The following is a 62,774-nucleotide window of genomic DNA, read 5'->3' on the forward strand; positions in this document are numbered from 1 at the left end:
AGGAATATCCTCGAGAAAATGGCGTAGTCATTCAACCTCTTCACAACCTTTGTCCAACTTAAGCTATCAGCTCATATTCCATCGTGGATCTAGCTACATGGTTTGTTTAGAGGATTTCCATGCAACGGCTGCACCGGCTAGTGTAAACACGTAGCCACTCGTGGACTTGGAGTCCTTAATATCCGATTTCCAATTAGTGTTGCTATACCCTTCAAGTACAGTAGAATATCTCGTATAGTGCAGTCCAAAGTCACGACTATACCTAAGGTATCTCATAATATTTACTATTGCCTTCCAGTGCATATCACTGGGTTACTCGTATATCTAATGAGTTTACTAATCGCAAAGGCAATATCCGGCCTAATACAGCTCATAGGATACATCAAACTACCAATAACCCGAGCATATTCTATCTGAGAAATACCCTCTTTGTGGTTCTTGGTTAGATGAACGTTTGTATCAAATGGTGTCCTAGCCAATTGATTATCATCCTTGTTAAATTTTGCAAGGATTTTATCAATATAATGAGATTGGCTCAACACAAGACCATCAGGTCTTCTTATGATTTTAATCTAGAGGATTAAATAAACCAAACCCATACCCTTCATGTTAAATATCGCATTTAACATGTTTTTGGTAAACTTGATCATTCGATCATTATTACCAACGGTGAGTATATCATCTTCGTATAAACAAAGAATGGCATACCCGTATATCGTTTCCTTAACATAGACACATTTGTCACTATCGTTTATTTTAAACCCGTTGGTTAACATCGTGTGGTCAAACTTCTTGTGTCATTGTTTAGGAGCTTGTTTAAACCAAATAACGATTTAACCAACCTATACACTTTCCTTTCTTGGCCCGGAACAACAAACCCTTCGGGTTGTTCCATGTAGATTTCTTAATCTAAATCGCCATTTAAGAAAGCGGTTTTTGCATCCATTTGATGAACTTCCAAATTCCGCAACGCGGCTATGGCAAGTATCATCTTAATGCAATTTATTCTCGTCACGGGAAAATACGTGTCGAAGTAATCAAGGCCCTCACGTTGCCTATAACGCTTAATTACAAGCCTAGCCTTATACTTTTTGATTGAACCATCTGGTTTAATCTTCCTTTTAAAGACCCACTTGGATGCTATAGGTTTACTACCTGGAGGAAGATCAACAAGTTCCAAGTGTGATTATGTAGGATAGAGTCCACTTCACTCTTAATAGCCTCTTTCCACATTGGTCCTTCTGTAGAAGTCACAGCTTCTACATAAGTTCGAGACTCATTTTCTAACATAAAATTTTGAAATTCCGGTTCATTTTCTAATAAACAAGTTAGAGGACTAGAATCATACTCTAACAAGTAAGTTAGAAAATCAAGACCGAATGATTTTTTAACTCTTGCCTACTTACTTCGTCTCGGCTCGAGCCAGATTCTTTCTCAGATTCCCCACTATCATTGTCCATAGCTTCGTCAAATGTCCGTTTTGACGTACTCGGTCCCTCGTTGGACCTACAAGGAAATACATTTTCAAAGAAAGATGCATTCTTTGATTCTATTATCGTGTCCTTATGTACGTCCGGATTATGGAACTCGTGTACTAAGAACCGATAAGCACTATTGTTATGTGCATAGTCAATACAGATACAGTCCACCGTTTTAGGGCCTACCTTTATTTTCTTAGGTGTTGGCACCAAAACTTGGGCAAGATACCCCCACACTTTCAAGTACTGGTAGGAAGGTTTCCTACCGTTTCATAAGTCATAAGGAGTTTTATCGAGCTTCTTGCGGGGTACCTTATTGAAAAGGTAATTACTTGTCAAAATCGTCTCACCCCACATACTTTGAGGTAGGCCCGAACTTATAAGCATTGCATTCATCATATCTTTCAACGTATGATTCTTATGTTCAACAACACCATTTGATTGAGGTATGTAAGGTGATGTACGCTCATGTATAATTCTTACACTTGCACATAAGTCACTAATTAGTGTTTTGTACTCACCACATCTATCACTTCGAACATTCTTAAATCTTACGATTAAGCTGGTTTTCAACTTCTTTCTTATAAAGAATGAATTTTTCTAAGGCTTCGTCTTTGCTCTTTAGCAAATACACATAGCAATAATGTGTGCTATCATCGATAAACATGATAACATATTTATTACCGCCTCCCGTTTGTATCAATTTGAAATCGCACAAATCACTATGCATTAATTATTGTGGTCCTGTTTTCCTTTCAACCGATTTGAAAGGTGCATTTAGTTTTGCCTCAACACAAATTTCACATTTATTATTTGTGTTAATTTGAAAATTAGGAATAATGTTCATGCTAATTAATCTACGTATAGAATTAAAATTAACATGACATCCTTTCCAAAAAAAATGAACATGACCTAGTCTACCATGCCACAAATTGGAAGGCTCAAGCAAGTAAGTAGAATTAACTTTGCATTTATTAACGATAACAGGCATTACATTGAGCTTAAAAATCTCATTAGTTACATAGCCTTTACCTACAAACATTCCTAACTTAGACAAAACTACTTTGTCTTACTCAAACACCATGCGAACCCATGTTTGTTCAGCAACGAGCTAGACACCAGATTCTTCCACAGCTCTGAAACATACAACACGTTGTTCAATGTCAGTTCCTTCTCGGAAGTCATCTTCAGAACCACCTTGCCCATGCGGCCATGCTTTCCACAACAAACTGAGTAGAGTTTCTCATCCAAACCTTCTTGCCCTCAACGGTCTCAAAGGTGCTGAACATCACTCGGTTGCAATACAAATGCCTTGTTGCACCGGTGTCGATGAACCGCATGCCCTGGTTAGAGCCCACGAGGTTCACCGCGGTCACCATGGCCGAAAGGTTGATCTCGGCCTCTTTCTAACTACTTTCTGCAACAATGTTGGCTTCAAAACTCTTGTTCTTCTTCCTTGGAACCTTGCACTCAGAAGACTTGTGGGCAGGCTTGCCACAATTGTAGCATTTACCATGAAACTTGGTCTTAGTAATGTCTCCCTTCGGACCCAGCTTTTGCTTGTCCTTCTTCTTGAAGCTTTTACCGTGCTCCACCACGTTGGCCTTAGCGCCACCAATGACATGCCCTTTCCGTCATTCTTCGTGTTCCCCTCCTCAATTCGGAGTCATTGGACCCAGTCCTATGGGTTCATTTTCTTTCGTTTATGCTTAAGGTAATTCTTGAAGTCCTTCCATCCTAGAGGCAACAAGTGGATCACAGATGCCACTTGGAAGGCTTCACTCACCACCATGCCCTCATCACGAATCTCGTCAAAGATTAGTTGTAAATCTTCAACTTAACTTAGCATGGTCTTGGAATCAACCATTTTGAAGTCAATGAATCGACCAATAACAAATTTCATTGCGCCAACATCCTTTCTTTTATACTTATGATTCAAGGTTTCCCACAGCGCTTTCGTTGTGCCAATCTTGCGATACACATCGTACAATGTATCACACAATCCGTTCAAGATGTAGTTATGACAAAGGAAGTCTGAATCCTTCCAAAATACAATTTCCATCACGGATTGGGTCTTGTTCCTTAATCTCAGGAACCCTCTCAGTCAAGAACCTTGCCAGGCCAAGAGTTGCCAGGTAGAACAACATCTTTTGCTGCTACCTTTTGAAGTTCAAGCCAGTGAGGCTTGAACTTCTCCGGATTTTTAGTCGAACCACTCGGCACTGAAGGTACCCGAGTCGTAGGGATGTACCCCTCGGTGCTCCCACCGTCTTGTGAACCTACGTTCACTAGTGGTGCTTGGGAATGTGCAACATTGTTACCGTTCCCACCATTGTTGTTCTCAATAACATTTTCCTCTCCATGAATTGGCAGTACGGGGTTCTCCATTTCTTCAAGGAAATTAGAGAAAAACACAGAAAGTGTAAATAAGGTTTTAAACTTGTTGGTGTAAAAACTCGAAATATAATAATAATCCTACGAAAAAAGGATTATTATTTCTAGAAAAACTGTGTAGGACGAAATGATATGGTGCGTAGGTGGTTAGCATAAGTCGCGCGAATCACTCTTTCCTTGAAACTTTATTTGCCGTCTCCCACAAGGTTCTATGAGAGTTATGGCCTAGGTTTCCCAGGATATAACGTACTACGATTCCAAGTTTGAGCACTCAAACAATGGAACCCGGCGAACTAGAGGAAGGGATGAACACAAGAGGTTAAGAAAAGAGTAGGAGTAGAGATTTTGATAGCTGAAAAACATAGGAATTGAGTTATAAAATTTTGCTGCCCACTACTTGAGAATTAATTCTAGAATTCTAAAATGGGAATTAATTCCGTAACAGATGAATTAAGACTAAGACTCAGGACAACCATTCCCAAGTCGTACATACGAGACGAGGTAGCCAAGAGGTTAACGGATCATTAGTTCACTGCGCAGCTTTCCCCTTACACAGAGAGAAAACATCTCTGCTATACAATTCAATAAGCCTTAGTAAGGTTCTTGTATAAATAGTGGTGCAAACCCACTTCCCAAATCAATGTTGGACAAAGGCTACTTTCAAGCCTTTTCCCTACATTTTTCCAACTCAAATGGGTCTACTTTGAGAATCAATATCTCATTAACCCATTATCCGTTTTGAGCGTACAATATATCAATCTCTTCGTCTCACTACGAAGAACCCGAATCCACTTTGACTAGACCCAAATTGGAAGTGGACCCCACTAATAATTGTACCACAAAACATCCACTTAAAATGCCATTTTATGCTATTTTTCCAACAGTTTTCCTAGTGAGATTTTTTAACGAGGCATGAATGTATTTAAATATACTACCCATATACTCTTTTCTTGCCTATTTTTTTCTCATAGATTTTTCTAGTAAGTTTTTAATGAGGAAATATCGTGATCAAATAATGTCCATGGGGGAGTGTTATAAATAAAATTAAATGTGGACATAATTTGTAACAGTTGTAATAGACATATTTATGTCTAATTATATATGCCATTAGTAATCTCTTTTTATTGTATATATGTATGTATCCTTGGATGGTAAAGAGATGGAAAAATGAGAACATTCCTTTGTTTTTCTTGTTACTACGCTTACCTTGCAAATTCTTTTTTATTTTGAATATATATATATATATATATATATATATATATATATATATATATATCACTACAAGAAAAATGCACATAGACAACACTAGAAAGACAACAGTTTTTAAGAAAAGTGTTGTCTTTTGTATAAAAGACAACAGTTTGGTCCAAAACCGTTGTCTTTGATGCAACACTTTTGTCAAAGACAACAGTTTTTACTTAACCGTTGTTATAAGTGTGTTGTCTTTGTGCATTTTGTGAAAAGACAACACCACAACGACAACGGTTTTTAAAACCGTTGTCTATGTGCGTTTTTTTTTTTTAAAGACAACGGTTTTTTTAACCGTTGTCGTTGGTGTGTTGTCTTTAAGCGCACTAGAATACACAACACTAGAAAGACAACGGTTTTTTAAAACCGTTGTCTTTGTGCGTTCTTTTTTTGAAAAAGACAACGGTTTTATTTAACCGTTGTCGTTGATGTGTTGTCTTTAAGCGCACTAGAATACACAACACTACAAAGACAACGATTTTTTAAAACCGTTGTCTTTGCGCATTATTATTTTATAAAAGACAACGGTTTTATTTAACCGTTGTCATTTATGTGTTGTCTTTAATAGCACTTGAATACACAACACTACAACGACAACCGTTGTTGTATCATTATTTTATAAAAGACAACAGTTGTATAAAATATAAACAAGGATGTTAACAACAAGAATCAAACCTATAACCTCAAACATAACAATTAAGGTTTAACCAACTAAACAATACAAACTCTTTTGTACCAAAGTGCAACATCTGGTATATAACTGGGTTACTTATGTGTTGTCTGTGAAAACCAAGACAACGATTTTATAAAATAAGTTAAGGATGCCTCTTGGAATTATAGAACTTGAGACTTCTAACATAACAAACTAAATGAAACCCACCAAGCCACACCAACACTTATGTACTTAAGTGCAACATCTAAGATATAACGAGTTTGGTTCTATGTTGTCTATGAGAACCAAGACAATGATTAACACTGTTGTCTATGAGAACCAAGACAATGATTGTATAAAATATATGTTAAGGATGCCACCAAGAAAGATAGAACCCATGACTTCTAACATAACAAACAACACTAAACCCACCAAGCTACACCAACTCTTGTTTACCAAAGTATTACCCCTTATCTTTTAACTATAATTTGGACCTTCATTGTTTTTGTTACGCGATGAAAATAGATGTTTAGAAGATCTAGAACAAAAATAAAAATGTAATTAAAATTTTTTTGTCCAAATATAATGCATAAAAATTTAACAAAGAAATAATACAATTCAAAAGTTAATTTTATAGTTATATTTTCGTTCATATTTAAATATAAAATTATTCACCAAAATTTCAATGTCAATTCATTAAAGTTTTATTTTCAATTCATTAAATTACATGTCATAGAACGGCCCTGTGCGGTGCGGTGTGGTGTTCATAATGGTGCGGTATGGTGTGGAATGGTTAAGGGCGGTATGTTTGAACTCTATATTCACAATTACAGAACTCTATGTTCAAATTATGAATCTACTGTATTTAAATTATGAATCTACGATTTAGAAATTATGAATCTAGAGTAAAGATTTTATAAATCTACAGTATAAAATTTATGAATCAACAGTATAAAAATCTATGAATCTCGCGTTCTGTACCTATAGGTGACAGTTCACTTTTAGTTTTTTTTTTTTTTTTTTTTTTTTTTACTTTTATCAAAACATTCATTTTTGGTCTTAATATTATTGTGACCCGCTCCCAACAGCCTTGGCATGCACTTTGGGCTTTATATGTTCTACTTTAGGCCTAGCACCCCGGGTAATAAAGTTACTATTTTCTTACTTCTCGTTTTGTACCTATATACCTGGTACTATTTTGGGCCTAGTACCCCCGGTAATAAAATGACTATTTTCTTACCCCGTTCTGTACCTATATACCCAGTTTATGGTGGACCCGTTTTCGATAAAACCGTGAATATACTTATTTAATTTTGAAAAAAATAAAGACTTATTATAAAATAAAAATAAAACTTTTGTCATTTTGCTTATTATATTAGATATATATGTTATTTTTTTTTTAAAAAAAATAAAACTCAAAATAATTTTGACTTTAGATATATATTAGATATATATGTTATTCTTTAAATTTTAACTTTCAAGACTTGCACACTTCGCAAAAAATCTCCCTCCCTCTCAAATAAAATAATTCAATTCCCTCCTTGCAAAACAAATTAAAACACTTATGCCAAAAAACTTAATATTCATTCGTGAATTCTATCGCCGTCCGTCCCGAAGTCGAAGTCGAACAAAACTACAATCGCCGTAATCGTGCCGTCGTCGCCTCCAACGTCCGCTGCCGTCGCTGCCTCCAATGTCCGCCGCCGTTGCCGCCTCATCCATGCTCAACTCGTCACCTTCTCTGTCTTTGCTCGCTACTGGTTTGTTGTACTACTCAAATGTTAAACTCTAATCCCAAAATTCCTTATTCTATTTATCTGTATATCACTACAAGAAAAACACTTTTTAGTGACAAAAAATTAGTGACGAGTGGAAAAACCCCTCACTAAATGTATTATTTGCATAGTTTTTGTGAGGGTTAAAAATTACTCTAGCTAAAGGTTTATGATCTAGTGACGAAATTTTACTTTTATACTTATTTTAAAAGTATACTCTCGCTATTGGTACGAAAGATGTTGTTACTCTCGCTATTGATGTCTGTAAATTATTTCCCACCAAAACTTTAATTTGTTTTTTGGCGCCAAATTAATTATTATTTATATTTTTATTATAATTAGTCAAAGTTTGTAATTTGCATAATGTTTATATTTGGTATAAATTACACACACATATATATTCCTACAAAATTTATAAACGTAACTAAATTATTTTATAAATTATTATCTTCTAATTAATAGTATATTTTAATACTAAAAGTGTTCATGTATTAAATTTAAATTTAACTCAAAATTAAAAAGAATTGGATAAAAGATTATAATTTATACCAAATATGAACTTGGCGGTAATGGTTTTGGATTGCCCGCTTTAGTCAAAATTGGCCTTTAATTTGGCCAAAATACTTCACCTATCCACAGATTGGCGCCTCAGGCTCAGGCTGAAGCTCTCTCCGTCAGCAGCAATCGTAGGCTAAAGCCAGGTAAGTTCTATCTCTTTCTCCTAACATTGGCACAGGTGTTAGGGCTACTGAAGCTAAGGCCATTTCTTTCTCTTTCTCCTAACATTGGCGCAGGTGTTAGGGCTACTGAGCAATTGGGTGTTAGGGCTACTGAGCAATCGGGTCAAGAGGATGGTATTTTGCCAATCCCCGGAAGTGAGTTTCGTTAGGGCTACCGAAACTCAGGTCAGATCTATTGACTTTATCTGCTTTATATAGGGAGATATTGAAACTGTAAAGGCGTCACAAGTGAGTTTCGTTCATTCCTTTCTATCTCAAATGTATGTGATATTTTTGGTTGAACTCGTAGATTCTAAACTATTAGGACTGGTGGTATATTCTAAGTATAGTTGGTGTGGTGGACGTTGTTTTTCATCCGATGCAAGGCTCCTATATCTGCTGAGTAGCTTGGTTTGATTACCATGCTGGGGTAATCTTCAATAAAGCTTCTCTTGGCATGTGGATTCAGATCACCTGCTTCTAGAGTTCTAGAAACTATAGATAAATTGAAAGAGGGTTCTGTGTTTCTAGTTGTGTTTTTAAGACTTTGAGTTTGAACAGAGGGGAATCTTCTGGTTGTGTTTCTGCTTTTGGTGCTTCTTGTTTCTCTTATAAAAGAGGCATGGGACTAGGTTATGAAAGTACTTGCTGCCTGCATTTTATTTTTTGTTAGAAACCTAAGAGTCCAGCAGAACTTATTTAAAGTTTAAGTGTCAGTCTCACTCAAACATGTTGTAAAATAAAGAATCATGAACCAAGACTGGTATCTCTGTAGGCTTTCCTGCATGTCTTGTTATTCTCTATTTTTTCTTTGCCATTCTCCAGACTTTCCAATTCATTATTTCACACAGTTTTGATGCTTCAAGAAAAATGCTCACACTCCATCTCTTCTTTTTTCTTCCGTAATTATGAAAAGAATCGTTTTCAGAATGACATATCAATTAATAATACTTTTGTAGACATCTATGGAGATCAGAAATGGTTGAGTGTTCCTTGGAAGAAGCTTCAGGTTGGAGACATTGTTAGGGTAAGTACACTGCATAAATAATTAATTTATATTTGTTGTATTTATTTATGCTTATGGGGTGAATCTTTTACTTAATCTACATCTACCTAAAATGTAGATGTACTTACCCTAACAATGTCTCTAATAGGAGAAGTTTAATTCTGGGAAATAATATGGCTTTTTCTCCCCATGAAAAATCAGGAAATGAGTGGACTGCCTTGGCACATATTATAACAGCAGTGATAGGGTCAGGAGTTCTGCCATTAGCATGGAGTATAGCTCAACTAGGGTGGATTGCTGGCCCAATAACTATGTTGTGTTTTGCTTTTGTGACCCTTACCAGTGCATTTCTTCTCTGCAACTGCTATGAACTCACCGATCAACACGGGAGGATCACCAACAAGCATGGCTCTTACCTCGATGCTGTCCAGTCAATTTTAGGTAAGAAATGAAACTATGGGCAGTTCTGTTCTGTTCAAGTTATTACTACATAGTATATAAGCTTTAATTTCCCTATGTCGGGCAGTTCTGTTCGGAAACATTGCATTTGCCTTCCCATTCTCTGTTATTTTTTTAGAGATATAGGTGCAACAGTTTTGCTTTTGTAGCTTCTTTTGCTATCTGCAATGCTCATCTCATGTTGTGTGGTATCCTGACCTTGTAAATGTTTTCCTCTATAGGAAACACTTCTTGTGCACAATGACTTGGTGAAGAAAGGTGGTCTAAATGACCTAATCATGGAACTTCAGATAAAAAGGTGTAGCTTCTTTTGCTATCTGCAATGCTCTAAAATATTAATTTGATCCCTCAAGGTGAATTAAGGGACAAGACTCTAAGGATAGATTTGATTCTTGAATATGCCCATAGCATAGAACTTGTAATAGTAACGAAATACTTCTGTTTATCACTTAATTGGAAGTATGAAACCTGCACCAATGACGCTTCCCTAGAAGTCTAAGAAAGACAGTTCTTTAGTCAATTTTTTTTTTAGTGAATGAGCATTCTACAATATTCATGTTTTCCTGTTTTTGGCATGGGTTATTACAGTGTTTCTATGTTTTATCCTTGTTTAACTTAATTTTAAGGAAACAAAGTCGTAATAAATTTATCAAATATTTTCTACAGTTGTTTACTGCTTCATTCCTAATTCAACTTAACTTTTTAACTTGGTCATGCATGTTCATCAATGTAGATGTAGTTCCATTATGGTGGTTTTGTAATATTTTAGTACTCGTATTAGGCTGTTGGCCTTCATTGACATCTTCTTGTTCATTGTATATACTCATGGTTGTTGACAGAAAACTTTGATGTGGAACTATTAAGTCACTTTTTACAAATGAGGGGAAACATGGTGGCGAGGTTACCGTGGAGGCTGTTCAAATGACTGCAAACCTTGTCAAAACTCATGATTGCCAGTTGCATCCTGATTCTATAGAGGTTAGTGTGTTTTATGTGACAAATTTGACACCATTAAAAAGAAAAATGTGTTAAGAACTACATCATTGAAAAGAAAAGCTTGTCAAATGCTACATCTCTAATTTAGGTGGTTATTACCAGGTTTTATTATCCCTATCTTTTGATGAAGACCTTGGGAAGCCTGAACCTTCAGATACAGATAATAAAACCAACTCCAAAAAATCTAAGACAAAGAACTTTAAGGAGTTGAATCATGCCTCAGAGAATATAATGAGAAAAAAAGAACTAGGCAAGAAATGATGTCAAAGACAAGAGAGCAGGTATTTACTCAGTAAAGGAATGGTTGTGTTTCTTCTTTAGTTTCATTTTGTTCATAAATTTCATGTTTTCACATATCAATGCAGAACTGAAGGCCATGTGATTCATTTGATATTCAGGAGAACACGCAGACACCTTTTCCTAAGGGATGACGATGAAGGGAAGCCTCCATTACTTAGACGCATGGTGGAAGATGATGGTGAATTTCGTGAATAGCTAATGATACAAACAGTATGTTATCTTATTTCGTTTATTTGGAGTGCTTATTTCCTAGTGTTTATGTATGATTTGATCATTAGAACGTTGTGATTATTTAGACTTGAATTGGTTCGTGGAATTGTTTTTTGTAGTATTATGACTTGGATGATAATTAGAATTGGTCATGGAAGTATTTAGACTTGTTATTTTGAACCTTATTAGCTTGTGCAAAATTATGTAACTACACTTTGTCATGGTGAATGGATAAATTGATTTTTTTTGTATGAGTAAAATTTAAGCAGGTTAAAAACGGTTAAAAACCGTTGAGATAACGGTTTTTAACTGTTGTCTATTTTACAATAGACGACAGTTTATGGGCGTGACTTTTAGCAACAGCGATTTCAACAACACACAATAGACAACAGTTTATAACTGTTGTCTTTTAAAGAAAAGACAACAGTTAAAAACTGTTGTCTATGTGCATCACTTTTAACAACACCGGTTTTAACAACATTGAATTGACAACGGGGTCAAAAACCGTTGTCTTTGGAAGAAATGACAACGGTTTAAAACCGTTGTCTATGTGCGTGACTTTTAACAACACCGGTTTCAACAACACTTAATAGACAACGGTTAAAAAACCGTTGTTGTTTCTAGAAAAGACAACGGTTATTAACCGTTGTCTATGTGCGTGACATACAACAACACCGGCTTCAACAACACTTAATAGACAACGGTTAAAAAACCGTTGTTGTTTCTAAAAAAGACAACGGTTATTAACCGTTGTCTATGTGCGTGACATACAACAACACCGGCTTCAACAACAGTTAATAGACAACGGTTAAAAAACTGTTGTTGTTTCTAGAAAAGACAACGGTTATTAACCGTTGTCTATGTGCGTGACATACAACAACACCGGCTTCAACAACACTTAATAGACAACGGTTAAAAAACCGTTGTTGTTTCTAGAAAAGACAACGGTTATTAACCGTTGTCTATTTGCGTGACTTACAACAACACCGGCTTCAACAACACTTAATAGACAACGGTTAAAAAACTGTTGTTGTTTCTAGAAAAGACAACGGTTAAAAAACCGTTGTCTATGCGCGGGACTTACAACAACACCGGCTTCAACAACAGAAATTATACCCCTACGACAACGGTTATTAACCGTTGTCTATGTGCATTTTTCTTGTAGTGTATATATATATATATATATATATATATATATATATATATATATCGTTTCATGGAGATTGCTACGAGCTAAAAACGAAAATTCATCTTAACAAATGGAAGGTTATTGATGGGAAAAGATCAAGTATTTGTACCTTGATGTGAGCACATTGCTAAAGCTTCAACTAGGACGTTGCTAGAGCTTGTACTTTGAAAGTGCTCTAAGGATTGCTTTAATTAACAGGTCATGTATCACTTCATCAATATAATAGTCGTAAAGATGAACATTGCATATGGTGCGGGTGTAACGTAACAACTTAATATTCTAAGTATCAAATTCAGACTTTATCCTCATAATTGTTCCTTTTTAAAACCAACTTTTTAGTAGTTTAATTTCTAATATGATCACTCCATTTTGGAGGAAACAGAGAGGAAAATAAAACAGTAAAAAAAAAAAAAAAAAAGAAGAAGTTATAAGAGTATATTATATGTAATTACATAAACTGAACCTTTACCCCTCGAATATGTACCTCTTATTTGTTATTTATAACGGTCGTATTTCTACAAATATCGTCATACCCTATATCTCTAATGGCATGTTTGGTTTATGGAATATGTCAGGAATAGATGACATTCCTTGGAATAGATCTATTCCATTATTTGGTTCGTCACTTTGTCATGGGAATACTATTCCTATGAATGACTTATTCCCTTTGCAAGGGGAATAGCCATTCCTAGGGGGCCTTGGTATTAGCTATTCCCATGCTTATGGGAATAGCTTTTATATTACAAATACCAAAAGTACCCTTACATACATGGTTATATACCACTACCACCGCCCCACCACCATCGCCACTACCACAACCACCACCACCCCACTACCGCCAACGCCACAGCTACTGTCGCCGCCGCCACCACCACCGCTGCTGCCACCACCGCCCCGCTACCGCCGCCACCACCATCACTGCCAGCACCACCTCCAGCACTGCCACCACCACCGCCGCCGCCACTGCTACCGCCATCACCGCCGCCACTGCTACCGCTACCGCCGCCGCCGCCGCCGCCACCACCACCGCCAATATCGCCACCGCCACCAACACCAACGCCACCGCCACCACCACCGCCACCACCAACGCCACCACCACCGCCACTACTACCACCACCACCACCACCACATATTTTTATAAGGGTATTTATGTCTTTTAAAACATATTTCATTTCTATTCCTTAAACCAACCAAACACTATAATATAATTCCTAAAGTCCATTCTTTCCGCGAACTAAACAATAGAATACAATTCATATTCTATTCCTTGCATATTCCCTTCCTTATGCAATAGCATTCCTATTACCTAAAATTCATTCCGTGAACCAAACATGCTGTAACTAAGTCGCTATTCTATTATCAAGTTGCCGTTATGATATTATATATATCTAGCTACACTTGAAGTTAAACTTTGATTTTTCTCTTGTGTTTATTCCATATCAAAGATCACAATAAATTATACATTATTAACAGGATAATTGGACAATGTATAGACTCGACCCAGAACGCTCATGCATGGTCTAACCTGAATGAGGCAATTAACGCATCAATTAGTAACGGTCAGGAATCAAGCAGAGATGAGGGCGAACAGTGCACTTAACCCAGAGTTAATGAACTTATTAGAACACCGCCTCATTAAAGAGTAGAAGTTATGGAAGAGAGCGCACAACAATTATTAAGGAGTCATGATACTTATTGAGGGGAGCCATTACAATAAAATTGAGCATATATACAAGTTTAATTAACTCTAAAAGATTAATATATATATATATATATATATATATATATATATATATATATATATATATATAGGGTTGCATTCACATGCAAACTACCTTAAAATACAAACATGCAGACAAAAAATAACCATTAGATTTGCTAAGATGAACGGATTATATGCATTCCCTCAATGGGCACACGGATTGCTAACTTATAATATAACACACGCATACATAATTAAAAACTACCATAAATAATCAATAAAATCATGTACATCCAACTTAAAAAACCAACGACCCGAATGAATCCACACTGTTTGTATTTTAAGCACGGTTTGTATCAGAATATAATCCTATATATATATATATATATATATATATATAAAGGAATAAAAAATACAAAGACTAAAACACCCCCAATACATATTGACAAGCAAAATTAATTAAAAAGGAAAAAAATTATAACAAAAAAAATCAGCCACACATCAAGCAAAGATCAGTGGTTAATATTAATCCACAAACCTCATGTGAGAAAGTGTCCTCATTTGATCCTTTATATATATATATATATATATATATATATATATATATATATATATATATATATATATATATATATATATATATATATACATATATATATATCGTTGGGTAATATGGTTGAAAAATCCCAAAATAATAATTCTACAAAAAAATTATTATTATAAGGGAAAAACAGAAAACTGTGAAGGAAAATGTGGAGTGTTTGGATATAGGTTTAGCACAAGTTCGAACACAAAGTTCTTTTCCTTAAAACCTTATTTGCTACCTCCCATAAGTGCTAGGAGCGTTGTAGCCTAGGTTTCCCAGGATAAAATGTGCTACGATTCTTTGTTTAAGCACCTAAACAAAGAACCCGGCAAACAAAGCAAGAGGAAGAACACTGTTTGTGAAAGAAGAGAGTAGAAGCAGAAGTTTTTGAAGCAAAATGCACTGGAATTCCTTTGATTTCGTACTGTGTGAAATGCTTCTGCCCTACCTCTCTTTATATAGGGCTGTTGGAAGGGATAGCATTCAACATGGCCTTTAATTGGTATTAAACCAATTGTATAACACCTGTAACAGCCACCCACTAAGTAGGATTAAACTCTGATTTAAAATTGGAATTAAAACAGTATTAATTCCGTAACGAGTTTAATCTGTACAACAGGCTGAACTTTCGGGTTTCAGACCTTGGACCAGCAACACGAGAGTACATCTCTCGTGCGTGCTATGGTGCAACCCGAGAGTGCACCTCTCGTGGTCACAGATGCACGTGAGTTGTGCTCTCAGTTTTGGCATAACTTAGCCCGCAGGGCCAGCTAATGTGCGTGCTGTGGTGCAACCCGAGAGTGCACCTCTCGTGGTCACAGATGCACGTGAGTTGTGCTCTCGGTTTTGGCATAACTTAGCCCGCAAGGCGGACGACATTCGTGCGTGCAGGTGCCGGCGCACGCGAGCTCGGGCTTGAATCAAGCCTTTTCGATCTCTTCTAGTTGGAATTTGATTTGCACGCCCCCCCCCCCCCCCCCCACCCCCCACCTGCGCTAGAGAGCCTCTATGCTATACAATTCTACAAGCTTCAAAAGAGCTCTTGTATATAAGGCGGGCAAATCCACTTTCCAAACCAATGTGGGACAAAGCTCACTTTGTTCCCTTCATTTCCCAACTCAAATGGGTCTACTTTGAGAATCAATATCTCATTCACCCGGCCATTATCCGTTTTGAGCGTACAATATATCAATTTCTTCGTCTTACTACGAAGAATCCGAATCCACTTTGACCCGACCCAAATCGGAAGTGGACCCCACTGATAATTGTACCACAAAATAGCCACTTATAGGGGCACGCTTAAGTGAGAACGGTCACCTAGGAGAGAAATCCGTTCCTGGGAGATGGCAACCAATTTGGTGGCCATCTCAAGTCGCCGAAGATGACCACATCTTCTCCGGCAACGCCTTAGTCTCCGTCGTTGATTTTTATTGTCGGACAATCGTCGAAATTTTAGTGACCTAGTATTACAAGTTACTAATAGGATTGATGAACTAAATTGACATGTTTTTTTTTTTTTTTTTTTTTTTTTGTAAATTGACATGTTTATGTACCTAATTTTAACTGTAAAAATTTGAGTAACTAATTGACTTTTCATATAAAGTTCTAGAGCCTATTTGACCATTTTCCCTAAAATATTTCAAAGAAAAAAACATTGAGGTGAAGAAAATACTACTTGATGGTATTTATATATTTTAATAAAAGAATAATGTTATATTCCGCTCGTGATTTCACCTCTTAATTTTCATTTCTCTAAGTGACAACAATATTTGATTGGATTATTTTATAATTGACTAATACGTACCTTATCTTTAATGCTAGTTGGGATTAACTAATTCATGTTAGTCAATGATATAAAAAGAATTTTATTCCCATGTCAAGAACTGAACATTAGGCTTTGTTTATTCTTGCAATAATACTCTCTCATTTTTAAAAATAAGATTTACTATCATATCATCATATTTTCAAATCGCTTTTTTTTTTTTTTAATATCTTTACAATTCCAACTCACTCCTAAGACGATGACGATGATGATGATGATAATAATAATAATAATAATAATAATAATAATAATAATAATAATAATAATAATAATAATAATAATAATAATAATAATAATAATAATAATAATAATAATAATAATTAATAATAATAATAATAATATTATTATTATTATTATTATTATTATTAACCCTTGAAATTTAAAAAGTTACCATTAAATACATCAAACTCATCATCTGATATAATTAGCAGATTATCGTTAGGAAATCGATAAAAAATTAATGACATGAAAGTATTTATTCAAATAAATTAAATTAATTTTTTTTTTAAGAAAAACACATACGGAGAAGCGCCGAAGAAGATAAAGAGGTAGTGGCTTTATTAGGACTCAGTGTATTTGAGTTAGTCTATGACTTCCTATTTTAGTCTCCCTATTTTAGTTTCCCTATGATTCTCCTTGTATATACCTATGATATGTACCTCTGTAATTACATTTATTCAATACAATTCTATCAGTTCTCAATTGGTATCAGGCCCGGCCCTGGGCAAGTGCAAGCTGGGCCCTTGGCTTGGAAGGGGCCCACCACTACCATGACCTCTTATATATATACCATAGCGTATTATTATTTAAAATACATTAATGTTATAGATCTTTGTGTTAGCTTAGTTGGTAGGACTTTGCTTTTTTTGTCCATATGGTCTTTGGATCGAATCCCCCTAGATGTTGTTTTCCATAAAATTTCCCGTATGTACTAGTTAATAGATAAATTAGGGATACTATTATAATATGTTTTTAGTTGGTTGAGTTGGTAAGACTTGTAGTTTGTAATTTTGTATACTCATGGTCAAGAGATCAAATCCCCTCATATATATTTTTACATAAAATCTTTCCTCCCTACTTTTTAGTAGATGAATTTAGGGATGTTATTATAATAAAATTGTAACTTACCAAATTAATTTCTATTTTTAATTTGTATTTTTTTAATTTAATTTGTAATTTTGTGATTTTTTTTTACCTTTAGTAGACTTGTAGTGAGATTTATAATATAGATTGATTTGTGATTCATATCAAATTTTGAATCTATTTCTATTCGACTAATTTACTACTTATATTTAGAATATGTGTTATTTTCTGAAGTTTATAATGAGTTATGTATATATAGGCCCTGTTTGGTAAAATGGTTGTTAGCTGATAGCTATTAGCTGTTAGCTGATTGTGTTAATTAGAGGGTATAAATAGTTGATAACATTAGCTGATTGTAGAAAAGTGTTTGGTAAATTAGCTGTTAGCTGATAGCATTTTGATATAATTTCTTTTTTCAAAAAGCTAATTGAAAAAGTTGCTTGGAGTAGCTTTTTGAATTTTAGCCTTTTAGAGTTGTAAAAAGCTAATTAACCAAACATTTGTATTGATATTTTAACTAAATCAAACAATAAATAGTGGTCAAATATGCCAAAATTGGCCTATAGGCCAATTTTTTACCAAACAGGGCCATAATATATTTTGTGATTTAGTTATGAAAATATTTTAAAAGATAATTAAAAAAAAATTATGAATTATCTAGTCAATGTAGTAGTTTAGAAGTTTTATTGTTTGTCATCGTATTCAAATCAATTTAGAAAAATTTAAAAGTGATCTAATTAAAAAAAAATTATAAATATGATATTAATATAGAAGATGTGTGATTTAGTACGTGTTTTTTATTCAAACTATTTTATGCAATTAGTTATGTTTCATATTTGAGTGTTTTGATTTATTGCTCCCAATAATTAAGATTTTATGCTATGCTCTTTTTTTGTAAGTTTTATTTTATAAATTGTTTTTAATAATTACTTTATTATTTATTATAATAATAATAATAATGTGATTGTCTATAAGCTATATTTGGTTTTAAACTATTTAGTCATTTTATAAACTATATAATTCTTTATTTATGAAAACACTGATGCGGCTATTGATTATTTTGAATTCACGAATGCATCTATAATTGTTTTCATGTGTATGTAAAATTGTTACAAACTTGTGAATCTTATTTAAGTTATTACGCATTACTATTTTTTTCTTATTTAATTTAAATTTTAGTTATAAAAATATATATTAATTTAATATAGGGCCATTTTTGTTGCTATGCCCTGGGCCTATAGAATGATAGGACCGGCCCTGATTGGTATCAGTTAAACTAGGGTTTCTTTCCTATGGCTGATGGATCTGTTGACTTCTCAGAATGGACTGTCTCGAATGTAGGTATCTCTTCGGTCACATCGACCGTGAATTCCTTGTCCACCGCTCATCACTTTATTAGTATCAAACTAACCTACAAGAACTTCCTGTTTTGGAGAGCTCAGGTTGTTCCTTTTCTTCATGGTTATGATTTGATGGGGTTCATTGATGGTACGAACCCGTGTCCGCCGGCTTATCTCCCCATCGTTGAAGGTGCGTCGGGCGCCGGCGCAGCCAGATCCCACTGATAGAGCTTGGGTTCGACAAGATCAGGCTCTCTTGTCCATGATCATGTCCTCGTTGTTCGACAAGGTAATGCCGCTAGCCATCGGACACCACACCAGCCGGACTGTTTGAGAGGCAGTTGTCAATACGCTGGCTTCGTCATAGTTGAATCTCCTAGGGCAGCTTCAGTCCCTTCAACAAGGAGACAATTCGGTCGTAGACTACATCGGCAAGGCACGCGTCTTGGTGGAAGACCGGTACCACACTCTCATCGGTCGGTCGATTACCCTTGAAGAGTAGAACCTCTACGTTCTCAAGGGTTTACAGCCGGAATTTCGCTCTCTGGCATCCTCCCTTAATGTACGCGAACAACCGGTGATGCTCCATGAGCTTACTGACCTCCTTGGTGCGGAGGAGTACCTCTCGGGTGGTGGTCCAGGCGGTGGTTCACCGGTTGCTTTTACGACGCAGCGAGGCGGACATCAACGTGGTCGAGGCGGCCAATCGCGTGGAGGAGGCGGCCGCAACTCTGGCCAGAACACTGGACAATCTCGCAGCGGTGGCGGTGGCCGGAACCGTGGTGGCGGTAGGAATGGAAACTAGCATCCCAAATGCCAATTGTGTGGGATACCTAGTCATACTACGGTTATGTGTCATCTTCGGTATACTAAAGATCCCCAAGCTCATGTAGTATATCAGGACACTCCTTCGGACTCCACTCAGGGTGCCTATATTTGGTTTCTAGACACAGGTACAATCAATCACGCTACTCCAGATAGAGCCGCTTTTTCCACCTCGGAGGAGTACAATGGTAATGATACTTTGCATGTCGATGATGGTACGGGTTTATCTATTAGTCATGTTAGTCATGCTTCCTTTAATACCGCTTCTAGGTCGTTTCAATTGTCAAATATTCTTCATGTTCCTACATTGTCTACTTCTTTGTTGTCTGATCAAAAATTTGCTTCAGATAATAAAGTGTTTTTTTTTTAGTTTCACCCCTCTTTTTTGTTGTGAAGGATATCAATACCAAGGAAATTCTTTTACGGGGCAGTAGCTCCGGGGGAGGGGGGGGGGGGGCTATACAGCCTAACAATAACAAGTTCGTCTCCTTCTGCGTTTCTTTCCGCTCGTGCATCTACTTCAATTTGGCATAGTCGCTTGGGTCATCCACATCAACGTGTCATTAGTCGTGTTCTTCAGTCTTGTCCGGTTAGTGGGTCTAGTAGTTACATTCGTTGTGATTCTAGTTTGTGTAGTGCATGTCAATTAGGAAAATCTGCATGTTTTCCTTTGTCTCGTGTTGAGTCTTCTAGTTCGAATATTCTTGATTTAATATACACTGATATTTGGGGTCCAGCTCCCTTGTTGCTTATTGATGGATATCGTTACTTTGTTATCTTTGTGGATGATCACTCTTGATTCACATGGTACTATCCTATGAAACTAAAAGCTGACATCTATGCTATCTTTGATAAATTTCGCAATATTAAGTCCATTCAATTTGATTTAGGAGCTGAGTACAAAAAATTACACTCTTCATTTGTTCAACTAGGGATTAATCATAGACAATCATGTGCCTACACGCATGAACAGAATGGTCGTGTCGAAAGGAAACATAGACAAATTGTTGAAACTGGCTTGACTATCTTGGTTCATGCCTCTATTCTAAACAAATTTTGAGATTTTGCTTTTGAGACTGCTGTTTAGTTGATAAATTGAATGCCTTTTGTTGTGTTAAATAACTCCAATCCCCACCTTATGCTACATAAATCCCCCCCCCCCCCCCTCGTCTTATTATTTTCTTCGTGTCTTTGGATGTCTATGTTATCTCCATTTAAGACCTTACAATCGTCATAAAATGTCCTACATGTCTTCTCATTGTGTCTTCTTAGGCTATCTAGAGTCTTTCCGGGGTTATAGGTGCATGGACTTACAGACTAACAAGGTTTATGTGTGCAGGCATGTTTGGTTTGATGAAGGGATTTTTCCCTTCGCTACTAAAAATATTTTACAGGCACCATTAGCTAAACAAAACCAGCCGTAGGCTGAGTCCATCATTCAGCCTCGTCCCATCTATTCGGCCTAACCAACCCGCGCCGGCTCAGCCAAAACAGATCAAGTCAACCAGCCCGAGCTGCCCGCTTCATCGGCTACACCTGCTGCCTCAACGGTTGCACCCGCGACTCATCCTCGCGGGCGGCCGGGTGGGCGGTTTACTCGCCCCACGGTTTGTTCTCATACCATGGCCACACGGAGCCTGCGGAGCCAGTCTCAGGCTCCTCTACGATTCTGACTGCACAGGTTTATCTTACTACATGCTACACTCAGGCGGTTAAATATCCAGAATGGTGTAAGGCAATGGATCAAGAGTTCAATGCTCTTCTTCAGAATGAGACATGGTGCCTTGTTCTATCTAAATTAGTCATGAACAATATTTGGTGTAAGCGGGTCTTTCACACAAAAAGGAAGGCAAATGGTTCAATTGAAAGACACAAAGCAAGGTTAGTAGCTAAAGGGTTTAAACAAGTACCTGGACAGGATTTCTTTGATACGTTCAGCCCAGTGGTGAAACCCACTATTGTCAGGTTACTTCTCTCTTTAGCTATATCATCTGGATGGACTATTAGGCAGCTTGATGTTCACAATGTTTTTTTGAATAGACATTTATCTGAAACTATTTATATGAAGCAGCCGCCTGGTTATATTGATAATCAGTTTCCTAATCATGTATGTCTTCTGAAGCGTTCTTTATATGGGTTGAAACAAGCCCCTAGAGCTTGGTTTAATTGTCTACATACGTTTTTGCTGTCAGTTGGTTTTAATGCTTCAAAAACATATGTGTCTTTGTTCTATTATTCCCAAGATTCTGTTTTTGTGTATGTTTTGGTCTATGTTGATGACATACTTGTGATCGGGAGTAGTACGAATCTAGTCAACAAGTTATTGACTAAACTCTCTACTGAATTTATGATTAGGGATCTTGGTGAACCTAGTTTCTTTCTTAGAATTGAGACTGTTAAATGTGATAATGGAATCTTGTTTTCCCAGCAATGATACATGAAAGACATTTTGAATCGTGCTGGTATGACAGATTGTAAACCTTTAGCCACTCCTAACCCACTTCTTTCAGTGCAGTTTTATATGACGATGCTACAGAGTATAGGAGTCTAGCAAGAGCGTTGCAGTATCTCACGATTACTCGTCCAAATATGTCCTTTGTTGCCAACCAACTCTTTCAACATATGCATGCTCCTGCAGTCTCGCATTAGGAACAATTGCAGTGTGTGCTAAGGTATGTTAAAGGCACTATTACTTACAGTTTGCGTGTACGAAAGTCAGAATCCAGGGAGTTGCATGCTTTTTCTGATTCTGATTGGGCCGGCTGTCCCGAGGACCGTAAGTCAACTAGTGGTTATGCTGTGTTTCTTGGATCCAATCTTGTGTCTTGGGTATGTAAGAAACAAAGAATTGTTGCTAGATCTTCTACGGAGGCTAAATATAAAGCTCTAGTAGATGTTTGTGCTGAAGTAATTTGGATTCTATCTCTATTGCGTGAGATTGACGTGAATAGCATTTCTGTTCCCAAGGTGTGGTGTTATAATGTTTGTGCTACATACATGTGTGCAAATCCCATATTTCATGCATGTACCAAACATGTGGAGATTTATTATCACTTCGTCAGAGACAGAGTTGCCAATGGAGACATTCAAGTTCACTTTATCTCAACTAAAGATCAACTTGCTGATATATTTACAATAGCTCTACCTACAGGTCCTAGGTTTTCTTTTATTAGAGACAAGATACAGGTCACGTCTGTACCCTGTGCTTGAGGGGGAGTTTTAAGACTCTATGTATTTGAGTTAGTCTATGACTCCCTATCCTAGTCTCCCTATGATTCTCCTTGTATATAACCTATGATCTGTACCTTTGTAATTACACTCATTCAATACAATTCTATAAGTTCTCATTGGTTTTTCCATTGTTCTCAATACAATTCCATCAGTTCTCATTGGCTTTTCCATTGTTTCCAACGACTATTATATTTTAAAAAGAGTTAATTGCAGGAATGATTCATTGACGATTGACATTTATCAATTTTTATCCTTTGACTTTCAATTGGATCATAAAGGGTCCATTGATTATTGATTTTTACCAATTTTTATCCTCAACTTGATTATTGATTTTGTTCCAAATTTGGTCATTCAGCTAAATAGACATTTAATAAACATTAAATTTAAGAATAATAATGTAAATTAGGTTGTTGTTGAGAAGGACAAATTCACTTCATAAATTTAATACATTGAGTTCATCATTGTGAAGAATTAAAATTGTTACATTATTATCCTTAAATTTAATATTTATTAAAATGATATTTAACAAGAAGACCAAATTTGGAAAAAATCAATAGTCAATTGACCACTTTTGGGTAAATTGAAAGTCGATGATGAAAATTGGTAAAGATCAATAGTCAAGGGATCATTTATGGTCCAATTAAAAGTCAAAGGATAAAAATTAGTAAATCACAATTGTAAGGGACCATTCCTGGAATTAACTATTTTAAAAATTATTTTTAAAAATGGACACTTCATCATCATATTTTTACCTATTTTAACTGTAGGTTGTCAAGCACATTGTGTTCGGATGGCATGTAGTGACCTCTCTCATGTGGGAGGTTATGAAATCGAGCCTCAGTGGAGGTGTTGTTGACTCTTTGTACCTTCATTAGGTCCAAATCAACATCGGTCTTCAATTATGAATTATTTTTTTTTATAAAAAATATAGCGGGTCAATTTACTTTGTATAAAAAAAATCAAAATGCCTTTGTATTTAATGACATTTCAATGATTTTGTTGACGGAAAATAAAAAATGATCATTCCACAATAATACTATGACCAAATGAAGATTCCTAATAAGTTTAAAAAAAAAAAAAATTAAGTGGACTAATACCTATAAATCTAGGACCAAAACTGGAATTAACTCTTTTATTGTCATTAATGGAGAGGATCATGGAGTATTCCATATTTCTCCCATCTTTATTTGAAATTTACTTAAAATATACAATCATAGCATGTCGATATTGTTTAGACTTGAGATGTAGAGAGAAAATATGAAATAGGTTTGTTTAGTTGCAGATACTTCATACTTATAGAGCAAATTATACTTTTGGTCCTATGACTATAGGGGTGTGTTAATTTCAGTATGTGACTATTAAAACTAACAATTTAGTCCTTTAACTATATTTTTTTAAGCAAATTTGGTCCTCCCGATCAAATCACCGGTAAAAATTGATCGAAAATACGTTTGTCATTTTAAATTATTTAATAACGGGGACAAATCAATCATTTCAGTCCCTTTCTTCTCCATCACTTGCTGGAAGGTTGATTATGAGAACGTTGTAAAATGAGGCCGTAGTACATGAGGCCAAAGAGTTCAGATGCAGTCGGCACTGTTACAGCAAGACAAACTCCATAGCAAATTCCGAATACTATGGACCAGACGTACAGTGAGCCCGGCAGTGCCATGGCCATCATTATGTATCCAACCGCCATTATAATCTGTGAAGCTGTGTTCCATACCGACCTGGGTGTTCCAGCTTTAATTTCTTGCAAATTCATTGCACCATCCCAAAATTAATAATTAACAATTAATAGAAAGTCAATTAAGGTGGTCCAAAAAATTGACGTAGAAAACAATTCAAGGGGTTGCAGTGGACGACGGCGGAACTTCACAGAGGAAAAAAACAGCGGCGAGGCAAACAGCAAAAGGGACGACCGCGAGCATGAGCAAGAATTTATCAAGGTGTTGTTTATCAACTAAAGGGACGACCGTCGCTGCTTCCCCTTCCCCTTCAGGCAACAAGGTAGTCCGGCGGAGAAGCAGAGTCAAAGTCACAAACCAACTCGTACACGAAGGAGAAGGAAGCAAATAACTTTACCCTTTTTTTTACACATAAAATGATCAATTTGCCCCCATTATTAAATAGTTTAAAATGACAAACGTATTTCCGATCAATTTCCATCGGTGATTTGGCCGGAAGGACCAAATCTGTTAGAAAAAAGCATAGTTAAAGGACTAAATTGTTAGTTTTAAAAGTCATGTATCGAAATTAACACACCTTCTATAGTCCTAGGACCAAAAGTGTAATTTGCTCATACTTATATGAGAAATTATTAATTATTAATATTGTAAATTGTAATAGCCATGGAGTTATGTTTCCCTATTATTATAGGTAAATTGTTATCCCAAATGTTTCCTCTTTCATGAATTGTTACTCTTAATTGACTTTTGGCAAACAATTTAAGTGTATAATCGAAAAAGCTCACCAATCACCGAAGTAAAAAGTTAACACTAAATTGATTTATTTTGAAAAAGTAGAAAAGAATTCAGGATATTTTTAGAGCATTTTTATCTGTGATTTTTTCAAAGTTTTTGAGAAGAACTTGACTTATGTGAAGAAAAAAGATGAGATGAGTTCTTCATGCGGCAAGTATGGTTTTTTATGGGGCCTGCAAGGAGAGAGAAATTAGAAATGAGAGGCACTGTCGCGTGAGTGGGCTGCACAGAGTTAGACTTTTTTTTTTTTTTTTTCGTCAGACGAAGTTTTTTTCTCTCTTTTTTCTTATTGTGATCTCTTTCTCTCCTCTCTCTCCTAATTAGCACCACAAAAATCACAAAAAAAAAATAATAAAAAATCACTACTATTGGAGATGCTCTAAAGAAAACAAAAATTATAATGATGACATGAGTTACAAATTTTTTTTTAGATGATGAGCGAAATTTGCAGTTACTATTCGATGATACATTAGATAAACTATACCTTGTGACCCTAGCTGATAAAAGACCACAAGAAAGCTACGTTGTCTATAGCTAACCAGCTTAAACCAAAAAAGTCAATAAACAACTCTCACTAAAAGTAGTCAAACTTATAATCTTTTGGTTATCAATCCAGCAAAGTTCCTATATACAAGTTTTCAATACAATATCATATGTTTTGAAAACTTGTATCTTGTAATTTAGTAAATTGTACTCTCCTTAACAATTTTATAAAACATACAATATTGTAAAAATTTTCTAATTTTGTATATTTAACGACTAAACTTTCTCTAACTTTGTATATTTATTTCTAAAAGAGTGAACCATTATGGAAGCATAGTGAGACACTATTATATTGAAACTCGAAAAAGAAAACTCTCTTAATTAAAGTGTGAGAACTTGGTGAAATTCAACTAATTTAATACATTAGTGTGCTTTGCCCCATATAATTGTTTCGTATCATTAAAAAAGAAAAAGAAAAAAAAAAAAAAGGAAAAGCAATATAGGACATTGCCAACTAATGATATGATGATTGAGTCCTTGTTAATGAGATTTGTCAATAATTGAAAGTATTTTTTGACATCCAAAAATTATTTTCAAGGGCATTATGATTATTCTTTATACAATTACATATGAGTTAATTCCATTTTTTATCCTAAATTTATAGATAGCGTTTCACTTTTAATCCTTTTTTTACAAAAACATCTTATATTAGTCCTAGCTTTATTGTGGCATGACCATTTTTGGTCCACCGTTAATAAAATTGTTAAACTAGCGTTAACTATGAAGGTATTCCAGTCCATTTAGTTTTTAAGTGTTAATTCCTTTTTTGGTCCTATATATATATATATATATATATATATATATATATATATATATATATATATATATATATATATATATATATATATATCATTTCCCTTTTAGTCCTTTTTTTTTAAAAGAACATCATGTTGGTAGTTTTAATATTAATTTATTTCTATACCGGTGAATTCTATAACAAATTCATTAATAGCATGGAATAAAAACCGAGCAAACAATTTGTTTGCACTAGGTATGAGAAAAACCGAGCAACATATTCTTTATCAGATTTTCTTATCAAGCCACCATGTTTTATAATTAATTTAAATTTATCTGTTAACATATAACAATAAAAACAATTTTAAAAAAAAAACAAAACAAAACAAAACAAAACAAAACAAAACAAAACAAAAAAAAAACAAAAACAAAAAAGGTTTAATTATCAACACAATTGTCCCAAAAAATCAATGATCAGTTGACAACCAACATGGAAAAATACAAAAAGAAGAAATACATAAATTTATCATACCTATATTGTCACTTCTATAAATATTGTGCCTTTCATCCATAAGCCTTCAGTTCACAGTTGGAGGCACTGCTGCGGAGACTAATGTAGAGAAGTTGCTGCCTGAGGTTGTGTGAGCTACTGTGCGACACTGCTCTGCCTGAGGCGGTGCTGCGGTGTGGCGGTGTGGCGGTGAAGAACTGTTGCGACAGTTTTCGTTGATGCGATTTGCGTTAGGAAGTGACAAACATATTTCATAGGAAATTAGGAATTTTAGTTTTTTTGTTTTTTTAGTTTAGGGATTATTTTAGTTATACAAATAAAAATAAAAATATACACTTTGTATTAAAAAGATAAAAATATCCTCATAGTTAACGCTAGTTTAACGGTTTTATTAATGGAGGACAAAAAATGATCACGCTACAATAAAACGAGGACCAATATATGATGTTTTGAAAAAAAATGACTAAAAGTAGAATGATGTCACCAATAAATCTAGGACCAAAAATGGAATTAACTCTACAAATAAAAATAAAAATAAAAATAAAAATAAAAATATACACTTTGTATTAAAAAGACAAAAATATCCTCGTAGTTTACGCCAATTTAACGATTTTATTAATGAAGGACAAAAAATGGTCATGCTATAATAAAACTAGGACCAATATAGGATGTTTTCAAAAAAAAAAAAAAAAAAAAAGGACCAAAAATGAAATTAACTCAATTACATATTTATCTTCTTTTTTTTTGTCCCATATTGCCACGTTCAAAATCTCTTATATATATATAGCAAGGATATAACAGAGATTTTAACAATTTTTTTCTGGGGAAGTTTAAACAAAAAGAACCAAATGTGTAAATTAATTTTTCAGTAATTTAATTGTTATGTTTTCAAGGTAACACCAAACATGCTAATTAATTTTTTTAGTAAAATTATTTCCATCAAATATATTACTTGGAAACATTTTTCCGAGAATTTAATTGATGGGAAAGTACCAAACACTTCTTAATTTAAACTTGTACCATACTACTTAGACTAATTCTCGTGCGCACTAACCTAACACATGAATTTAAACTTCGACTTTATACCCAAGCAATTCAAACTTTTATTACTTGAAAACCATGTGTTTTTTTCTTCTGTTTTTTTTTTTTTTTTAATCTTAGTATGTATTATTATTTATTATTAGTTTTGGGTGACAAGGAAAACTATAGCTATAATCCACAAATTACATAAAAAAAAAAAAAAAGTAAATTGTACTAAAAAAATTTGTACAACAAACTCAACTAGTGTGTTGATAAAAATTAAATTCATAATTTTTTGATACAAAAATTATACTACACTTACTAGTCTTTCCAATTAGTATTTCATTTTCACACGTCATCATATTGCATGCATAATATTTAGTGTACAATCATTTGTGCATTTGTACACATATATATTACTATATCTTATTATTAATTGATTAAAAAGCGAGTTAATTACCGAAATGGTCTCTCGACTATAGCAAAAATTACTAATTTAGTCATTGATTACTTTTTTGACCAATTAAGTCCCTCAACTTTAAAAATCTTAACCAATTTGGTCCTCCATTTGTTTGACCGTTAGTCAACCGTTAACTTGGGACCAAATTGGTAATTCACTATAGTCAAGGGACCATTTTGGTAATTAACAAAGGATGGACAATTCTGTTAAGTTTTCTCGAACCGAACCGTACCAAACTAGTTAGATTCGGTAATATACCGAACAACCGAACGGTAATAGATTCTTGTATACTGAACGGTTCAGTAAAAACTCGAATCGAACTGAATTGTTCGGTAAAAACTGAATCGAACCGAATACCGTTTTAATTTTGAATTGCTATTTTGTTATATATTAGACTTTGGATATGGACTATGTAAACACCATAACACATAATATAGAACTTTTGATAACAAACCATAAAGAAATCAAATAAACATTTACGAGAGATACCCGTGAGAATATGAGCTGAACAGCAGAGCAAGCAGCAAGGGACTTGGATTTACTTTTTATTTATTTATTTATTTATTTATTTATTTATTATTATTATTATTATATTATTATTATATTTAAAAAAATCAAACAGTATTCGGTTCAGTTCAATTTTTTACCGAACAATTCGGATCGGATCGGATCATATCGGTTTTTTATCGAATCGTTCGGTATACAAGAATCCAATACCGTTCGATTGTTCGGTTCGAGAAAACTAAACCGAATTGCCCACCCCTAAAGTTAATTACCAATTTGGTCCTTTGACTATTGTGAAATTACCAATTTGGTCCCAAGTTAACGTTTGACTAACGGTCAAACAAACGAAGGACCAAATTAGTTAAAAATTTTAAAATTGAGAAATTTAATTGGTTAAAAAAAATAGTCAAAGACCAAATTAATAATTTCGCTATAGTCGAGGGACCATTTCGGTAATTAACTCTTAAAAAGCATTAGTAGTTTGATACACAACATTTTGAGGTTGTGTATGTGATGGCTGCTGTAGTGCTGTGCCCATCTTTCCAACCGACTTTTTGCTGCCTTTCTCGTCATTGTCGGCTACCTTTTATTTTATTTTTCGTTCGTATTCGGCATTCCCTGTCTCTAACACTAAATATTTCACAACCCTCCTTAGCTTTTGTGTAATTACACTTTCGCACTTATTAGTTTGTGTATGATCATTTAGGAGTGTCAATGCGGGGAGACGTTATGCCATGGAACCGTGTTCACCATTCATGGTGAACACGGTTCCAACGGTGTTAGTACACTGTTATCTTCTTTTTTTTTCTTTTTTCTTTTAATTAATTGTGTGACTTTTCTTCTTTATTTTCACATTTTGCGGTTTCACTTTAATTTGAGGTGAACAAAGATTTCGGACATTCATAAATTATGAATTCATGCCTGCACATTCACTTTGGAACCATGCCTACACATTCCCGTCCGAAATCACGGACATTCATAAATTATGAATCCATGCCTGCACATTCACTTTGGAACCATGCCTACACATTCACTTTGGAACCATTAGATTATGAATTTTCTGTTATGAGATTATGAATTTTCTGTTATGAGATTATGAATTTTCAGTTGTGAGATTATGAATTTTCTGTTATGCGATTATGAATTTTCTGTTATGCGATTATGAATTTTCTGTTATGAGATTATGAATTTTCATAAAATTCATAATCTCATAACAGAAAATTCATAATTTGATCAAACGCGCGCCGTTAACTCCACATCCGCGAATTTTTTTTTTTTTTTGCCTAAAAACGACGTCGTTTTGCCTTGTGTTCACCATTCTCGGTGAACACGATTCCATGACATAATTTGCGCAATGCGGGACAGTCTACCCTACTGCATGTTTTTTTTTTTTTTTTTTTCGAGTCTTTTTGAGTGGGCCTGCGAAGCTCGCAGACTAAGATTATACAATCCTATAACCCATCTCATGTGGGCTTGCGGGCTAGCCCACGGGCGCGGCCTAGCTTCAAAAATTAAAAAATTATTATTTTATTATTTTATATTCAAATAATTTAACCTAAATAATATTAAATTTTTTGTGTTTAATAATTAAAAAAAATTTACATTTTTAAAAATGTTAGGTTCTAACCCGAATTGGTAGTAGGGTGAAATTAGAATGATTACCAGTATTGATGTTTGGTTATGTATGACCCTATAATGTGAATAAAGATTTAAAAAAAAAAAAAAAAATCAAGGCTAGTGATCCTAATATAATGACATCCAAAGCACCAATATATAAAAATAAAAAAAAAAATCAAAACAAACATCTAAAAGCACTAATCCAAACTTAAAAATCAGATTACCAATAATATGGAATTATACTCGTTTTTTATTATGGAATGAGATTTTTAATTGAAGTTGTAATCAAATCTCAGAATTGTGTTTTAAACAATTGTCAACCAAACACTAACACTGATTTTGATTCTCATTCCTAGTGTGTAAACTCATGAACCAAACACTAACAATGATTTTGAAAACATTACACACTATTTATTAGACAAAAATTAGGAGTATCAGTACGAGGTAGCCCGACAAATTATGCTGTGCATCCGTGTGTGGTGCACACGGATGCAAAAACGGCATCGTTTTATTTAAATAAAAAAATTATTTTCGATTGCCGTTAGTTACGTAAACATATGTTTATAATTTTATAATTTCACAATCTGGATTTATAGTTATGAAATTATGGATGTGTAGTTATGCAATTTTGGATTTATAGTTATGAAGTTATAGATGTGTAATTATGCATGCAATTCTGAATGTATAGTTATGAAGTTATAATTTCACATTCTGAATGTATAGTTATGAAGTTATGGATGTGTAGTTATGCAATTCTGGATTTATAGTTATGAAGTTATGGATGTGTAGTTATGCAATTCTGGATTTATAGTTATGAAGTTATGGATGTGTAGTTATGCAATTCTGGATGTATAGTTATGAAGTTATGGATGTGTAGTTATGCAATTCTGGATGTATAGTTATGAAGTTATGGATGTGTAGTTATGCAATTCTGAATTTTTTTTTTAAGTCGGACGTCAAAACGATGTCATTTTTGCAACCGTGTGCACTATGCATGGTGCACATGGTTGCACAGCATAACCCACACCACTGTGGACCGCGGGCCACAATGCATTGTGGTCCAAATATCAAAATGGTGTCGTTTCTTTTAATGAAAAGAAACGGCACTTGTATCGCGCCGTTTGCAAAAAGTAACTTTAATTGTATAACATATTCAGTTTCATTTTGTATACACTGCAGTTTTATTTCAACATAACTACAGTTTCATTTCGATATAACTACAGTTTCATTCGATATTATACACTCAAATATGTGAAACTGTTATTCAGTTTCATTTTATATATACTATTGTTTCATTACAACACAACTACATTATCATTTCGACATAACTATAGTTTCATTGCACAATATACACTCAAATATGTGAAATGTTATTTAGTTTCATTTTAGAGTTAATACCTCCAATGGTCCTCCGACTATTAGCAATTTACCAGCTGTGGTCATTCGAGTTTTAGATGACCTCCAATGGTCCTCCATGTTTTAAAAATAACCACCCGTGGTCCTAATTCTTAAAAAAACTCCGAGTTTAAAATGACAACGAGACGTCCTAACAAATGAACAGATACTACAATGATCCACGATATAATTGGTTCTTTGTGTTTCAGTAGGTTGAGAAAGTATATGAACAGATACTACAATGTAATAGGGCCAGTAACATTCAAAAAAAAAAAGTGCTTATTTTTGGTGTGTTAATTAACAAATGAAACTACAGTGTATTTAAACTGACATTGCATCACGTATTATTTTTATATTATCAAATGAAACTGTAAAAAAACATTGTCTTCCATAATCCCACGGTCAGCAATTATATCGTGGATCATGGTCAAAAAATGGCGCTAAAGAAATAACAGCCATTACAGCTTAATGAAGTGCTTATTTCTTTAGCGCCATTTTTTGACCATGATCCACGATATAATTGCTGACCGTGGGATTATGGAAGACAATGTTTTTTTAACCCTAACTTGCCTTATTTGCTAGTTTAAAAAATAACATTTAAAAAAAAAAAAAAAGTGATTATATTATATAGCGCAGCGTACTATATTTTACTAAATGAATAGAAAAAAATGTAATTTTTAATTTATATGTACTATATTTTAATGGTAATGATTTTTTATTCATAAGTACAATTTGTACCTTTTTAAAAAAATAATATGAAAGTGTCCTAATTTTAATTATATACAATGAATAACATGATATGATTTTAAAACATGAATGTTTTTAAAAGTATATGAAATTATGAATACAAGAATACTTCTACAACATTTTATTTTTTAAAAAATTTAATGTTAGCTTATGAATATCGTTGGTTGAGCCTAAGAGACCCGCTGTATTAAAATGAAAATGCAATATATATAAAATGAAACTGAATATGTTATACAAATAGAGGTACTTTATGCGGAATGTTTGCCATTTCTTTTTATTAAAAGAAACGACACTGTTTTTTACCATGGTCCACGGTATAATTTGCCCCTGGGTACCCCTAGCAAAAATGCAAATCAACTTTTGGTTCTAAATGGAATTTTACTAAACATTGGGCCTTTATGTGTAATTATATATAAAAGAAGGGTATAGATGCAAAAGTTACTCCGGTAAACAAGTGCACCGTCCGCGGAAATATTCGAACTTTTGTAGCAATTATTATACAGAAGACTACACAAGTACAAAACGAAGAATTCAATAAAAACACGAAGTTCTGCTGAGGATTCTTGTCTTACAAATTTTGCTGGGTTGATTCTTTGTTGCATCCAAGAATCTCAAATTGATCGTAAAATCTTGTTTGGGTGGACACTTGGCACTGTTTCATTTGATGATCAGGTCTGCTTCTTCTTCTTCTTCTTCCCTTTCACTGTCTTTGACTTCTCCTGAAAATTGCAGTTTCTATCTCTGTTTATATGCAAAGGGATTTTTTTTAAAAAAAAAAAAATTTCTGGGCTGTTATTATTATTTTTTTCTGCAGTTTGGTATTGGTTGACTGTTTGTTTTTGGAATCTTTTGTGTTTTTGGTAAAATTTTCAAGGGTTACATGCTTCTGGATCTTGTTTGGGAGATGGTTTTTTTTAGTATGATAATTTGATTAAGTTCTGTTGATGGAGCTTATTTATTTATTTATTTGAATTTTTTCAGATTCTGGTGTAAACTGTGCATATACATAAGTTCACTCAGTCATTCAATAACATATAATTGGGGTGTTTGCTAAATAGCATTAGCTATTTGGTAAATACATAAGTTCAATCAGTGTTTAGCTGATTGGGTTAGTGGGTTTGACATGTTGATAACATTAGCTGATTGTAAAAAGATGTTTGATAAATTTTGTTGTTGTGATAGATGGTACTTTGTGAAGTTTTTAATGATATATGTTGAATTACAGAGTGCCTGCTGATTTGATTTTGCAAAAAAAATTGGATTTATTGCACCTTGGGCACTCGAGTTTTGTTCTGGAATCTGCAGTTTGGGATCATAATGGAAGCAAGGAGGCCAATGGTTAAATGTTGGGATAAGGTTGTCCCTAGTATAGTAACAGCATTATCATCGGCGTTTTTTGAGTGGGTGCTTATCTTTATGCTGTTTATTGATGGTGGTTTTGGTTATTTGATCACCAAGTTTGCCCAATATTGTCGGTTGCAAATCCCGTGTTTGTTCTGCTCGAGGATGGATCGTGTTCTGGGCAAGGAAAGAGCGGGCTTTTACTGGGATTTGGTCTGCTACAACCACAAGTTGAAGATCTCTTCGTTGGTCCATTGCCATCTTCACGATAACCTTGTTGATGTTCGTGGAATGTGTGAAAGGTGCCTCTTCTCGTTTGAAACCTTAGATAAATTAAACACGGAAACGTATAGATTAATAGCGGGGAAATTAGGCGCAGAGGCTTGCCTTGTTGATGAGGATCCTTTACTAGAGGACTGTTGGAGGAAACGAAACTGTTTTTGCTGCAAGGAGCAGTGCGGTTCTAAGGGTTTTGCCCGAAAGTTGCTTCAGATTACATCTTTTGGTTCGGAGGCAGATAAACTTGATGCACCTTTTCCTGTGGAGAATGCAGATGATAGGGATGACGAGGAGATAAGGAACCGGTTTTGTCAATTTTCTCTCTCAGAATACAAAAATGTCAGGATTACTTCTGAGAGCGAATCCGATGCTGCAATTTCAGACGATGAAAGGGAGAATTCCAAACCGGATTCAATTGATCGATGTATACATCCAGAACCTCAAAATATTACCCTAGCTGAGGACTTGACACCCGAGAAATTGATACATCCATCTTCAGTGTCTGTACCGCCTTCTAATCAAGTTTTGGCTCAAGATGTTGACCATGAGTTAAGGGAGATTAATTTGAGGCAAGCTGAATGTGTCCCCGAAATATCTGCACCATCTGAACTTACATCTTTCGTTGAGGTCCCTCCGTCACCTAAACTTGAGTCTGGTAAGTTCCAACTTTTAAATTTTATTGAATCCAATCAATTAGCTAGTGTAACCATGACCTCCATTTTGAATCTAACTGGTTGACCACTTGAAATATACCACGGGTAGACAAAAGTGATAGCTAGTCTAACCCGGTTGAAATATACCACGGGTAGACACAAAGTGGTAGCTAGTCTAACCCATCCTTATAAAAGCATATGTAGACACAAAATGGACCGAACAAGCTCTAATACCATGTTATAATCTTAGATTGGGTCAAGGTCACTCAATTGGGTTATAATGCACAATGGGCAAAGCCACACTAAAAATTGAATCCAATCAATTAGCTAGTCTAACCCATGTCCTTATAAACAACTCATATGTTCTCTCTTATATTTTCAACGTGGGACTCAACATATTCCATATATAAAATCAGATGTTCTGAAACATATTTATGTTCTGAAACATATTTAGACATTTACCTATATTAACAATTACTTTCCAAATTTGATTAATTTTAACTGTTTATTTAACGATAACTAGTGATCTCACCCATCCTTGCTTTTTTACGGCAGCCGTTGCAACAATGAGCATAGAGTTGGAGAAGGAAACGCCTAAGGCAGGGAGTGATTTTATTCCGTCAAGTGAAATACCGTTGGATTCTAAGCCAGACACAACTGACACTAGTGCACAGATGGGTACGTCTTTGGATTTAGGCGATGCTTATAAGTTGGCTACCAGTGGTAGGGTAAGGCAACTCTCGGGGAAGTTTTTGAAGCAGATGTCCTTTAAGGATTCTACGCAAAACAGTGAAGACTTGAAGCTCCTGCTGTCGCAATTTTCTGCTAACCGGGGAATTGAATCTTCTTCATTAAATGATATCGGGAGCAGGCTGTCTGTGAATAGCGATGAGCTTAAAGGTTGTGATGGTTCCATGTCTCTCAGTATACAGATGATTCAAAGAAAGATCTCGCTCGAGAGAAACGAGTCTAATATCTCGCTAGATGGGAGCACGGTGAGTGAAATTGAAGGCGAAAGTATGGTGGATAGATTGAAACGACAAGTGGAGCACGATAAGAGATTTATTGGTGCGTTGTACAAAGAATTGGAAGAGGAGAGAAGTGCTTCTGCCGTTGCGGCAAATCAAGCAATGGCGATGATTACTAGATTGCAAGAAGAAAAAGCGGCGCTTCAGATGGAAGCCTTGCAGTGCCTAAGAATGATGGAGGAGCAAGCCGACTTCGACAACGAAGCGCTTCAAAAAGCGAATGAAAATGTTGTGGCGATGGAGAAAATTATACGAGATTTAGAAGGTGATCTTGGAGAATATAAAAAGAAATTCGGTGACATTACTCTCTTGAAGGAAATCAGCACCGAGAATTCAGAGGAAACTCGCACACGAATTAGTGATACAAAGTGGGAGATGGCGAAACCAATGGCGGGAAGCTCAACCCTTGATTTCGAAAACGAAAAATTATACATCACGAGATGTGTGAAGAAATTGGAAGAGGCGCTGAATCTATTTTCTAACAACGCTGCTGCAGATATGATTAATGGTGAATTTTCAGCCGAGGAATGGGTTAAAGTGAGTAATCCCGTCGAACTTGACCGTAGGGAGGATTGTCAAGGAAATAGCGAAATAGAAGTGGGTCATTTGCAACAAGATGCAATAAAAGAAAAAGGAATCCCTTGTTCTCAACAACTATCCACCATGTTACCTCACAAACTCAGAAACGTGGCCGGAGGTATCGAGTTGGATGCACTAAGAAACGAGCTGTCGACTTTGACCGACAGATTAAAACTGGTCGAGGCAGAACACAACATAATTCAGCATTCCATCAACTCTCTTGGGACCGGGGAAGAAGGGGTTAAGTTCATCCGGGAGATAGCTGGTTACTTGCAAAAGTTACATTCGAGAAAAGATCAACCCTCGTGCTAAAAGGTGAACACTTAAATTTAATGCTAATATTAGCTATTGTGGCATATTTATTTCCGTTTTGGATACCAAATCTGCCCACCTTCCATTTTATTCTCTTGTGGAATGTTTATATTCCCGAATACATTATTATGCAAAATCTTTTATATCTATTTATTGACGTTCTTTTTTATATCATCACAGATTCAAATGGATATAAGTGTACGAATTGACTTTCCCGAGACAAGGATCGTAGCTGCACTGTCAGCAAAGAACTATGTGAGTGTACATTGAAGATTTATTTACGTTTCGTTTCTTTCTCGTTTTTAGTTTGTTTCCCTTTCAGATTGCTTGAAAATTTAAAATTTGAAAAGCGTCCTTATTGGTGACTCCCTTCAAGAATTTTAGGGTATCATTGTATGTGGGCGGGAACTTTTGAGTAAGCTCACACTATAATGGTTTACAATTGTAAATCATACTTTTTTTTTTTTTTTAATCCATGATTTTCATTTGTGTAAATATTCTGAGAAAATACAAAAAAAAAAAAAAAAAAAAAAAAAAGGTTTGGATCTGTTCTAATTTGGAGAAATAGCAAAGAAAACAACGAATTTCTACTAACCAAAAAAAAAAATAAAACACAATATTATATATGTGCTGTATCTTGAAAAGATACAAGTCTGAAAAAGAAACTGCAAAAATGATACAAAAAACTAGTGAGGTGCACCTACAGCCCCGGCAACCGGGGGGGAGGGGTCGCCCTTGTTGTGGCTTTGCACTATATATATATATATATATTTATATATGTCTTTATCTCTTATAGCAAATAAAATTTGTAATAGCAGAAGAATAGTATAGTATACTCATATCCAGACTGAGATACAGTAAGTATGAGTTTTTGGGCATAGAAATATGGTGCTACTGCTGCTTGTTTTCCTCCTTGACGACGAGGTTGTTCTCGTTCTTGTTTGGTGCTTGTTCCGCTGCTTCAGTTGCCGCTGCTGCATTATTGTTGTTGTTCGGTGCCATTAACTTGTCGAACTTTTCGGTTTTTCCCAGCACGATCTCAATCTGAAATAGCGAATGTTAACTTAAAAAAAAAAAGGAAAGAGAAAAAAAAAACACAAAACAGGACAAGAATTTTCTGTATTTTACCCTCGCTTTCTGAACCATGCGGCCTTTTGCTTCGTCTTTCATTCCAACTGTGGATGTTAAAACCTCTGCTCCATTTGTAGGCATTGGAAGTTTTTACTTTTTTTTTGTTTGTTATGAAGAATGAGAGATTTGCAGGGTAAAAAGAGGAGAGTGAAAGAAAATACTTACTCTTCTCAGTTGCAAATCCATTGTTCTTCAGAATCTCAGCAACTGTAACTACTGTGGTGATTGCTGTAATTTTCATTCAAGGGGATTGTTCAATTAACGGGTTAAAATAGGTTATTGTATTACATGGAATTGGATGCTCTTTTTTCCCCGGTTTTTGGTGTCATGAGTAGTCCCTAATTAAGCCCGACTAATCCCCATTTGCACCATGTCAGCACAATTAAAAGGCAAAGTGCTGGTCATAATGATATTTGCACGGCCATTCACACTCGTTTGCACCAAGCCAGCCCAATTAAGTGGCAAAGTGTTGGTCATATTAAGTTTTTCCAAATGAGAGTGAGTTTTGAACTCCCACACATCAGACGAGGATTGAATTGATGACTTTTCATAATTTTTATAGATTCATGGGTTTATATCCTAGATTGATGATTACAAATGCACAAAAATGCATAGTGAAAATTTTATGATTTTTTCTAGGTGCCATGTATGTTATACTTAAATTTTCTAGGAAGGAATTGTCAAGGTTATTAAGTGAAAAGGGATTCACAGATGAAATTTTACCCATGCCCAAAGCAGACAGTTCAACCTCATTATGCTGTTGAATATACCTCTGCAAGCAAATGATAAAACACATTATTTTTAACAAATATATATATATATATATATATATATATATATATATATATATATATATATATATATATATAAAACAAATACTATAGCATGACTATCGTTGTATTCGTCTCATACTACTTATTCAATAATTTCTCCGAGAATTAACCACCTACCCACCCAAATTTGGTGAGTCATAATTCATGATTTCACACTCATTTCCCCCCATAAATTGGGTAAATTCAAGCTAGAACTAAAGAGGTGAAGGAACAAAAACCTTGGCAAGATTGACATAAAAGAAGAGGGGTTTCTTGGTGTTAGAAACTTGAATCCTATTTTTCTTCTGTGTTTCAGTGTTGTTTGTTGCTGGCTGGGGTGCCACCGCCACTGCCACAGCTTCCATTGTCATCTTGTATGTTGTCTTTCTCACCAAACAAACCAAAATAAAAATAAATAAAGGTTCAACTTCTCTCTTGATATATATTCTAAACTATTGTTTTGCACTCTTAATTAAGTTTACTCTTTGGGTTATTGGAAATAGAAGAGAAAATTTGGTATAAATATTTTGAGAGAAAAAAGTAGGGAGTTATAAGGGCTTTTAATATGATGAAGGCATCCTCCTTTATGTGAGGCACAAAACGTTGAGAACCAAAGGTATGGGTGTTTTGACCTAGTAAACATCCATTGGATTTGAAGATAAAAACAATGGTTACCCACTTTGATAGATACTAGCCACTGGTCTTGCTCCTAATCCGGGATACTAGCTACTATCATTTGGTATTCATATATCTATTATATTAAGGTTTTCTACTGGTGGATAATGATTATATATATATATATATATATATATATATATTGCATGTGTTGTCAACTTACTATAAGATTAAAAATGTTGTGGGAGCGGTCTATTGGCTTTCTTGGTTTGAGTAGCTTAGCTATGAGCAACGTAACCTATTCAGCTAGTTTACCTCCTTGTGGTTTTTTGTTAGTTAGGGTTACAAGGTGGATTTTACCCAGTGCACACCTTCGGGCAAATTATATCGTGGACCAGGGTCCACAACGCACTGTGGACATTGGTCTAATACACAGAATTTGACTTCATAATGCACATAATTCTTGTTCATAATACACATACATATAAACACGATATAATGAACATGAATTCTGTGCATTATGAACATCTATATAATACACAGAATTCATGTTCATTATATTGTGTTTATGTGTAGTGGTTGCGGATCGATTTCTCTCATCACTTAAAAAAATGGTTGGGGGTGAACATTTTACTGGGAGTTAATACGCAAAGTGATCTTCTGACGTACTATGTCACAATTTTCAATTTGGTTATCAAGATCAATTTATCCATTGGCCAGGTATGCAAAACTTATTCAATTTAGTCCTCTTGTATATTTAAATTTAATAAATTTTGCATAGTGAAAGGATAGTTTTGGATGAATTGATAATTGGGGACTAAATTGAAAATCATGACATAGTTGAAAGATTATTTTAAATATTATCTCTTTTATTGGTCTACAAGTAATGAAGTAATTAATCACGTTGTATTTAGCAACGAAGGGAAATAATTATTTGAGTTATTGTGACTTTCAGTCTCTCAACTATTATCTACTTTCGACATTTGATCCAAAACTATTAATTTCATCTCATTTGGTACATAGGCATGTTTTAGTGTCACATTTAGTCTTGCCAACCAAATCTCTTGCAATCACTCATTAGAAAATGCAATTTTTTTCTCATGTAAGAATGCTTCAAGGGAAAATTTTAGTAATATTATTATGTATTTAGATTAGATTTGAATGGATGATAGATTTTTTCCTTGTAGCAATATTAGATGAGAGAAAATTTACATTTTCTAGCGAACAACTGACAAAACGTACCAAATGTGGCAACAATATACTTGTTTACTAAATGTGACAAAATTGATAATTAGAGATCAAATGTGAGAAGTAAATAATAGTTGAGGATCAAAAGTTACAATAGTTCTAATTATATTTTTGGTCTGAGTTAATTCCACCAGAGGTCTCTTGTCTTTGGTGACAATTCCAAATTTAGTCCCAGACTATCAATTTTGTCATTTAACATCCCAGACTATTAGTTTTTGGACACTTTTAGTCTTTCTCGTGATTTTTTCTATTTTTAGTAAGGACATTTTTGTCTATTCATATTTTTCTTTTGTTATTTTTCCTTTTTTCAACCGGTTTAATTGGTTTAGAACTTTATTAAAAACCTGTTGAAAAATATTGTTACTAAAAATCAGAGGTTACCTAAAACTGAATTAAATTGGCTGAAGTTGAAAAAATAACAAAAGAAAAATATGAAAAGACAAAACTGCATTACTAAAAATAGAAAAAGTCATGAGAAGGACTAAAAGTGTCCAAAAACTAATAGTCTAGGATGTTAAATGGCAAAAACAATAGTTTGGGACTAAATTTGAAATTGTCACTAAAGACAAGGGACCTTTGGTGGAATTAACTCTTTTGGTCTTTATTTATTTATAAGATATAAATGTAGAACATTATATTATTTCTTATTTGATTATTTGTAGATAACCATAAAAGTTTTGGTTTGACTAATATCCTCTATTAATCATATCAACAAGAGATATATATACCAATTTTTTATATATATCTACTCTGTTCCAAAATAAAAAAATTGTTGTTCTTATTCATTCAGTTTCAAATAGTCAAAAGATTATTTACATATAGATTTTTAAGTCCTTTGCAAGAGTTGAAATTTGCACCTTATACATGAAGTAGTTAGGACTATTACTTGATTCTTTTAAGTCCTTGGTTGAAGTTGAAATTTACACCTTATACATGAAGTAGTTAGGACTATTACTTAATTAAAGAATAAGATTATTATACATTTTTAAAGAAAGTTCTGAAAAAATTGTCAATAACTATCTTGTGGTCTGACAATATCACATTTACTTTTCATAATAAAGGTCTTAGATGTTGGAAAAAGGGCTTGTAATCTGTAATACATTTGAGATACAACAATAATACAGAATACAACAGGGAACAAAAACTGGATCATTTGATATCTTCAGGTGTGTAATCACTTTCCTATAAGCTTTAAATCTCCCTCTATAAAAGCAACAAGGTTCAAGATTTAATCTTATGGGATACAAGAAGATAAATGAAATTCTAAGTTGCTTTGTTTGAGAATTTCCTAAAGAACTGTAAGACTGTGAAAATCTCATTTTAATGCAAGTTTTTGCATCTCCTTTTTTTCAGACATTTCTCCAAGTATATATAGATGCAAAATATATCTGTTTGGAGAAGTTACATGGAAGTTGCTGTAGTTTAAAACTCAACTTTCATAAGATAAGAGATATCCTGATTGATATATCTATCACCGGAGAAATAATTAAATATATATATTGAGTCAGTAACTTTATGAAAAATTATATATATATATATATATATATATATATATATATATATATATATATATATATATATATATATATATATATATATATATATATATAGAGGGTCCGGATCAGGTGAGGACCTAATCTTAGGTGAGGACGTGAGGACTAATCTAGACCATTAAATCAGAATGATGTATGACTGAGATTAAAAGAAACAAATCACACGGATTAAGAAAATAAATCCCTTTAAAATATTAAAATATATAAATTTAGGGTAAATCAGTCTTATTAAAAGATGTGCATTCCTATACTGAGTGTTGTGCATCAATAACTTCATTGTTGTGCATTCAAACCCCGCCAAAAAATCATACAGTGAACATCCAATGTTCTACGATGCATTGAACTATGTGATATAATGCACAACTCCCTAGCCTATAGTGCACAACTTACAACACTAGGTTGCACAATTAGAACACACGAATGCACAATCGTACTACCCAGGCATTTATACATATACACGACAATCCAAATATAGACAATATTATACTCAAAAGAACAAGCAAAAAAAATAAAAAATACTGATTAGTTTGCATGGGCGAACACTCAATCAATGATGAAGAAATCGCGGCTCCAAATTGCAACGGTGATGATCCAAGAAAATAGGAAACCAATTTGGCCAAGAATTATACATGCGTTCACACTTTAAAAAAATTAGAAAAAGACACTATTATCCCACTTTAACAAAAAAGATCAATCCATGTCATCTCAAAAACTCAAATCTGGACCATCCAAATAAAAAAACAAACGCACAAGATTAATCCTCACGTCCTCACCTAAGATTAGGTCCTCACCTGATCCGGATTCTATATATATATATATATATATATATATATATATATATATATATATATATATATATATATATATATATATATATATATATATTTCTTACGCATGGAAACATGCAAAGGATAAATATAAATAATATACATATATGTAGTTCAATAATCTCAAGCATACAGCTACTTATACCAAGCATGTTAAGTGTAACTTTGAAGCATATAGCTTCAAAAAATAGAAGAGCATATTTCAAGCATGTTAAGTGTAGTTTTGAAGCATATAGCTTTAAAATGCCCCAACACCTTACGCATGAAAATATCCAAACATGCATTAATACTCTGAAGCATATTAGCTATATATCTCAAGCATATAGCTATATATCACAAGCATATAGCTATATATCTCAAGCATATAGATATATATAAAACTCAAGCATATAACCATATAAATTTCTCCCAGTATTTTAATTAACTTTCTACCAAACTAAAATAATATTTACAACTCCACAACTCCAAATATTATTTAAGCATTCATGGTAGTTCATCTGAAACATTAATCTCCATTACTATATAAATTTCCAACATTAGAACATCTCCAATAATCTTAGGGTGTGTTTGGTTGACAGGTTTAGCTCTAAGGAATGCGTATCAAAGTGATTAGTATTGTTTGGTTGATAGGTTTTTAGAACACTACTTTGCGTTTCAAATACTCCTTAATTGAAAAACTCATACCCAAATAAAATAAGGGTATCATCCCCTTTCATTCCCTTATTCCTTCTCATCCACTTTGATTAGTGCTTTTAGATTTTTGTTTTTAATTTTTTTTTTTCATATTGGTGTTTTGGATGTCTTTATATTAGAATCAATTGACTTGATTTTGTGTTCTTATATTTTTAAAATCTTTATTCTCATTATAGGATCATACATAACCAAACAACATTATTGATAATCATTCTCATTCCACCCTACTACCAAACATGTAAAATACTTTCACTAAAACCCATTATCATTAGCAAGTATTTGATACCTATTCCGATTCCCATGTGCGAACCAAACACACCTTTAGTATCTTTTTTTTTTTTTTTTTTTTTTTGCGGTTTTTGAAGTACTAAATAGGAGAGAGAAGAGAGAGAAAAAAAGGAGAAAAAGAAAGGAAAAAAGAATCTGACGAAACAAAAAAAAAAAAAAAAATTAAAAGGTAGTTTTATGCGCCAGGCTGGGCACTGATTTTTCCGGAACGTGCATTTTGCGAGTAAAATATGTTATTGTTTGATAAAAAATCATGTCTCCTATTAGTTTTCAAACCCAAGCTAGCTTTAGTTGTTAGATCTTAAAAAAAAAAAAAAAAAAAAAAAAAAAAAAAAAAAAACCCCAAAAAATCACAAATGTGATTACCCTTAGGATAAATTAGAATGTACATAATAAAAAAAATAACAAGAATAATGTGCACACTAGGGAAGCTAAAAAGTGATAAGTACGATGCAACTTTGCAAGATCTTCTATAAAAGATAATAATTTTTCTTTTGGAATATAAGAGCATCTACACTAGTTAAAAAATTTACACGGTTTTTAACGATACATATAAGAGAGAGAAGGTGGAAGAAAAAAAAAAGAAGAAAAAAAAAAAGAAAAAAAAAACTAAAATTTGACACACACACACAAAAAAAAAACATAGACCCTTAATGCGCGAGCGGACGCGTGCACTAGCGTTTGCTGTGCGCGAAACGCGCACAACAGATCAAATTCTCCATTTATTTCTCTTTTTTTGGGACCACAAATAACTCTTCATTTGCAGGAGATAAAAATTAGGGTCCGTTTACTAATAGAAAACTGTTCTCTGTTTTTGTTTTCTAATTTTTCAGTTTTCATTCTCTGTTTTCCAATCTTGTTTTTTGTTTAGAAAAATTGTTTACTATCAGAAAACTGTTTTCTGTTTTCTATTTTCTAATTTTTCAGTTTTCACCTAAAATTTAGTTTAGATAATATTAATATTTTTTGAGCTAATATTTAAAATATATTTTTTTTGGATATATTCATTGGAATGACATGTATATGAATATATAACTTTTACTTTGAATTCTAATATATGTGAGATTTCAATATCCGGTATCTGGACCGAACTTGTATTATGATGTAACATAATTAAAAATATTTGAACTAATAATCTATTGAGTTCAATCAAAATCTAAAATATTATATAGAGTTTAATTCTTAATTTTGATAATGTAAATAATGTCTAACTTTAAAGTGTAAACAAATAAATTATGTTTAAACAAGTAAAGTAAGCATAAAAGATAGGAGATAGTGATAAGTAAAATAAGTTGATAATGAATATAATCATAGTAATGTGGTTATAATGACATATAACTAAATAGATGATAGATGATAGATGATTCTGTTTTCCATTTCGAAAATAATTTTTAAGTGTGTTTCAGTTTTTCATAAATTATTTTCAGTTTTCAAAATGGAAAATTGTGTTACTAAACATGTTTTCTGTTTTCTATTTTTCAGTTTTCAAAAATTTCCAGTTAGTAAACGGTCTTTCTCTCATCACTTTCTCTATCATCCATTTCATCATGAGATTTATAAAAAATCATGAAAATATCTACTGGTGTAGATGCTCTAATAGTATTTTATGTCTTGATTACTAACACATTGAAATAGCATCTTTTGAGAAGGTACAAATTTCTTAAATTCACTCATTGATCTAATGACAAATCAAGAATTGAGACAAAAATAATTTGTATTCTAATGAGCTATTAAAACATTATTTGAATTAAAGAGCTTCGAGGTGGTGTTAATATTAATCTGAACATTATGATTCTAACATATAATCATAGGTCAAATTTGAGTTGGTTTGAATGGCTAAATGTAATGTAGTCATCAATAATGTAGAAGAAGAATATTTGAAAGGCCAGGGGCCTTCAAAGCTTATAATCAAAATATATTTGAAATGCTCTCTCCCTCTTTTTACCGGTTATTTTACATAGTTACTATTATATATCTAGACTGTTCAAATAGTTATAAATAATAAGATGAAACATGTTCTCTGTACCCATGATATGTTGGAAAAATAGCTTGAAAATTGCATAATAAGTGGTTATTTTGTGGTATAAATATTAGTGAGATTCACTTCCGTTTGGATTGGGTCAAAGTGGATTCGTGTTCTTCTTAGTGAGATAAAGAGAATGATATATTGTACGCTCAAAACGGATAATGGGTGAATGAGAAATTGATTCTCAAAAAATGAAGGGAAAAGCTTTAAAATAGCCTTTGTCCCACATTAATTTGGGAAATCGATTTGCACCACTATTTATACAAGATCCTTTCCAAGGCTTATTGAATTGTATAGCATAGAGTCTCTCTTGTGCGTAGGGGTATGAATTAAATCCCAAAATGAGCTTGAAAAGACTTGACTTGTGTACGCCGGCACCTGTGAACACTCGCGCCTGATTTAGCTCACCAAATTTTTGTATATTTTTCCAACACAGAGCCACATGGTAGGCTAATGGTTCGGCACCTGTAACACCCCTAAAACCATGCTATTTAAAGCATTAAAACATGCAGATAACTTAAACCAAAACACCAAACATAGCGGAAGACTGAAAGAGAAGATGTATATAAAACGAGGAAACGGGGTGCTATGCCACGCTCACTCAGGGGTGAACGCACAGGCTAAATCTGCATTGTTTAAAATCTACAACCATCCAATAGAGTACTAAGTCTATATTGGCTCACAGGCCACAAAACATAAAAGGGAAACTATACTAGCTGGCACTAGACTGCGCACTCGTCTAAGCATCACTTGAAAGAAGCATATAAAACATAGGACGACGCCCGGTCAGCGAATAATGCTGGTAACCCACCAATACATGTGAAATATCATACATAGGTAAGATATAAGTTTGTAAAGGCATTTTCGAAACGGAATACACAAGAGTAATAGACAACACAAGACTCAAACACTCTCAACAAGAACACCAGAACACATCCCAAGACCACAAGGAACAACAACGACTCACAAGAAGTCTCAAGGCATAATCTATTATCACACAATAGATTAATACCCGACATGCATAACTCAAGGAATAAAGATACAACAAACGGCAACATATGCCAAGGCAACACATGCCATTGTGACTACACACGTCACAAGAAGAGAACTCACAACAACAGCTACACACGCCCTCGTGACATCACCCATCACGAGTTGATATGCCTTCCTTATGCCCAGTTCCAACCTTATGGCTACCCCCAACCTTATGTCTAGTTCCAACCTTTACCTCCAGGACCCCTGTACACCAAGTCCAACCTTTTCCCTCCGAGGACCGTCGTCCCCTCTCCAACAGAACCACCGATTTCATAGTACACGAGGGTACCGATCACACACACGACAACACATGCCACCCAAGAAATATGTGAACCTTACACAAATGTCACAACTCCATAATCACGTCATGGCCACCACGAGGACCACTACAATACATTGGTGACTAGTGTCCCATACCACTAATCGTGCAATCCAGGTAAAGCCACACACACCACAGCTCAACAGGAATCAATCAACGGATCACAACGAAGATATGAAACCATACTCAATCAAAGAATGGGTCACAGCCCAACAACAACAACGATGAATAACACAAGTTATCATCAATCAATAAGAAGGTACAAACAACACACACGCTAGCATTTAAACACCGAACTAGCATGCTTATCAAATGGGTAAACCAAACGTAATTCCGAAGAACACACAAGACTCATCACGGTTCAACGAAACACAATGTTGAACACTTAGCACGATTCAAGACACCAAAACCTACATGGATACCTACCATATAGTTCTAGACATACGAAACATCAAGAAGACGCTCAAATAGTTCCACAAAAGAACATCGGGAAGTCAAAAGACCAAATACCGAGTCAAAAGAATCACGGGGAACAAATCCCCCAACAACCACAATACGTACCCCGCGGGTGGGCACACGGGTAGGCCCCTACCTGTGGTTCCGCCCACGGGTACAGGCTCTCCAACTTCATGTACCCCGCGGGTGGGCGGCGGGTTGGACCCCTACCCGCTGTTTCGCCCGCGGGTACACATACCTGCACAAACAATCCCTTCAGGGATTTTCAACTCCAAGCTCAAATTCAAGTCCAAAACATGCCAAAACTCACCAAATACAACGAAGTGACTTGAATCAAAGGAATAGCCAAGCAATGACATACAAGAACCCTAAACACAAGCTCTAGATATGCATTTTCACAAGACAATGCATAAACGCTCACATTTCATAGCAAAACACATGTAGAATCCAAGAAATATTCATATAGGTAAGCAAAATAGATTTTGTAGAGCATGGGTTACCTCTTGTAGACCAAAAACCTTCACTTAACACCACACCAAGCTCCTATCAAAGCTCACCTTCCAAACCCACTTCAAGAACATACCAAAAGATCATAAAGATTCTATCTTTAAGAAAAGACACCTAAGAGAACACTAAAAACACAAGGTGAACATGGATCTTACCCTCCTAGATGCCCAAATGTATGAAAGGTAGAATCTTGGAGACAACTCTTGAAGTCTTGGCAAAGCTTCAACTTGGCTTGGAAGAAAAGCTATCCACCTTTTTAGAGAGAAGATGGAGCTAGGATTTTGGAAAGTGTAAGGATAGAAATGAGGATGTTCTTACTAGGTTAGGTTACAATACTAACACAAGGTGAAAGGTCAAGAATACCCTTACTAACATGGAAAGGTGTAAGGAACAAGGGAACTCCTTACAAAGCTCAAGGTACAACTTTGACTTTGGGGTTGACTAGTCAATTACTAGTCCCCGACTATTAAATTTCAGGAATTTAAGGAATTAAATTACAAATTGAAATAGGATTAATTACTTAATTAATCCCTTAACCGAATTTGGATTTCGGGGTGTCACAGCACCAGACTCGGGTAATCTAACCATTGGCTCGGATTCAGCTTACCAAATTTTCGTATATTTTTCCAACACAGAGCCACATGGTAGGCTAATGATTCGGCACCAGACTCGGGTAAGCTAACCATTGGCTCGGCTCACCATTCGGCTTACCCAACTTTTCGTATATTTTTCCAACACATAGCCACTTGATAGGGTAATGATTCGGCACCATATTCGGGTAAGCTAACCATTGGCTCAGCTCGCCATTCGGCTTACCCAAAATTTTGTATATTTTTCCAACATAGAGCCACATGGTAGGCTAACGATTCGGCACCATACTCGGGTAAGCTAACCATTGGCTCGGCTCGCCATTCGGCATACCCAAATTTTCATATATTTTTTCAACACAGAGCCACATGGTACGCTAACAACTTGACCATTCTGGGTTTTAATTCATCATTTACGAAATTAATTTTGAATTAATTCCAATTTTGAATTAAAGAATTCATTCTCAAGTAATGGTCAATTGTTACATAGGTTAAATGACTGATTTATTATCATTTTTAATTTAATGCCATGGTTAAATGCTATTAATCCATCAACTCATATATAAAGCTTGGTTAAGCAGCAGAATTTTCTTAAGTCTACTCCTACGAGGCTACGATTTTCAACTATCAAAATCTCTGATCTTCTTCATTTCTTAGTCAATTTGTTTCATCCCTTGCTCTTATTCGCTGGGTTCTGATCTTTTATTTGAGTGCTCAAATATTGAACCGTAGTACGTTTTATCTTGGAAAACCTATGCTACAACGCTCCTAACACCTTTGGGAGGTAGCAAATAAGGTTTTAAAGAAAAAGTGTTTCGCTCGACTTGTACTAACCACCTACCAGAAAAATCCTTTTGTTCTTGTGCTTGTTAATTTTTCCAGAAATATTATTTTCGTAGTAATATTTTGTAACATGATCTGCCCTACTGCTGCCACAACATGAAATCCGTTGAGCATAAATATCTGTAATATATCAACATCATCATGACCATTAAAGACAATGGGTAGGTCTGGCTGAGTTTCAAGCTAGGTTTGTTGTTTGTTTTTTTTAAAGAATAACTTATGCTTGTTGTCTAGATGTAGCTCCGTTTGTACTCTAGGTTAGTTGTCAAACCATTAAAGGTCAGTGGTAATTCCTCCAACAATCAAGATTTTCATTGAGTAAGAGTCAAACTTTGTAAGTGTAAGTCGATATGAATCTAGAGACGTGTTTCAGGGCGAATCTAAATTAGTCTGATATTGATGATGGGGATACTAGATATCGTATGTAAAAAAAATCCAAAAAAATATATTTGAACATTTATCCAAACTAGATTTGTAATAGACTATTAAAATGTTTATAGTTCTAGAGAATTCGGTAATCAAATAAGAATATTATAATCCCAATATGTTTTTGTCATGGTGGTATTAATAATTGACTAGATCAACTCTTAAACAATGCTATAAATGATGTCCAAATGGTAATAAACGAAGGAAAGTGGATAAATTTGTAACATGACTAATAATGAGCAGGAGTTATATATATATATATATATATATATATATATATATATATATATATATATATATCCTTGATACTAGCTAGGATGATGATATCTGCATCTATCCTCAGCTCTTAATGCATGATTTATTATTATTGGAGTAATTAATAATGTTATTAGTAAGGATTAATTAATGGCTGCAGCTCTAATCCTGTCTCTTCTCCTCTGCAAAAATCTTTGCAAAGATTTCTTCAGAGACAACCCTGCAGGAGTAAGAGGGCTATGCCATTGGTGATGATGTTGATGAGGAGATGACAACCTCAAATTTGATCTCTTAATGTTGTCTTTTTCTTCCACTTCTCTTCTTGCAAGCCAAAGGATGCCTAGGATCTGTATGTTTTCCAATACACATAAAATATAAATTATAATTTATATAGCTAGTATTGAATCAAAATCAAAATCATATAATACTAGTAACCTATTAGCACTATATGTTCAATAATTAGATCCGAACGTTTGAGACCTTCCTTATGGAAAGTAACAGTGATCTCATCAAATCATATGGTATTCATTATTGCAAAAAGTGGTCTAAGTGGTCGTCTAGGCGCTAGGCGCCCCTAAGCCGAGACAAATTACCCCCAAGGCAGTTAGCGGCGAACTAGCTGAATTAGCCGAGTTGGTCTTGCTAATTTTTTTTTTTAATTTTATATATATATATATATATATATATATATATATATATATATATATATATGTATATATATATATATATATATATATATATATATATATATATATATATATATGACATTAGAATTACTTTCTCAATTCTTGCTTTCATTCAAATTGGAAAAGATGAATGAAATATAACCAGAATTGTCAATAATGTACCTGCAGCTCAGATGCATCATCACTGAAACCAGTTTTTGAATTGTACAAAATTGTAATTCTCTTTCTGAGGGATGGACATGCCCTATATATCCAAGTGCAAGGTAAAGTATAAATTACCAAACACATCATCAATCAATAAATAAAATTTTCAAGAAATTATATTTAGTTATATATAGTTAGAATACAAACAAATTGTTTAAAAGATTTGATATTTCAAAAAAATTTTAGTAGAAAATTAAAAAATTACAAGCCAATAGGGAGTAAATTATATTAACCCTAAATATAATTTACAATGAAATACAAAATATAGTGTAATATCATTGTCTCACGAAAAAAAATATTGAAATACTTCAAATCTGTAAAATAACAAAATTAAACCATAATGTGTCATGTGTGTGTCATCCAAAGGAAAAGAAGAAGAACGAGGCATGCATATAAACATATATACAACCCAGAATGATTTTGTATCATTCGTGGGTATACGTGAAATCAAAACTAATCATGGTACTTGTTCATTTTAACTAAAAAAAAAAAAAAAAAAAAAAAAACCACCCGCACACATATACAGAAATTCTGAGAAATATATAAAAACTTACACCGAATGAATTTGGAACTTTGAATATGGCAAAGAAGTGTCACTCTTTCTCTTCATCATGCTTATTTTTTTTCCCGGCCTGTATATATTTCTATAACAAATAAAAAATAGAACATAAAACTATCAAATGAAAAGTTAATATTTTTCTCCCCTTCACCTTATCAAGTGTTATAAGAAGGAGACATTTAGAAACAACATATCTTTCTTTCTCTCTCTCTATTTCTCTCTCTTTCGTTCTATAGAAACTTGAGCAGCCAAATGTCCTAAAGACTAGGAAACATTTATATAGAAGGGTTGAAGGAGTCCATTGTAAATCTTGGATCCTCCATCATTACAACATGCGTAGCCACAAACTAAAATATCAAAATCATGTGCACTTTAAAAACCACGTGAAACATATGTTAGTTTTTTGCACATGTAGTAAAGAAGAACTTCAAAAATCTCTCACCTTTCCCTAAAGGGAAATATTGGCGTGACCTTAAACAAATCAACGTTGAAAGCATTTCTCTGTCTATCCATTTAACTTGGCGTTTGGTTAGAAAGAAGTACTTAGGGGGGAAATGAATTGTAATTTGGTGGGAAAAAAATATGGTGGAAGTTTAAATTACATTATTTGGTTGGGAGGAATAGAATTATTGAGAATGGGAAGGGAAGAAGTGGTATAAAGACTAAAATGTCCTTGTGTAATACTAATACTAATAATAATAATTAAGGATAAAAAAGTCATTTTTTTCTTTTTTCCCTTTCCTTTCCCCATCGAATTGCAATTCATATGGGGAGGGTATGAATTGCAATTCAACAAAATGAGGGAATTGCAATTCCCTCCAACCAAACACTGTAATTCAGGTGACCAAAGAATTATGTTGAAATTGAATTACAACTACATCCAACCAAACAGTCCTCACAATGTGACGACACTTAGCTGACAAAGGGCCATAAAGAGATGAACCAACCGATTCAAACCAATAAAGTGAATAGATCACTCACATTAAGAGTCAACTTTAGAACCTTATAGTTACCAAATTAACAATGTAACCAATTTGATTGTGATTGAACATGCTACTCACTTAATTATTAGTTATTGGATTTAGTGTAGTAGAGTAGATATCTCTAAAAATAAGAGATATATGTTCTGATCCGTGTTTAAACTCATAGGAAGAAAGCATGTTAATTATTCTGCATATATTATGGAGTTAATCAACGATTTGGTTCCTCAATTATTGCCAAACTGTGAATGTAGTCCTCTAATTCCTTAATCATCGATTTAGTCCCCGAAAATAATTCTTTTTAGTCATTTTAGTCCCTCCGTCCGTTTTCCGGCAACACTCCGGTTAGACCTCCGATTTACCAGGGTCAATTTTGTCATTTCATTTGTTTATTCACTCCAAGGAATATTTCTCCGGCGGTTCTAGCAAGTGCTAGCAAGTATCCGGCACTCGATTCCTCCGGCGGAAAAGCTGGAAGCGGAGCCAGCGCTGATGGAAGCCGTGGGTTCGAGGACGGTCTCCGGCGTGAACAGGTCGTCTCCGAACCCCGGCTCCGGCAACACCAGAGAGTCCCTGTTGCATATGTGATCGGATAAGGAAAAGAATATATTTTGCTTGGACTGTTGCGTTGCCATTTGCCCTCATTGCTTGACCCCTCACCGCTTCCATCGTCTCTTGCAGGTTTATATATAAAGATATCACATTTTACTGTGTGGATGATTGATTATAGATTATGAATTTGTGGGTTGTTGTGATAGGTAAGAAGGTATATCTACCATGATGTTTTGAGGTTGAAGGATGCTGAGAAATTGCTGGACTGTGTTTCTGTTCAAGTATGTATCCATTCATTTCTTGATTTTAACAATGTTTGAGACATGGGATTTTTGTTTGTTGTGTTTAGCTTCCTTTTTCGTGTGATTTTGCAGACTTATATTACTAATAGTGAGAAAGTTGTGTTTCTGAATGAAAGACTGATCACAAGGCCTTGCAGAGGCTCTGCAAAGCTTTGCATTATATGTGACAGAGCCGTTCAAGAATCCGTCCTCTTCTGCTCCATCTCCTGCATGCAAGGTTAAATCTTTACTTTTTTTTTTTGCAGTGGTGATTAATTAGCTTCTGTTTGTAAAATTGGCTGATCAATTTTGGGTATTTCCTTGTTTTTCCTCAGCTTCAACACATGATGAAAACAGGGGTGAAATTATCCGATCACATATGCAACCGGGACTCTCTGGTGTTGCCAGAGCCGGAGTTCGGAGACGACCTGTTCACGCCGGAGACCGTCCTCGAACCCACGACTTCCATCAGCGCTGGCTCCGCTTCCAGCTTCTCCGCCGGAAGAATCGAGTGCCGGATACTTGCTAGCACTTGCTAGAACCGCAGGAGAAATATTCCTTGGAGTGAATAAACAAATGAAATGACAAAATTGACCCTGGTAAATCGGAGGTCTAACCGGAGTGTTGCCGGAAAATGGACGGAGGGACTAAAATGACTAAAAAGAATTATTTTCGGGGACTAAATCGATGATTAAGGAATTAGAGGACTACATTCACAGTTTAACAATAATTGAGGGACCAAATCGTTGATTAACTCTATATTATGTTCAACATTTAATTGTGGTTATTAAGTTGACATCCTGATATATATATATATATATATATATATATATATATATATATATTTATACAAGATTAAAAATATGATAATACATAACACTTAAAATACAACAATTTTAGACTTTGGTACTGTTTGATAACATAATTAGCTTATCAATTAATTTTGATTTGTTTGATCATTATTAGTTGTTTTACTTGGTTAAACAATCAATATGAGTGTTCGATTAATTATCTTTTTGTAACAGTTTATTGCTCCAAATACTAAAATTCAAAAAAAAAATTCGACCAATTTTTGAGAAAGTCATTTTTTCATGTAATCAGCTAACAGCTAATTTACCAAACATCTTTCTATAATCAACTAATCAAACTCACTAATTAACTTAGTCAGCTAACAGGTATATATTTACCAAACACCCCTATATTTTTGTCTTTTTAGTAAAAGACAATAATTTTTTTTTAATAAAACCGTTGTTTCTAATTAATTAAAATGATGTTTTGAATCTTCAGTGATTAAAATTGTAAAGTTTGAAAACTCTCTATATAAATTACATAAAGATAGACCACTCAATATTATTTCTAATTGAAATTAGCCTCCTAACCTCGTGCCATGGAGTTTTAAGTCTTACTAACTCAATGGCAAATTAATTTAATTTCTTCATATAGAAATTTTTTAGAGTCTAGTCATGTGTTAGCTAGAGCAGCGGCTTCTCAGTCTGGTCTTGGTTCTTAGTTTTTTCTTATCTTGATTGTATTCAGCATTTACGTTTGAGTGATTAATAAATCTCGTTTTTCTTGGTTTTTTTTTTTTTTTTTAAAAAAAAGTATATATATAGTTACTTGGCCTTTTTTTTTTCTTTTTCATTTTAAACAGACAATATTGGTGTTTGAATGGTTACAAAATCTTTTGCAAAGTATATCTCGACTACGTTATTTTTAGTAATCTTGTTTGATTTTTAAGAAATATGTGCATAATAAATTTTTTTTTTTTTGGTGTATCCAGGGTTTTCACCGTTGTCCGTTGAAATAATGACTAATCTCATCGTTGAATTGTAGGCATCTCTTTTGGGTGGGACAACTAGTCTGGAGAGGGCACCTCTTTTGGGTGGGATAGTTGGCCTGGAGATTTAAGGCTGATCCATACCCAAAAGTCAATCATCGAACCCTTGAACTTTAGTTAATGATGAATGATGAGTCCATTCCACTTAACCACACCCTCCAAGTTAGAAATATGTGCATAATAATCTTGCTGTATTTCTTATGAATTTTGGTTGGCATCTACTTTAGATCATTTACAACATTGCACGTTGGAGTTGTCACGTTATGCTTATCTAGAAGGAGTTTCCTATTTTGGAAAGTTTGTTGCCAAAAGGTACCAAGAATAAAGTTGAAGGTTGGTTAGCCATAAGGCACAAGCAGGTGCTTATTAACTTCACATTCAATTTTCATGTACGTGGACATTTTCCTATGTCCCAAGATATTTTTGAACTATGAGAGTTGAAATCTTGGCCACATTTTATTTTTATTTGAGTTTTTTTGAATACTACTGACTCTATTACAATGTAGTATCTGTTCATAACTACTGAAGCACAAAGAGCCAACAACGTACCTCCACTGAGGCTTGAATTCACAACCTCCCATATGGGAGTCCAATCCGGGTGCCATTAGACCACAAGGTCTTGGCTTTTATTTGAGTTTTGTGTTTTTTTTTTGGTGTTAAAATCCAAAATTTTCGACTTCACCGAACTATATCATGGATCTCATGAACCTGTTTCTAGGCTTATGAAGAGGTAAATTGAGTCAATCTAACTTCGAGACTCAACATTAAACTGTATAACCCAAATCCAAACTCCTACTGTTCATAGAAAATAATTGGGGAGGAATGGAATTTAAATTCAATAGAAAAGAAATTACTATGAAGATTTGATTACATTGCTTGGTTGAATTTGGAATTGTAAAGAATAATGAGTATAAAGACCAACATGCCCTTACACAATAATAATGATAAAAATAATAATAATTTATAAATTAAAATTATAATTTATAAATTACAATATCATAAATTAAAATATTATAATCACATATTTTATTATAATAATATAATAAATATTACTATATAGGCTTCCAGGTGAGAACCTGTGGACAAATCAAAATCATCGATCTAGTAGATCTAACGGTTTAAAATAAACAAAAAAAAAAGAATGAATTATTTTCATAAATATTACAAATTTTAATTTTTTTTTTTATATTTATGAAATGACTTTACTCCTTTTTTATTTGATTTCCTATCTATCAAATATTGTAGATTAATGGTTTGATTTTTTTCACACGTTCTTACCTGAGGAGTGATTCTAATATGAACCAAATTCTTATTATACATATTTAGTATTGAATAGGGAAAATAAACAAAAGAAGTGAGAAGAAAGAAGAAAGAAAAGAGGAGGAAAATGGGGCGCTGCATGGCGACCTCAAACGTCGCAGGGAAGACAACGAAAGTCTGAATGATTTGGTTATGACAGAGAACACCTATATATCATCTCCGGCGGGTCTGGCGGTCCAGATCCGCCCAGCCCAATGAGTGTTCTAAGCTGGAACTGCCGGGGGATGGGTAGCGACCGGACAGTTCAAGAGTTACTGGGCGTTGTGTCCAGAAAGCGACCCAGCTTCGTTTTTCTTATGGAAACGAAGGCTTTGTTATGGCAAGTGGAACGAGTGAGAGTTAAATTGGGTTTCGAAGTTTTGATTTGTGTGGAACGTACAGGAATGGGGGGTGGGCTCGCACTGTTTTGGCGTGATGCGGGGACGGCTACGCTTTTGAGCTTCTCGGACAATCATATAGATGTTGTTGTTGTTGGAAAAATTAGCTTAAAATGGCATAAAATGGCATATTAAGTGGCTATTTTGTGGTACAATTATCAGTGGGGTCCACTTCCGATTTGGGTCGGGTCAAAGTGGATTCGGATTCTTCGTAGTAAGATGAAGAGATTGATATATTGTACGCTCAAAACGGATAATGGGTGAATGAGATATTGATTCTCAAAGTAGACCCATTTAAGTTGGGAAATGAAGGGAAAATGTAGGACTTTGTCCCACATTGGTTTGGAAACAAGATTTGCCCCCCTTATATACATGAGCTCTTTTCAAGTTTGTAGAATTGTATAGCATAGAGGCTTTCTTGCGTGGGGGGGGGGGGGGGTGCAAATCAAAATCCAACTAGAGGACATCGAAAAGGCTTGATTCAAGCCTGAGCTCACCTGCGGGCACGAATGTCGTCCGGAAATGGGCTGGCCTTGCGGGCTAAGTTATGCCTAACTTCGGTATCATTTTCCATCTGATATAGTCACTTGGTTCGGCCAAAACCGAACCGAGAGCACCTACTCTCGTGTGTAGCACGAGAGGTTGTGGTGCACCGAGAGCACAACTGTTTTAATTCCAATTTTAAATTCTAAGTTTAATCATACTTAGTGGTGACCGTTACAGGTGTTATACAATTGGTTTAATACCAATTAAAGGCCATGTTGAATGCTATCCCTTCCAACATCCCTATATAAAGAGAGGTAGAGCAGTAGCAATTTTACATAGTGAGAAACGAAGGAATTCCAGTACAGTTTTCAGCTTCAAAACTTCTGCTTCTACTCTCTTCTTTACCCAGCAGTGTTCTTGCTCTTGCTTTGTTTGCCGGGTTCCTTGTTTAGGTGCTTAAACAAGGAATCGAAGCACGTTTTATCCTGGGAAACCTAGGCTACAACGCTCCTAGCACTTGTGGGAGGTAGCAAATAAGGTTTTAAGGAAAAGAACTTCGTGTTCGAACTCGTGCTAAACCTATACCCAAACACTCAACCTTTTCCTTCCCAATTCTTTCTGTTTTCCCATATAATATTAATCTTTTCGTAGGATTATTATTTTTGGGGATTTTACAACCATATTACCCAACAATCTTAAAACCTTATATCCGTTTCCCGTTGGTTGTTTATCTCTAATTTCCTAGAAGAAATGGAGAATCCAGTTTTGCCAGCTCTCGGGGAGGAGAATGTTGTTGAGAAAAACAGTGGTGGGAATGGCAATAATGTTGCTAATTCCCAAGCTACACCAGTGAACGTTGGTTCACAAGATGGTGGGAGCACCGATGGATATATTCCCATGACTCGGGTACCTACGGTACCAAGTGGTTCGGCCGAAAGACCGGAGAAATTCACCGGTATTGGATCGAATTTCAAAAGGTGGCAACAAAAGATGTTGTTCTACCTAGCAACTCTCGGCTTGGCGAGATTTTTGACCGAGAAGGTTCCCGAACTAAGGGAACAGGATGCCCAATCCGTGATGGCAGTTGGCTATTGGAAGGATTCGGACTTCCTATGCCGAAACTACATCCTAAATGGATTGTGTGATGCGTTATACGATGTATATCGCAAGATTGGCACAGCGAAAGCGCTGTGGGAAGCTTTGTATCATAAATACCGAAGTGAGGATGCCGGCGCAAAGAAATTTGTGGTTGGCCGATTCCTTGACTTCAAAATTGTTGATTCCAAAACCGTGCTAAGTCAGGTTGAAGATTTACAACTAATCTTTGATGAAATCCGTGACAAAGGCATGACGTTGAGTGAAGCCTTCCTAGTGGGATCTGTTATCCACTTGCTGCCTCCAGGGTGGAAGGACTTCAAGAATTACCTTAAGCATAAGCGAAAGGAAATGAACCTGGATGACCTGATCCAGCGACTCCGAATTGAGGAGGGGAACAGGACGAATGATGGAAGAAATTCTGTCACTATTGGTGCTAAAGCCAATGTTGTGGAGCATGCTAAAGGCTCCAAGAAGAACAAGAAGGACAAGCAAAAGCTAGGTCCGAAAAGAGGCATTACCAAGAAGAAATTTCATGGAAAATGCTTCAATTGTGGCAAGACTGGCCACAAGTCCTCTAAGTGCAAAGTTCCAAAGAAGAAGAACAAGAGTTCTGAAGCCAACATGGTTGAGGAAAGCAATCAGAAGGAGGTCGAGATTAGCCTTTCGGCTATGGTGACCGAGGTGAACCTCGTGGACTCTAACCCACGAGAGTGGTTCATCGACACTGGTGCAACAAGGCACTTGTGTTGCAACCGAGAAATGTTCAACACCTTTGAGACCGTTGAGGGCGAGAAGGTTTGGATGGGAAACTCTGCTCAGTCTGCTGTGGAAGGCGTGGGCAAGGTGGTTTTGAAGATGACTTCCGGGAAGGAACTGACGTTGAACAACGTGCTGTATGTTCCAGAGCTGAGGAAGAATCTGGTGTCTGGCTCACTGTTGAACAAGCATGGCTTTCGCATGGTATTCGAGTCAGACAAGGTTGTTTTGTCTAAGTTAGGAATGTTTGTAGGCAAAGGTTATGTAACTGATGGGCTTTTTAAGCTCAATGTAATGCCTATTATCATGAATAAGAGCAAAGTTTATTCCGTTTACTTGCTTGAGTCTTCCAATTTGTGGCATGGTAGACTAGGTCACGTTAATTATAATTCTATACGTAGATTAATTAACATGGACCATATTCCTAATTTTCAAATTAACACAAATAACAAATGTGAAATTTGTGTTGAGGCAAAATTAACGAAAGTACCTTTCAAATCGGTTGAAAGGGAAACTAAACCACTAGAATTAATCCATAGTGATTTGTGCGATTTTAGATCGATACAAATGAGAGGTGGTAATAAATATTTTATCACATTTATCGACGATAGCACACGTTATTGCTATGTGTATTTGCTTAAAAGCAAAGACGAAGCCTTGGAAAAATTCATTCTTTATAAGAATGAAGTTGAAAACCAACTTAATCGTAAGATTAAGAAAGTTAGAAGCGATCGAGGTGGTGAGTACGAAGCACCTATTGGTGACTTCTGTGCGAGTGTAGGTATAATACACGAGCGTACTGCACCTTACTCACCTCAATCGAACGGTGTTGCCGAGCGAAAGAATCGTACATTGAAAGATATGATGAATGCGATGCTTATAAGTTCGGGCCTACCTCAAGACGCGTGGGGTGAGGCTATTTTGACAAGTAATTACCTTTTAAATAAGGTACCCCACAAAAAGCTTGACAAGACTCCTTATGAGCAGTGGAACGGCAGGAAACCTTCCTACCAGTACCTGAAAGTGTGGGGGTGTCTTGCCAAAGTTTTGGTGCCAACACCTAAGAAAGTAAAGATAGGTCCTAAGACGGTGGACTGTATCTTTATTGGCTATGCACATAATAGTAGTGCTTATCGGTTCTTAGTACACGAGTCCCATAATCCGGACGTACACGAGAACACGATAATAGAATCAAGGAATGCATCTTTCTTTGAAAATGTATTTCCTTGTAGGACCAACGAGGGACCGAGTTCGTCAAAACGAACGATTGACGAGGCTATGGATAATGATAGTGGGGAATCCGAGAGAGAACCCGAGCTCGAGCCGAGACGCAGTAAGCGGGCGAGAGTTGGAAAATCATTTGGTCCTGATTTTCTAACTTACTTGTTGGAGTACGATTCGAGTACTCTAACTTGTTTATTAGAAAATGAACCCGATTTTCTATCTTGTTTGATAGAAAACGAGCCTCGAACGTACGGAGAAGCCGTGAATTCTACAGAAGGACCAATGTGGAAAGAGGCTATTAAAAGTGAAGTGGATTCTATTTTACAGAATCACACTTGGGAACTTGTTGATCTTCCTCCGGGTAGTAAACCGTTAGGATCCAAGTGGGTCTTTAAAAGGAAGATGAAACCCGATGGTTCCATCGAGAAGTATAAGGCTAGGCTTGTAATCAAGGGTTACAGGCAACGCGAGGGCCTTGATTACTTCGACACGTATTCTCCCGTGACGAGAATAAACTCCATTAGAATGATACTTGCTATAGCCGCGCTGCGGAATTTGGAAGTTCATCAAATGGACGTTAAAACCGCTTTCCTAAATGGCGAACTAGATGAGGAAATCTATATGGAACAACCCGAAGGGTTCGTGGTTCCGGGCCAAGAAAGGAAAGTGTGTAAGTTGGTTAAATCGCTATATGGTTTAAAACAAGCGCCTAAGCAATGGAACGAGAAGTTTGACCATGCGATGTTGACTAATGGATTTAAAATAAACGAAAGTGACAAATGTGTCTACGTTAAGGAAACGATAGACGGCTATGTTATTCTTTGTTTATACGTAGATGACATGCTCATCGTTGGTAGTAACGATCGAATGATCAAGTCTACCAAAAACATGTTAAATGCGAGATTTGACATGAAGGATATGGGTTTGGCTGATTTAATCCTCGGGATTAGAATCATTAGAAGACCTGATGGTCTAGTGTTAAGCCAATCACATTATATTGATAAAATCCTTGAAAAATTTAACAAGGATAATCATCAAGGGACTAGGACGCCATTAGATCGAAGCGTTCATCTAACCAAGAACCACGGGGAGTGTATTTCTCAAGTAGAATATGCTCGGGTTATTGGTAGTTTGATGTATCTAATGAGCTGTACTAGGCCGGATATTGCCTTTGCGGTTAGTAAACTCAGTAGATATACGAGTAACCCTGGTGCCATGCACTGGACGGCAATAGTGAAGGTTCTGAAATACTTAAGGTATACTCGAGACCTTGGACTGCACTATGGGAGATATCCTGTTGTACTTGAAGGGTATAGCGACGCTAGCTGGATATCTGATATTAAGGACTCCAAGTCCACGAGTGACTACGTGTTTACACTAGCCGGTGCAGCCGTTGCGTGGAAATCCTCTAAACAGACCGTGATAGCTAGATCCACGATGGAATCTGAGCTGATAGCCTTGGACAAATGTTGCGAAGAGGCTGAATGGCTACGCCATTTTTTAGAGGATATTCCTAATTGGGAAAGACATGTACCTCCAATGTGTGTGCATTGCGATAGTCAAGCTGCAAT

At 34.9% G+C, this 62,774-nt stretch overlaps 3 protein-coding genes and 2 long non-coding RNA genes across 6 annotated transcripts; 2 read left to right on the forward strand and 3 right to left on the reverse strand.

Moving 5' to 3' along the window:
- Positions 1-9,946: 9,946 nt before the first annotated feature.
- LOC109191042 lies at positions 9,947-10,955 on the forward strand. The gene is made up of 3 exons (XR_002055855.1): positions 9,947-10,029; positions 10,571-10,709; positions 10,830-10,955. It is a non-coding gene; the product is annotated as an uncharacterized LOC109191042 (long non-coding RNA).
- Positions 10,956-28,718: 17,763 nt separating this feature from the next.
- Positions 28,719-34,332, reverse strand: LOC109191049. The gene is made up of 3 exons (XR_002055858.1): positions 34,254-34,332; positions 30,719-30,722; positions 28,719-28,732 (listed from the first exon to the last, which is right to left on the reverse strand). It is a non-coding gene; the product is annotated as an uncharacterized LOC109191049 (long non-coding RNA).
- Positions 33,505-37,717, forward strand: LOC109191047 (myosin-binding protein 1). Its single transcript, XM_019341628.1, has 4 exons — positions 33,505-33,702; positions 34,256-35,305; positions 35,859-37,225; positions 37,403-37,717. The coding sequence occupies exons 2-3, from the start codon at positions 34,348-34,350 to the stop codon at positions 37,220-37,222; spliced, it is 2,322 nt and encodes a 773-aa protein (XP_019197173.1). The 5' UTR covers positions 33,505-33,702; positions 34,256-34,347; the 3' UTR covers positions 37,223-37,225; positions 37,403-37,717.
- Positions 37,622-39,698, reverse strand: LOC109191048 (uncharacterized protein At2g34160-like). 2 transcript variants are annotated; one of them, XM_019341630.1, is made up of 5 exons: positions 39,405-39,698; positions 39,077-39,125; positions 38,519-38,581; positions 38,351-38,415; positions 37,622-38,266 (listed from the first exon to the last, which is right to left on the reverse strand). In XM_019341630.1, the coding sequence occupies exons 1-5, from the start codon at positions 39,534-39,536 to the stop codon at positions 38,114-38,116; spliced, it is 462 nt and encodes a 153-aa protein (XP_019197175.1). In that variant the 5' UTR covers positions 39,537-39,698; the 3' UTR covers positions 37,622-38,113. The 2 variants fall into 2 exon arrangements, with proteins under 2 accessions (XP_019197175.1, XP_019197174.1); XM_019341629.1 differs by having other exon boundaries at positions 38,168-38,581.
- An 11,163-nt stretch (positions 39,699-50,861) lies between these two features.
- On the reverse strand, positions 50,862-52,557 carry LOC109191017 (protein TIFY 5A-like). The gene is made up of 3 exons (XM_019341605.1): positions 52,288-52,557; positions 51,692-51,773; positions 50,862-51,190 (listed from the first exon to the last, which is right to left on the reverse strand). Exons 1-3 carry the CDS (start codon positions 52,344-52,346, stop codon positions 50,987-50,989), a joined length of 345 nt encoding a protein of 114 aa, XP_019197150.1. The 5' UTR covers positions 52,347-52,557; the 3' UTR covers positions 50,862-50,986.
- Positions 52,558-62,774: the final 10,217 nt, after the last annotated feature.

Source organism: Ipomoea nil, unplaced genomic scaffold (assembly GCF_001879475.1).
Source record: "Ipomoea nil cultivar Tokyo-kokei standard unplaced genomic scaffold, Asagao_1.1 scaffold1612, whole genome shotgun sequence".
NCBI classification, from domain to species: Eukaryota; Viridiplantae; Streptophyta; class Magnoliopsida; order Solanales; family Convolvulaceae; genus Ipomoea; species Ipomoea nil.

Bases quoted from the DNA above. Each gene is read 5' to 3' on its own strand.
- LOC109191047 (XM_019341628.1), top strand. From the start codon at position 34,348: ATGGAAGCAAGGAGGCCAATGGTTAAATGTTGGGATAAGGTTGTCCCT. The intron at 35,306-35,858 runs GTAAGTTCCAAC...TTTTTACGGCAG, and splicing joins GTCACCTAAACTTGAGTCTG to CCGTTGCAACAATGAGCATA.
- LOC109191048 (XM_019341629.1), bottom strand. From the start codon at position 39,536: ATGACAATGGAAGCTGTGGCAGTGGCGGTGGCACCCCAGCCAGCAACA. The intron at 39,126-39,404 runs GTTTTTGTTCCT...ATTTGCTTGCAG, and splicing joins TTTATGTCAATCTTGCCAAG to AGGTATATTCAACAGCATAA. The intron at 38,582-39,076 runs GTAAAATTTCAT...TGAAAATTACAG, and splicing joins ACTGTCTGCTTTGGGCATGG to CAATCACCACAGTAGTTACA.
- LOC109191017 (XM_019341605.1), bottom strand. From the start codon at position 52,346: ATGATGAAGAGAAAGAGTGACACTTCTTTGCCATATTCAAAGTTCCAA. The intron at 51,774-52,287 runs GTAAGTTTTTAT...TTGGATATATAG, and splicing joins AAGTTCCAAATTCATTCGGT to GGCATGTCCATCCCTCAGAA. The intron at 51,191-51,691 runs GTACATTATTGA...GAAAACATACAG, and splicing joins ATGATGCATCTGAGCTGCAG to ATCCTAGGCATCCTTTGGCT.